This window comes from Neolamprologus multifasciatus, chromosome 10 (assembly GCF_963576455.1).
Source record: "Neolamprologus multifasciatus chromosome 10, fNeoMul1.2, whole genome shotgun sequence".
Classification (NCBI taxonomy): domain Eukaryota; kingdom Metazoa; phylum Chordata; class Actinopteri; order Cichliformes; family Cichlidae; genus Neolamprologus; species Neolamprologus multifasciatus.
Window position 1 is genome coordinate 15,706,347 of NC_140448.1, and position 60,948 is coordinate 15,767,294.

General features: G+C 39.1%; 3 protein-coding genes across 8 annotated transcripts; 2 read left to right on the forward strand and 1 right to left on the reverse strand.

Moving 5' to 3' along the window:
• Positions 1 to 13,623: 13,623 nt before the first annotated feature.
• paxbp1 (PAX3 and PAX7 binding protein 1) lies at positions 13,624 to 23,822 on the forward strand. Its single transcript, XM_085175215.1, has 18 exons — positions 13,624 to 14,113; positions 14,352 to 14,474; positions 14,800 to 15,006; positions 15,308 to 15,529; positions 15,640 to 15,740; positions 17,240 to 17,463; positions 17,726 to 17,915; positions 18,840 to 18,963; positions 19,612 to 19,714; positions 19,978 to 20,093; positions 20,631 to 20,830; positions 20,931 to 21,078; positions 21,177 to 21,298; positions 21,419 to 21,495; positions 21,607 to 21,673; positions 21,930 to 22,076; positions 22,787 to 22,941; positions 23,165 to 23,822. Exons 1-18 carry the CDS (start codon positions 13,816 to 13,818, stop codon positions 23,283 to 23,285), a joined length of 2,745 nt encoding a protein of 914 aa, XP_085031341.1. The 5' UTR covers positions 13,624 to 13,815; the 3' UTR covers positions 23,286 to 23,822.
• Positions 23,823 to 23,927: 105 nt separating this feature from the next.
• On the forward strand, positions 23,928 to 57,998 carry slc7a1a (solute carrier family 7 member 1a). 5 transcript variants are annotated; one of them, XM_085175220.1, is made up of 14 exons: positions 23,928 to 24,389; positions 30,130 to 30,215; positions 47,700 to 47,948; positions 48,036 to 48,218; positions 48,321 to 48,479; positions 48,573 to 48,747; positions 48,867 to 49,000; positions 50,372 to 50,594; positions 52,860 to 52,999; positions 54,591 to 54,693; positions 54,962 to 55,140; positions 56,790 to 56,941; positions 57,050 to 57,158; positions 57,557 to 57,998. In XM_085175220.1, the coding sequence occupies exons 3-14, from the start codon at positions 47,750 to 47,752 to the stop codon at positions 57,733 to 57,735; spliced, it is 1,935 nt and encodes a 644-aa protein (XP_085031346.1). In that variant the 5' UTR covers positions 23,928 to 24,389; positions 30,130 to 30,215; positions 47,700 to 47,749; the 3' UTR covers positions 57,736 to 57,998. The 5 variants fall into 5 exon arrangements, with proteins under 5 accessions (XP_085031346.1, XP_085031345.1, XP_085031349.1 ...); XM_085175219.1 differs by lacking the exon at positions 30,130 to 30,215; XM_085175223.1 differs by lacking the exons at positions 30,130 to 30,215; positions 52,860 to 52,999 and adding an exon at positions 53,516 to 53,652.
• LOC146509903 (homeodomain-interacting protein kinase 1-like) lies at positions 24,747 to 41,439 on the reverse strand. 2 transcript variants are annotated; one of them, XM_085175229.1, is made up of 9 exons: positions 40,507 to 41,439; positions 28,471 to 28,690; positions 28,182 to 28,373; positions 27,898 to 28,079; positions 27,614 to 27,737; positions 27,373 to 27,492; positions 27,140 to 27,226; positions 26,804 to 26,991; positions 24,747 to 26,566 (listed from the first exon to the last, which is right to left on the reverse strand). In XM_085175229.1, the coding sequence occupies exons 1-9, from the start codon at positions 40,581 to 40,583 to the stop codon at positions 26,248 to 26,250; spliced, it is 1,509 nt and encodes a 502-aa protein (XP_085031355.1). In that variant the 5' UTR covers positions 40,584 to 41,439; the 3' UTR covers positions 24,747 to 26,247. The 2 variants fall into 2 exon arrangements, with proteins under 2 accessions (XP_085031355.1, XP_085031356.1); XM_085175230.1 differs by having other exon boundaries at positions 26,432 to 26,629.
• Positions 57,999 to 60,948: the final 2,950 nt, after the last annotated feature.

Consider the following 60,948-nt stretch of genomic DNA (forward strand, 5'->3'; position numbering starts at 1 on the left):
TTGTGGCTTTTTTATGAGGATCTAACCAATACCCATAGAAACAGGTTTCCAAAGTATGAACATACAAAAAAAAATGTAAAGACATTTTTTTTTTGATTATACAATCCAAAGCTGATCAAGATTCAAAACCAACGTGCTCTTATCGATGTCAGCTATTGTGCGTGAATGCCTTACTACATACCAGGATCATATGTTTTGTGCTTCGGTGTATATGTGTTAAGGTGAAAAATGGGGCTGTGGGACGTTAAGACTGACATGCTACAGATAATGGGAAGGTATTTATCTCCAATTATTGTTTTAATGGCAAAGGGTCATCTTGTCGTTAATTAATCACAACATATCACTCCAGCTTCATCTGCGGTGACACTTTAATTTCAGCAGTTATTATCACTGCTGCAGTGTCGACTGCACTGTGTCTCTGTAATGGCTCTGTAATGATCCTGACTAACGGCAGCACACATGTCTGGCATTTATTAACGGAACTGAACATTGTCGAAGTCTCTGGTATGCATCTGCACCATTCAGGACAGAAATAACCTCCTCTCCTTGCCTCCATTGTCCATAATGTGTTTGAGATGCCATCATACATACTGTAGCAATCAGGTGCAATTTCAAAGCAAGGCATTTGAAATCTTTCATCTTCTCAAGACTATTTTTCAAAACGCTGTTGTCAGGTAAGTGAAAGAAATAGTCCAGAGATAATGACTGGTGAACGAAAGTGAGCCAAAATGAAAGGCCTTTCTTTCTTTCTTTTTCTTTTTTTAGACATTTGTGAGAAAAGGGAGAGGGAAAGTCTATCAGCAGTTTCCAACAGGTATTTACTTCTACCTACAAGGTTATGCATATTTTATTTTGTCCATCTTTCAACCTGTCTATATCCAAACATGAATTTTAATGTGAATAAGCACTTACTTGTCACAGCTGGAAAAGCACAACTGTCAAAAATCAAGTGTACCAATAACTCATGGCTGTTTGAACAGACGCAGAACCCTGAAACGAAAGCAGCTAAATGCAATTCAGCAGTCACTTCATGTATTGTTTCATTTAGTATTTATCATTTTCCCACTGTGATAGGCTGCTATGACATAGCAGCCGCTCCCAGTTAGTGACCTCTAATCCTGTTTTGCCTCCTAAATAATGAGCGCTTTTTCAAAAAATCACTCAAAAGCAGATTTCCCTTTTGTCTTTCCTGCATGTTTAATTGAAGTTGCAGATGATTTGGCCAAAATATGCTATATGAATCATTCACAACTGGTCAAGTGATACTGTAATTGTGTGTATGTGCTTTAGCAGGAGAATGAGCACTCTAATTTGTTTGTTGTTGTTGCTGTTGTTGTTGTTTTATATCAAGCTCTAATTACCACGGATCTTGATGATGACTAGCAGACAGACCAGTAACTGTGCACACATGCCTAATGCAAAATGGGCCAAGTCAAATCCATTTTCAGTGCCAAGATGTAACTTTCCTGCTCGTCTTTGACACAGCAGAGTAAACTTAGACATTGTCACGCTACACATATACTGTAATAACTGAAAAAATACTAATAGAAATGAATAAATAAAGAGATAATTTTTAAAAAAAAACATATGAGCAAGAGGAGCCTATGGAGCTCATGTTGGAAAAGCAAAATGTATTTGGCACAACACTGCATTCGGATCATTATTCTGATTGCAAAAGCTGCCAGACAAGTTTCGACTCTCACTGCTCTGCCTCCTCTCATAGTCATGATGATCTAAACCTAAAATCTGTTACCACTGATTTTCAGTTGAGTTCTTCCATAATTTGGCATACTTCAAACCTTTTTCCCTGTTTCCCTTCCTTGGGAATGGTTTCTTGGCCATGTCTGATTATACTTTGGAGAAAAGGACCAGAATTATTCACAGGTCCTGTGTCAACTCGTTGCCTGACATTTTCCTATTTTTTTGCTGCAGAATATATACAGAATAAATACATACAGAAACTGAACAGCAACTGAATGTGGCCATGGTTTTTCTATGGCCAAATCTTTGATAAGAAAGGAGTGAGGGATTCACGGCAAGACGTGGGACACAGATATCAAAGGGAGACAATATCAGTGTATGGAATCAGTGAAGGCATTCAAAGGCAAATGAGGAGTGGAAGTCTAAGATTAACACCCAGGAAAAGCAGATTAAAATCAACTGTTTAATAACAAAGTGTCTATGAGATAGGTGTGTTTTTATAAGGTTCTCAATAACATAAGCATTATAATAAAGAGCTGTATTTATATAATTTGTATGAGGTATGATTTCCAATGGATTTCAGGGAAGGGTGAAAACATTACAGTGATGAATGAAAAATATTTGCTGTCATAAAAGCTAAAGCAGTTGGCTTTCTTGAGTTAATTTACAGGTGAAGACAAAATTATTAGTCATTTTATGAAATTTAGTTTTGTCAAAATTTTCCATGCACTTTTTTTTTAATAGAGCTCGTTTTCAGCGGAGCGTTTCAAAACATACTGACCTCTTTATTGAGCCATAGCACAAACCACTGCTGTACACTGATCTGTTTTAACTTTGTAATGCTCAAACCTTGTAAAATCAAGTCAAGACTAACAATGGGCTGTTTCAATGCTGGTAGTTTCTTGATCATTAATATGCAAATTGTCATGACCATTGATTGATGACCATTAATCAATAGCAGTGAGAGTTGGGGAATGGCTGCAATCACACCATTGCAAGATGGTGAAAGATGTACCCTTCCTCGATTCAGAGATGGTCTTTCCCTTTTCACGTAAATGGCCTCTCCTTGATTCCACGCTCAAACCAACGTTCCTCCCTGTCCAGGATGTGTACATCCTCATCATTGAAAGAGTGTCCACTGACTTGTAGCTATAAATAGACTGCAGAGTCCTGGCCTGATGAGGTAGCTCTTCTGTGTTGTGCCATCCGCTTAGCCAGAGGTTGTTTGGTTTCCCCGATGTATAAATCATGGCATCACAATCATGGCATCATCCTCCTGGCACTTAACAGCGTACACTATATTACTCTGTTTACGCATCCTTGGGGTGGACCAATTTTTGCCTCAGCATGTTTTTGGGTTTAAAAGCCACAGAGACACCATGACACCGAAAGCATCTCAGCTTTTCCAATACTCCTGACACATAACGGATCACTAAAGGTTTTTGCTTAGGTAGCAGTTGTCCTTTTCTCTTGGAACGCCTGGAGTATTCTTTAGGTGCTTCCCAGCTTTGACAAATGTCCAGCTGGGATAACCACATTTACTCAGGGCCTTCTTGATATGATGTTCTTCTGCTTCCCTGGCCACTGTGTCTGTGGGGATGGTGTTCGCTCTGTGTTATACTGCCCTGATGACACCCAGTTTGTTCTCCAGAGGATGATGAGACTCAAACGTTAAATACTGATCCGTATGCATAGGTTTACGGTACAAATCAACTTTTAAATGTTCACCATTACTGATGGAAATCACAGTCTAAGAAGACTTTTCATATCCTCCCTGATGAATTTGATGTGTTTGTGAATCAGTGAATTGGGGCACATCCTGAGATTTGATTTTTACCCAGGTGTCATCCACATACCTGAACCAATGACTTGGTGGTGTTCAAGAGATGACTGGATGATTGAGCATGCTTTAAAACAATTCTGATGGAAATTTACAGAATACTGTCCAGTGAGTGAATCTTTCACATGCTGCAGCATGGTCTGTTCATCTGAGGCCTCAGAGACATGTATCCCGCCACACAATCCCACCTGCACACCAATGGAGGATGTGGCAGGTCATTTCAAATGCAGTGTTGAAAAACTGTTTGCAGCAAAAGTTCACTAACGTATATCCGCTAGTGTGACAATTCCAATCTCAGAGGTGAAGCAAGAGGATGTATTTTTAAATGAGCTACTGGATCTGCACACAAAGTGTTGTCCAATGTGACAAATTAAAAGATCACTTCATATTATTCAGGTTTTTATCACCAGAGATTCCAAGTAGCAACAAAAGCATGAGCGAGAGAGAGAGAGAGAGAGAGAGAGAGAGAGAGAGCAAGAGCGATTCGTTGAATTCAGAATTCAAAATTAAGGGTGTATTTTACAACAATAAAGTTGGCAGTAAAGGCATAATTTCCAGGAGAAAAGCATTTAAAACCTTATTTGTGTGCAGTCACACAAGTCATCACACTTGTAGCAACTTTTAGCACATTACATTTTATATTCTACACATTCAGTTTTGATCTCTGAAGTTATAGTTAATTTAAATAGTGTTTAATAGTTTTTAGATTTTATTTTGTAAAGATTAAGATTTAGACACAATGTAGCAAAATCTATAAGTAGCATCATGTTTATCAGAAAGAACACAATATCTGACAATAGACAATATCTAAATGAGGTGTAATGAATATTCTATATTTGTGGGACATAAGCTAAGATATGAAGTATAATTTCCAAGGGATTTTACTGAATGTAAGAGAAAATATATGTAAAAGTCTTTGCTTGTCCAAAAAAGTAGAAAAAAAATTGGTAAAATGGCATTCAGTCATTCACCCATTCACACACACATTCACACACTGGTGATGGCAAGTTACATTGTAGCCACAGCTGCCCTGGGGCGCACTGACAGAGGCGAGGCTGCCGGACACTTGCGCCACTGGGCCCTCTGACCAGCACCAGTAGGCAACGGGTGAAGTGTCTTGCCCAACGACACAACGGCCGAAACTGTCCGAGCCGGGGCTCGAACCGGCACCCTTCCGATTACAAGAAGAACATGACATGATGCCATTTACACGTTTATGTATTTATTGTTATTACTTTTATCCATTCATTTATTAATTTTATCATGAAGTTTATGAAGCTCTGGTAAAACATAAACTCGTACAGTAGGTGGCAGTATTCGACCAAATATGTTGAGCTGACGATAAACGGTATACACCATTGTAGCTCAAGTCAAGGAGACACTCGGATGATATTAGATAAAATACATTTTTATCCAATATTGTTGGTCCAATAAATTCCTTCATGCTGAGCCTAGGAAGTCAAAATTTATACATTAAAACAGAAGCGATTTTCAACAGCTTGTTTGTTTGTTTGTTTGATTTGTACCTTTCCGTGACTCTTTACTGTAAGACTTGAGATTTGTTGCCTTTTCTGTCATTAACAGTGTGTCAGGGGCTAACAAACCATAGTGACACTGCTCTGAGATTATACAACTTTCCATAACATTTCTTTTGGGTTGGTACAGAACTACAGGGGTCGATCATGGCTCAAGAGTTGGCAGTTTGTCTTGTAATCGGAAGGTTGCTGGTTCGAGCCCCGGCTTGGACAGTCTCGGTCGCTGTGTCCTTGTGCAAGATACTTCACCCGTTGCCTACTGGTGCTGGTCAGTGGTGCCAGTGTCCGGCAGCCTTGCCTCTGTCAGCGCGCCCCAGGGCAGCTGTGGCTACAATGCTTGCCATCATCACCAGTGTATGAATGTAGTGTAAAGCGCTTTGGGGTCCTTAGGGACTATGTAAAGCGCTATACAAATACAGGCCATTTTACCATTAAAGACTACATCAGATAATTTGGGTGTGCATCAAGTCCTCGAAATGGCTAACTGTGGTATAGTGATGAAAGAAAACAATTTGCTGTTTTAAAACAACACAAAAAGTGGTTGGCTTTCTAAATTCAACCGACAAGTAAATGATAATATTTTTTAATCCCTGACTTTTTGCGAGACTTGGTTGTGACCAGCACTACCTCCATTTCTTCTGCAGGTGCATGCATGAACTTTGAAGAATGAACTTGCTGAACTTGTCATAGAAAACTGGAGCCACACAGCTCGCTGATTTCTGGCTTGCAGTCAACCATTAAAAGGAGACAGAAATCAGTAACATCCAGGGGCTGCAGCAGGTTAAAGTAAATGATCCAGAACAGCGTTCCAGTTTTTTCGGTTAATAAGTAAATTTGTAGATATGTAAATGATATGCATTCAAAGATCTACAAAATACTGTCAACTGAGTTCATTTTCCACGTGTAGCTGGATGGTTTGTCCACATGAGGCTTCAGGGGCTCTTATGACACCACACGATCCCACCTGCACACATCCTTCTTTCTGTGCTGCACATGTCAGTGAGCTTCAGCATCTGCATGGTCCTGCTGAAGAGGAGAGAGCAAAAACTAATACAGTACTTCAAACAATATAACAAATATCACCAACAGCACAAAACCAAACACACAAAGTGTTTCCAAGGAAGATCTGTCATGGTCCGGAGTCTGATAACTCCATGTTTATGGTTTGTGTTTATTAATTTTTTAGAGTTTTGTGGGTTTTGTGTTATTTTTCTTCCAGTGTTTGGGTGTTCTCTGTGCTCCCCTTGTGTTCATGTCATTTTACTTTGATGGTCCCTTGTCTCATGTCTGTGTCTCTAGCCTTGTCTCCCCTTAGTCTCGTCAAGTGTGCTCAGTCCCAGCTGTGATCTCCTCCTGTGTCCCATTCCCTCGTTATCCCTCAGTGTATTTTAGCCCTGTGTTTCTGGCTGTCAGTTTCGTGTCATCCTTTCATGCTGTGTGGGTTTCTCCTGTTGTGCTCCCAGAAATCACCATCCTTAGTTTCCCAGTGTTTTGTTTTTAGTTCCCAGTTTCTAGGTTTTCGTTTGGTTTTGCAAGTGTTTTTTGTGTGACTTTTGCAACTGTAATAAAGTAGCCCCCATCAGTTCATCCCCGTGTTTTGAGTTCTGCATTTGGGCCCTTTCTCCTACCTGCCACAGCCGTTTCATGACAAGATCATATCAATCGAGGAGATAGAGATTTTTTTTCAACAGACATCAGTTCTGTACATGATCTGTATGCAAGAGAGAGAAAAAGAGAGAAAGAGAGATCCCACTTTGGATTTAATTTGGAATTTTTGTTTTTGGAACATTTTTAATAGTAATTATGGGCTGTAACTACTAATGTATAACTAGCTTTTAAAAATATATTTGTGGACAAACAGGACAAATGTAAAGCCCTCCTTTGCAAATTTGACAGATTATTCAATAAACACAGTTTTTGACTATTGAAATTAAAGTTCATCTGAAAAATTGTTCAAAATAACTGTCTGAAAAATCCAAACGTATGGGTGCTGGGCAGCAGGGCTGACTTTGGACTTTTATCAGTTTAAAATAAACCTAATAATCTTCTGTTTGAATCTTTATTCTGGAATCTGCTTATATAAAATGCAAATGTATGAAATGTAAGACGCACAAAGAGGACTAAACCTTTGGACCAGTACAGCGTTGATCTGACCACAATGCATCCACAACGAGCACAAATCTGCTGTAGCTCACAATGCAAGTTATTATGTCACTTATTTCTTACATTTTCCACCGTGGCCCCTCTACACCGGGATTTACTGAACTACACTTTAACTCATCTGAACATCTAGTATATGAACAACAGTTCCCCAATCTGAAATTAACTCGCGAGTAGAAAAATGTAACACTAGTGTGGGAACCAGAAAGGTGCTGTTTCTGGAAAACATGTAGCAGAAGACTATAGAATAATTTGGAGGATAATAATAAAGTAATGACAATGTCACTGAGTTTGTAGCACAAAACTAATAAGAAAGTAAGTACATTTATTCATATAGTAAATGACCGGTGATTCACATCAAAATAAAACTAACAACAAAAGGAAAACATACAGTATAAAGCAGCAAAACCAACAGAGAAGCACAAATAATTAGAAGTAGGTTAAGATGTTCACCATCACCTGTCTAGAACACTGTTTATTACTAACTGTAAAAATGACAGTGAAGAACATCCTGACTTCATGCAGGGTGGTGAATACAGGTCTGTAAAGTTAGGACATGTAGAGGGGCAACATTAAAGATTTGCATTAAAGGGAGAACCTGATACACAGATTCCGTCAGGAGACTAACACAACTGGACACACCACAGACCAGGGGTCGGCAACCTTTATGTGACACAACTCCCTGTCTTGGACCCCGGCACGACACACACAGGCACAGTCAGTGTTGCGGGGCAAGTGAGGTTTTATTTTATTTTATTTTTTCAGCAATTTGACTTTTCAGCCATTGTGTCTCTGGCTCAGGTCTCCCTCTCTTCGGACCCCACGAGCTACTAAAACAGGGAAGACACATGCCCCCGAACCCACAGCACTACCCCACCTCTCCAGCGGAGCCACAGACCACACCCCCACGACATCTGTCTGTCACGTAAAAGCAGTTCTTGAAGAAAAAGAAGTGTAGCTCATATAATGAAGGTAACACAGTCTTTTAATTAGCACGCCACCATTACTTATATTTAAACCACTAATTGATAGTGATTTAAAATCACATGTGACTCCGCAGTGTAAAGTTACGATTTTTCTACTATTTTTATTATAATAAAAAAGGTTTTAGCTTTTTATTGAACAATTAGGAAGTGACAGAAAAAAGTATTAAGGCCTAGCTTGAAAGAAATTGGCCAAAGAGTTAAGAAGGCCACTCTATGCAAATTAAATCAAATTTACTGTCAGTACAGCAAGGGCGTAGATTTGGTTGTGGCATTGGTGGGGACGGATGATTCAACCATTGACCCCTGCCCGTTTCTTATTTTTCCTTTTGTTTTGCTTCTTGATAAAAGGAGAAATATACTTGCTTACATATGCTATTCTACCTGCTTTTAAACCGTTTAAAATTACAATTCATAGTTTTATATGTGAATTATATAATGTTAAATTACTATTAAACAAATGACTGACTAAGTATTTTAGACTTTAGTTTACTTCAGCCATATTCCATATAAATCAGGTATCATACAAAAGTAAAAATAGCTTCAAATACAGTCATGACAATAAAATGATATGACTTTAAGGACTTAACAACATTACTTCAGTTATAGTACACCAACATCTCTGACACATTAGCACTAAGGGAACACTGAATGACCTGGTGGGTTTTCTCCATAAAACTACTCGTCTAAGTTTACCACAAAGTAAAAGATCTCTTAGCAACATTATGCAACATTTTAGGCACTATTGCCCCGATCAGATCAGTGAGCTGGGATGTTTTATTCTAAACATAAACTACTGTTACAGCAACAGACATGGACTACATGTCCCACACAACAAACACATGCCTGCTCCTCTCGTTAGCTGAAATGAACTGCTGGCATATTGGTTTTACATCTATGCTGTCCAGTCTCTCCTGGTGGACATGTCATCACATTATTCATGGTTACATACAATTTTAGACTGATGTGGGCCAAGCCTAGCACCTACTTGCCAACCTTGAGAACTCAGAATTAGGGAGACATTTAAAGGGGCTGGGGGGGTATACATGTACATATATATACAAAAAACTTGAATCTTACAGTGTTTATTTATCGGATAAAATGAGTTAAATGTCACCGTTATTATTGTCCGACCGGAAACAGGCCGGGGGTGTCCAAATTCAGAGGCTGCGTCCACCTGAGGACCCGGCCTTTGTGGTCTAAGTGGGCCGGGTCCTCCGAAAGCCCGGTAGACCGGAAATGAGCAACTGTGAAATTATACGGTCTAGCCTTCAGAATTACGTCACCTGCCGTCTGCTCCTTGCTGTCTAAAATATAACCGGACGCTGGCGTAGATGGTCGAATAAACTGCTGTTTTCACACAGCAGTTTATTCAGCTGTGTGAGAACCCCAGAGGAATCCTCCCGAGGGATTAATAAAGTTTTATTTAATCTAATTTAATCTAATAACTTTAATCTCAGCCAAACCGATTTACTCACCAACAAATAAAACACAGAAAAGGCCAAACAATAACATGTTTAAGTTATTTGACGTTTACACAGCTACATTCTCGCCTGAAAATGTGTTAAAAGTTTATTTTGCGACCCAGAAAGAGAAATAAGAGTAATATTAAAACTAAGTAGCTGCAGTACTAGTAGCCATTGTTGGAAACTGGAATTTGCTGGGCCAGTCTGGGATATGGTTTTAGGTTTTGTTGTCCGGGTGGAAAATCGGGAGAAATTGGGGAGAATGGTCGCCCCGGGAGATTTTCGAGAGGGGCACTGAAATTCGGGATTCCCCGGAAAAATCGGGAAGGTTGGCATGTGTCGGATTATGATATTACTTTATGCCATGTTAGACCCCTAATTAAAGATTGTGAATTATTATGTAGTTTTAGTTTGCATTATGCTCCTGAATTAGAAGAAGGTGATAACTATTACATTTGGTAAATGATTTGCCATTACATTAGACTGCTGATTTATTGTGAATGGATGATATTGTTTTATGATGCATTATACTGCTGAGTTATAAGAAATATTGTTCACAGAAAGTCATCACCTTATTTGTCTGATTAGAAGAGAACAGAGCATACTGCCCCATCTCATCAGGAGCAGATAAACAGGGAGCCAAGGTCGTAGCTTAGGCGCTGTGTGAGAAAGAATGTGAATGTTTAGGCTTTTATGATTAGGTGGGGGCCACTAGAGGCTATAAGAGTTTGATCAAGGCTCCACCATTTTGAGATCTGATGCTGTCTGCTGTATGGTGTCCATCTCCCACGCGTGTGTTCATTAAATCATCGTTTGACTTGACCCGGCCGGACCAGTGTGGTTATTTTGGTTTTCCTCTTGTATCCATCCCCAATATTTGAATCCGTAACACATGTATGTCCTAGCACAGCCTGTAACGTTATTGTGACGGACACATTTTGTGAGTGAACTTGACGTTAAGTGACTTTCAGGTTTCTTTGAAAAATACTTTCTTAGTAGTGATGCGACGTTCTGTATCGAGGCTTCGAAGCTTGCGTCGAGTAATAGAGGGGGCGTTTCCGCGATGTGCGTATCGAGGCTTGCTTCATTTATGGGAGGAGCTGAAAATGATGACGTCCGAAGCCTCGCTGCCCGGCTGTACCACGTGACTGGTTCATGAAGTGGTTCGAACTTTGCCGCAAGCTATGACAGCGATATAAACCCCTCAGACTTCATTCAAAATGTGGGTGTTTTGATGGAGAGTTGCGGTTAGTGAGAGTTTGGAGGTCTATGAGAGTGAGGAGAGAAACTCAGGAGAGAATGGAGCCAGCTAAGAAGAGGAGGATGTCCTCCCCTGTGTGGGAACATTGTGATTTTATTCCTCCCAACAAGGTATGTAAATTTCTACAGAAGATGTATTTTCATAATACTGATGGTGCAATACAATTTATGTTAAGCGGCTTTACTTTTGTACAAGGTGAAGTGTTTGCTATGTGCCAGGGAGCTGGGATATAACAACAACACCTCATCCATACTTGCACTACAGAGCTTTGCATGAGAATAGGGGGAACACCGATTGTGGAGCAAGACCAAGTGAGCCATAAAATGCCATGATAATATAGCATGCAGTAATGTTACTAAATGATATAACAATATTATACAACTGTAATAAGTTACGTGTGTGATATTTATATTTGTGCTTTGTTCTCCTGAGGAAAGACAAAAACAATCTCAAATAGATGAAAACCTGGTTAGCATGGTGATTGAGGACTCCCAGCCGTTTAGCATTGTGGAGGACAAAGGATTTAAAAGATTTGTTAAATCATTAAATCCTAGCTATGTTCTCCCCACTAAAAAGGTCATAAAAGCAGTGAAAATGCAGTTTTTACAGAATAAAATGTGAACAGGCAGTGTGTAGCACAACCACTGTCCACACCCCAACCACACCTCACCTCACAGTAAATGATCATTTCCATTTTAAGCATTTCCAAATGATCATTTTCCATACTGCCAGTATAAATATACACAGTATACTGCCATCACTACAATATACATGTTTTACACACTCCTTTCGTTGTTGACATTTACAGGCTGTCCAGTAGATGTCCTACTAGAGCAAATGAAGCTTCAAGAAGCTTTGCGCTGGGGTGAACCAATTGGATGAAAAGCTTCAGTGCTTCATGAAGCTTCATCTGCCCATCACTATTTCTTATATCCAGGTTCTTCCTCTTTGCTGCCATCCTCCTCGCAGCGCAGGTTTTCCGCTGCTGAAACAAAACAGAGCTCCCTGAAAGGCACAGCCAATCGCTACTGCGAAGATATACTCCAAAATCATGTCCAAAACTCGAAAACGGAAAGATCGCGTTAAGTTACAAAGAGGAGAAGGTGGGAACACTCACCACTGTTGTGTCATAAAAAATCTAATGATCAACTTTGACGTTTAAAGAGTTTAGATCGATCAGTTGTTTACATCACTCAACATAAGCAGAACTGCATCACCCCATGCAGAAGACACATCGTCCACATTCAGAAGCACATCTCTGTATAGTGACTGGTCTTATGATTTAAACAGGTAAAATTTCAGCATTCAAACTACAGGTGAAGAATAGTCAAACCAGATGTTTCCCGTTATGTCGATATCAGCTAGTCAAGTACACACCTACACAGCATGTTAACAAACCGTGAAAAAAAAAGCCACACAAAAAATGAATGATTGCTGGTAAGGGTTTCTATACATTAGTATTTACGAAGGGTATGTTGTGACTTACCTTAAAAATTACAGTGGTCCCTCGCTATAACGCGGTTCACCTTTCACCTCGCTGTTTCGCAGCTTTTTTAGTGCAAGTTTGCATGCTTATTTTTTTACATCACATTGTGTCCTGCGTCCTGATCGCTGCAGACGATCTCCTCCGTGACGTCTCTCCTGTACAGTACAGAATCGCTGCATCGATCGCTAGCAGTGTAACTCTGAAGTGCAGTACTGTATGTCCACGATGTCCACGAAACGTTTTGCACCGTCAAAAAATAAAATTGGCTACTTGATTTCACCTATCGCTGGTTATTTTTAGAACATAACACCGCGATAAATGAGGGACAGCTGAGAAATATAACATTTGAATCACTTTTCTCTTTTGCCCTGAGGCGCGGGGAAAAATATCGACAAGTCGATGAACATCATTTACAGATATATTGGGTAAATGCCCAAGACATCTATAGATGTCTTGGGCATTTACCCAAGGCATTGGGCATTACCCAAGGCATTGGGCATTTTCTTGGGCGAAATGTAAATCGCCGCTTGATTCATTCATTTGCTTAACTTGTTTTGGACCGTAAACAGGGCGTGAATAGGACACCGGAAACAAAGCTCCCCACAGGAGTTTCCGCACCGGAAGTAGCATATGCTAACGTGCACATAGTCAATTTAACTCTTTCTGCACCGCTCGCTGAATGAGACGCCGACAGATCGTTTTTTTCTTACTATCGGGTTTGTTTTTCTTTACTCGAAGAGATCAAATTATTGGTGGGGACAATTCAATAATCGCTGGATATTAGTGGGGACACGTCCCCTCCGTCCATGCCAAATCTACGCCCATGCAGTACAGCAATTTGTTAAATTAAACAGACTGTTTGAAATTGGACACTGTGTCATTTGACGCAGGCACATAAAAGTCGGCTAGGTTGCCCAGTTTTATAGCTGGACAAGAATCACAAGAAATCATAATAAATAAAAATTAAACAGTTTTTTAAATTATTATTACATATTATTATTATTATAAATATAATTATTTGCCTCGTTCTTTGTCAGAATTACACATAACTACTGGAAAAGCCTAAAAGAGCCGCATGCTGTTCAGGACGCGGGACAATAGCTAGTTAAAACTACAAAGGAGGCAGTATTTCAAAAGTCCTTTCAGTGGCGAAAGGACAATAACTCCCGAGAAACACCGAAGAAGAATCGGTTGCCTGACAGCGAAACAGCCAATCACAGCCGAGGAAAGACAGCCGTCTAGCACCGCGGCATCCACTGCACATCTCTCTGAAAGAAAATGGCTGACCTGGTGTGTGGTTATGACATCTTTCGGCTCGAGTTACATTTTTAAGATGAACCGTGTTTGCACGTGCACTGTTGCATTTAGCGGGTAAATAAAAAAATGTTTAAAAAGGCGAAAAGAGCTAACTTTAGACGTCGGAATGAGTCCGACGAGGATGAGCAGGAGGAGAGTCAACAGCCGCAGCTGGCGCCGACAATGTTTGGGCCTACCGAAATCCCATTTATGGAGACTTCCAACAGCAACGCTACCGGAGTGCTCAGCACTACAGAGAGCTGTCATAGTAACGGCCTTCAGGCTAACAGCGTTAGAGCCGTCAAGAAGGAAAAGAAGGTCAAAGATACGACTGCCGTGCCAGGACCCACGAAGGCCAGTTTGCTGAGCTTCGTCGATGAAGAAGGTAACTTTGGTAGCCAAACCGATGCTAAGCTAGCTAGCTTGTTCACATTAGCCGGAGAAAGCGTGGTAGTTTTAAGTATGATCGTTATCAAACAGTTTCTGCATATTCTGCGCAAACTACACTTCTACTCCAGGCACTGTAGAGGGAAGAAAGTTATTGACCACCAAGCTAACATGCAAGTTGTGCATGGTTAATTGGACTCATTATTAACTTTGTGCTACAACTTGTTTGTAAACAGACGGCTCAGAGGTGTTCCGAGTGAAGAAATCCAATCACAGCAAAAAGATTGTGAAACAACTCAAGAAAGAATACAAGGAGGACTTGGAGAGGTCTGGATCTACCAAACAGGATGTCAAATCAGGTGTGTTAGCCTACTGTCAATGCCATGCGTTATGTGCTGTCATGTGAACCATGAAATATTATATTTACTACTTATCTATATATTAGCGCCCAACTATGAAATAAGGTGAAGCCTAATTAAGCAGTAGAACTATATTCTTTTTAACTGTGACATTAAATTACGTTAGCAAATACTTCCAATGTTTCAGCTAATTAATTGTCAGAGGCCCCCACCTTCTTTAACCATAGTAGTTGTGTTGTCAGCCACATCTGACAGTCTGTGCCATAAATGTTTTCACTCAACTTGATGCATCTTTCACTGCATTCCTGTTTTTTGTTTTTCCTAGATGCTCCAAGTCAGCCTGCAGTTAAAGAGGAAGTTATTAGCAGAGCAAGTAGTGAACAGGGAGAGGAAGAAATGGAGGTGGAGAGTGCTGATGAACAGGAGGAGGATGCAAGGAGTCAAAGTGGTCAGACAAACAGTCAAGTGTCCAGAAGCAACAGCACAGGAGCAACATTCAACACACTTTCTACACTTGGCAGCTTGAGACCAGGTATATACGACACACACTTCCACCACAGTACCTATCTGAAAGGACTGTCATCACAGGAGCACTTTTATGACAGTTTATTGGCATTGTAATAGCTGTGGAGTTTTTCTGTGTGTTATGTAACAAGGAATATCAGTGTCTTTGGTTTTGATATCTTGAGAACAGGTGCAGCGTTTTACATCTACTACTCTGCTGTGTTAGTTTAACTGCATTAGTACTATGCCCCAAACACACAAGCTGTATTGGTTGTTGTTTGCACAGCATCACAAGAAGTTAGATGAAGACTTTTCTGACTTTATTCCAGGGGAGATTCCGGATGCAGCATTTATCCATGCTGCCAGAAAACGCCGGCAGCTTGCTAGAGAGCTGGGAGGTGATGCTCCTCTGGTTGAAACAGAGACGCCCAAGAAACGTCTGGTACGAGAAGACCAAGATGCCAGCGATGACGAAGATGAGGAAGAGAAAAGGATCCGCTTCAGCGGTGTCAGGAATAAAAGCCAGAGACAAAAGATAGCCGAGGAGATTGGTACTCTATTCAACTTCCCTGCTTGCTGTCTACTGACTACTATTCTAAATCGGATTTGTTTGTTTTTTTTAACTTTATTAAAAATGCATGTGTCTTTCATATGTGTACAGGTATTGAGGGTAGTGATGATGAAGCATTGGATACCGGACAGGATGAGGAGGTGAGCCGCTGGGAGCAGGAGCAAATTAGGAAAGGAATCAGCATACCCCAGGTAAGATGTACTGAATCTCTGGACAGAGAGATATAATAAAAATATTCTCCTTTCAGGTGTGACTGTTGACAGTGAATGATGTTTGTGTTTTTACTTGCTGTTTGATTCTGTCCTGCCATTGTATTGTTTACTAAAAAACTGGGGCTTTCCCTTAATCAGAGTTTTTCTGTTTTTCAATTAAGTAGAGCAATTTGAGTATTTGTTCTTCCATATGAATATATTGGAACAATGTCTTTAGATGGTGTGTAAGAGCATCTATCTCAATCAGTATTTAGGTAATTTGGTGGTGACCTTTAGCTTGCACTGGAGCAGTTTGGTCGAGTGTGAAGCGGCTGGAATGAGAATCGGCACCTCCAAGCCTGAGACCACAGTTCTCAATCGGAAAAGGATGGAGTGATCACTCCAGGTCAGGGACGAGGTCTTGTTCACGAGTGAACAGAGAGTGGAGGGAGAGATCGATAGATGAATTGGAGCAGCATCCACAGTGATGCAGATGCTCCACCAATCTTTTGTAGTCATGAAGCTGGCTATTTACTAATCACTATCTGTCTAGCCTCACTTGTTAGTCATAGAAGCAGAATGGGTTCCCAGATGGCTGAATTTTCTCTTAGAGAGCGCGTGAAGATCAGTCGTTCAAAAGGGACTCAGAGTAGAGCTGCTGCTCTTTTACAAATATAAAGGAGTAAGTTAGGGGGTTCAGCCCAGCCCAGGGGCAGACCCAGAACATGGGTGATTTAGTCCAACTGGATGAGTTGGATAAGGTGGCCAGGGTAAGGGATTTCAGGACATTGGTACTCAGACTGCCACCACACAACCCAAACCCTTTGCTTTCACTTTGGCATTGTGAAGTAAAATATAGTGTTTCACAACATTCATTATACCTGCTTAATGGATGTGAATTTGTTACTCACAATGTTTAGTGGACACACATTTTGGTCAAATGGAATGCAATTGTGTTGGTGATTTCAGTGCATCTTTGTGAGCTGGAAGCAACTTGAATAAGTTGTGTTGCTTTACGAGGCAGACACACCTTTACAGAACTCTTTGCATATGATTTCTTCTTGGTTAACGTCACTCAATTCAAAGCATTTGAATTGAGTGACGCATTTCCAAACGATGCGTAATGATCGGGCACAAGCTCTTCACTGTGTCTGACTTTTGCTGTACATCAGTCTTTTAAAGTTGTTCCTCATCCAAGCTAGTATAGGAAACTACATGGTACAGGGAACAGCTGTGTTAAGCATATGCAATGTTTAGGAAAGGCTTGATTTGCCTTTGCATTTTATAGTGCAGCATGCATTTTCAATATCGCTTGATCATGTTTAATTAATTGTGGGAAGCCAAAATCATGATTGAAATTAAAATTTGATCCATTGTGCCACCCTAATATATTGAATAGTTTATGGGGTTGAAAATTTGTGCTTTAATCGTTAGTTGGAGCAATGCTGTTATTTTTAGTAGCTGAAGTGTTTTGTGTTTTCTGTGTTCCTAATGAATAGGTCCAAAGCAGTCAGCCAGAAGACAGCACAGTCTACTACCAGAACAGCTATGAGAGCCAGCCGTATGGCTCTTCCTACAGCATGCCTTACACCTACAGTACAGTGGCTCCACAGACTGCCAAACCGACTGGACAAGCTGACAATGGTTCTGTTCACTACGGGGCCCCTCTTAATGATCTAATCCCGGTATCCATTGATCTGGTAAAGAAACGCCTGCAGGATAGGTAGGTCCAGTAGAAAACTGCACCAACGTCTGTTTTCAGTCCTCAGCTCGGCTGCTGCCATCTCTGTTTGCTGTGGTCCTGATGACCGAGACACACAGTCCACAGATCTAAGGACCAGAGAGGCAAAAATGTTGCCTCTCTAGTTGCTGTTTATCATTGTTGGTGTACTTCAAACTTTTCTATCTGCAGAGCTTGTAATTAAGATGACACTAGCTTTACAACCATCTAATTCATTCTGTCCTTGTATGTCATGTGTCTACAGGCTCAGCCAAATGCACGCAGGCCACAATGGAAATGTCGACCGCTACAAACAGATCAATGATGACCTAGCTGCTTCTGAGCGTACCATACAGCAGCTGGAGGACTCATCCAATGACAATGCAGAGCAATATAAGTTCTTGCAAGAGATGCGAGGGTATGTTGGAGACTTGCTTGAGTGTTTCAGTGAAAAGGTAAGGGAGAATTCGCCTGCAGTCTCATTAGCTGTATGCTGTTTTGTGTCTGTGTTATCTCCACGTAATGTGGATTTCCAAGGGATACAGTCTATCGAAATGCTGTCTTTTGAGGATTAATTGTAATTATACTTATTTTTTTTAAACTGTTGAATAATTACGGCTAGTTAACAGTGCTAACAAGCAAATGTGACAGTACATATATGTTGCTTGAAGCACACTTCAGGTATTTCTCAGTTTCTTCAAAACTGCTCTCATTAATTAAAAATATATTTATGAATATATAAATATACCTGTTCAGGTTGTTTAACATTATCAGCTGTTTAAACAGAAATAATATATACTAGTTTTTGTTCAGATTTGTCCAGATTGGTAAAAGATACTATGTCTTTTACACAAACTATATATTTTGTATATATATAAAAGAGCTACTTCTGAATGCATGTCTTCACAGAATAATTTAGTTTTGGTCTTACAGTAACTATATGGAATGATGGAAGAACTGGCCTTCCCACCACCATTATGTTTCCTCAACTAATCTGTGCTCCAAATGGGACACTAACCTTCCATTGTCAGCATGAATTAATGTGGAGTGCTTTCATACAGTATATACACGTCTGGATCATGATATTGTTTATGTTGGGTAGAAATGATGAACTTCACTATATTTTCTATACAAATAATCTAAGTTGACCCTTAACTTTGTCACTTTTCAGTGTTTAAACTAAGTAAGTCCACTAAGTTCAGGCTTTCCTTCAGAGAGCCTCCCCCAGAATAGCACATTTTCACCCAACACCAGCAATATTTTGGTTCCAGTATTATACTGTCCATCCCACTTCTTTTATCCCTTCAGCAAGACATCCCTGTGACTCGGAGTCCCACTTTTGCTGGGTCAGAGGTCACAGAAGGCATCATATTTTTCAGGTGCCTGCTGTCCTGGAGCTGGAGGCTGCCATGCACCAGTTACTAAGGCAACGGGCCACGCGACTTGTCCAGAGACGACAGGATGATATTAAAGATGAATCGTCGGAGTTTGCAAGCCTTTCAAGTCAGTCCATCTTGAAGGTTTTTATGATTTATTTGAACGGCCTCATTAGCTCTCTGTATGTGCGTGTTATGTCTGCGAGTGTCTGCGGTTCACGCTGTTGTATCGCATCACATTTCTCTCACAAATACGATTAAAGCTAAGTGATGCGTGTTGTCGAGTGGATGAGCATGTACGTTTATGGAAAAAGCTTTGTTGAGGGAGCTGTTTCGGCTGTCCTTTAATGGCCGAATCTGAAAGTCAGCTGGGTGTTTGTAACTCAGCTCAAGTAAAGATGACTGTGTAAAGATGGCATTTAAAAAAACAAATTAAGTGATATGTCATCTGTCACGTTGACTGTGCCATAAGTGAAGTTCCAGCCTGGTAAGTAATTGACACCAAAAAGTGATTGATCAAAACATTGTTTGGATTTAATATGTTTTATTGCCAGTGGTGCCCAGTAGATAGGAAGGCTAGGGCAATATCTTCACCTGCTTGATAAATTTCAAACAGATTTTGATCTGATCGTCTAATTTATTTTTAAGCCTTAATTAAACTTTCTTATTTGAGTACCCATGTTTTAGTTTGGAATTAGTCATCAGAATAAGAATGAGGCTATGGGTTGGCTTAGCTTCTCATTACTGGCTCTAACATTACTCCTGTCTCTTGCAGATAAAGCTGTCATGGCTCCTAATCTAGACTCATTTGGCCGAGATCGCGCAGCATACCAAGAGCACAGTCGTCAGAGGAGGATAGCTGAAAGAGAAGCACGAAGGTACCAAGTGTGCTTGTTCTCACATTCCTCTCCCTGTGGAAATGCTGTATTGTGCTGTACTTTTGGCCACAAATGTGAAACCAATTACAGTTACACAGAAACAAATAATGTGAATCCAGCTATAGATTTGTAAAACAAAGGTTTTCTGTGCATCAGTTTTTAAGTCTTGACCATGAGAGTGTCACCTTAGTGCCAAGTTGGTAAAGGGCAATTTCTGCTCATGTTTTTAATTTGGCTTCCTTTGTATTCGTGGATGGATACAGGACACGTCGACGACAAGCCAGAGAGCAGAATGGAAAGAGGGCAGAACATAAAGAAGGCTTATCATCTGATGACGAGGAGACTTCTACTGACATCACCAGCTTCAACATGGAGAGAGGTATGTTCCTGTATTTAAAAAAAGAAAACAAAGAAATACATTAAAAAGTAAATGTATATTGTATGCAGTGCTCAACAACGTTAACTAAAAAAAAATAAAAGAGATCTGTCAATCTTGTTTAAATTTAACAAACTGAATTCAATGAATTTCTCTGAAATAAGTCAAATTATTTGAATATAACATTCAACAAGAAAACAAATAGTTTTCTGTTTAGGAATATAAGTTAAAAAAAACTGCACCAAAGGTGTGCATTAATATTTTTCCTGCCTTTTTTGGTAAACAAAGAGTAAATTTGAAAAACAGTAGTTATATTTTTGCATTGAAAGTATTGTTTTGATTAAAGAGCCTGTGCACACTGGTTACAGAAACCTAAAAATGATCTAGGTAATTATCAATACTGTTAATTTAGGGCAGCTGTGGCATTTACCTTACATTGGTTGTTAGTCTAATAAATGTATTACGTACCATACATATAAGATTGAACTGATATTGAAGATAATTTTTTAAAATCTGATGTGATCTCTTTGTGCTACCCAGATCGTATAATAAGGGAAAGTAAGAAGGTATTTGAGGATGTTGTGGAGGACTTTCATTCTCTTGACTACATCAAATCCCACTTTGAAGTGTGGAGGAAGGAGTATGCCAACACCTACAGAGATGCTTACATAGGCCTCTGTCTGCCCAAGCTCTTTAACCCCTTAGTCCGTCTGCAGCTGATTACATGGAACCCTCTCGAGGTAGGGCATGGGTGTATTATCAGTGTAACCAGTTCCTTTTTGAAAGGAAATTGGATGAGGAATGGTGATGGAATCTTTTTTTTCTCTATTTACTGTGCAGGCGCAGTGTGCAAATTTTGAGTACATGCTCTGGTTTGAGTCGCTGCTGTTTTACGGCTTTGAAGAGAACAGCACGTTACAAAAAGGAGATGGCGACATCGGCTTGCTGCCTGCTATAGTGGAAAAGGTCATCCTCTCCAAACTGTCAGGTTCGAGGCATAGCATGCTCAGAGATGTCCTTGGCTTGCAAGCCTGTAGAAAATTTCTCCTACTATATGCATTTCTCTCTACTTTGTGTATGTGGCAGTGTTGGCAGAACAGGTGTGGGACCCACTTTCCAGCAGTCAAACAACCAGGTTTGTGAGCTTCATTCACAGACTGCTAAAAGGCTATCCCACTGTGCTGCACGGGGACAACCGATACACACAGGTACTCCCCACCCTCATCTTTTTCCTCAAAATACATTGGCTGTTAGATTACCTGATCTTTTTAGAAGAACTGCTGTCATTACCTTGATTCCCCCCCCCCCCCCCCCCCCCCTTCTTTTAGGAGCTATTGAAAACAATAGTCTTACGGACCAGGAGGACTCTGGATGAAGATGTCTTTCTTCCACTGTACCCCAAGAAGTATGTTCTTATTAATAACAATATTAACATTTGGATTCCACTTAGAATTTTTTCTATATTTACAATAAGCACTTAAAACTGCTTAAAGCAATCTCTCTTGCTTTTATTCAGCATCCTGGAGAACAAGAACAGTGGTCCCTACTTATTCTATCAGAGGCAGTTCTGGTCCTGTGTGAAGGTACGTGTGCAAATGTGTGTTCTTTTTGTTTTGTTTTTGTGTGTGTGTGTCTTTAAATTACTTCCTCCAGTCAGTTGCTTAACTGATAGCATCACATGAATAGCTTGCCTGATTGTTGGAGATTACACAATGAGATCTGTATAACTTGAAAAGCAGCTGCAGCGGGCTGATAATCAAAGTATCTTCACACTGATATTATGTACTTTTGTGTTGCTGCCTTTGAGTCCAGTCTAACTCTTCTCTCCTTCATGCTTAGCTGCTGGGCAACATCCTGCAGTGGGACGGTATCTTATCCATGTCCTCTCTGAAAGACTTGGCCTTGGACAGCACTCTCAACCGATATATCCTCTCTGCACTGCAGACCACGGATACATGGGAGGAAAATATTCAGAAGTGCCAAAAGGTAGATAAAATGTAATCACTTAGTAGGGGTGGATTTCATTCGATAGATAAATCAGATTAAACTGAGCATTGCAGATTTCTTTTACTTAACAAAACATCCTTCCATCCATCATGAACGGATATTATGTGTGAGAACATTGTACCGATATCACTACGTCTGTCTAGGTTCTCAGTCATCACTACTTCACTTGTTTTTGAGAAAAACTGAATTTATAACTTTTCTCTGACCGTAGTTTTACTTGTGATATCTAGTTTTAAATATATAATAATATAAGAATTAGTGACACAAATCCTTTGGTCCTACCTATTAAATTTAGTTTAAAATGATATATTTTACAAACTGTAAAAATTACTGCTCACAAACTGTAAGGCAGTAATTTTAGTTTGTTCATGTGACAAACTGTGTGATACATAATTTTTTTTCCCCACCTTGCATACTCGTTATTTACAACCATGTAAAATACAATAAGATTTGTTGGCTGAGATCATTCTGGTAAAGAGTGCATGCACAGACAAAATATTTTGAAGGAGGGGTCTGTTGTACCTGTTTATGACTACATGGTCAGTTGCCATTTTTAAGTCACATGATTATTAAAAACTGGCCCTTCTGCTGGGGTGTTAGATGTTAGTTGGTTATCTTTTTACCATTAGTGACTCGCTGAACATGATAACACAAAGCTATTGTTTAATTCGTTCTCGTGTGCTTCTCAGGTGGTGGAGTGCTTCCCATCGCACTGGTTTTCTGGATTGAAGGGCCAGCAGACGTTGCCTCAGTTGGAGCCATTCTGTCGCTACCTCACCCACCTGGCCAACTCAATCCACCGCAGCGCACTGGTCGGGTCTGATATTGAGCGGCGCACTTCAAAGTAAGGACCTCTACATGGCTTTGTATATACAACTTGGGGCCTTGAATTTACTAATAGCTATATCTGCAAGAATGGTATTGAATGTGCTTTAGGAACAATTGCATTGTCAGTGTTGTTTTATCATATTAACTCTTCCTTTTTCACAATGAGTGCTTTTAAGCTGTGTTGTGATGAGTATTTTTTGTAGTGCTCATAGTGCATGTCGTGTCATGTCTTACAACAGGGAGCAGGTCAAGGATGTTGTGAAGATGTTGGGCCAAATGAATGCCCTGGACCACATCATAGCTGTGGCAGCAGAGCATGGGATTAAAGACATCAAACCACTTTTAGAAGTCAAATCATAGAGGAGAAGCAACTTTCCATCCGGATTACAGATCACTAAATGGGATTCCCAGAGAAAGGGATGTGTCACCCAGCTTAATAACTCAACAACTGAGACCATGACTGAAAAAAAAGATCTTGTAAATATTGTAAATATTGTATAGAAAGGTGTGTTTATACTGATGCTGAAATTAGGCCTTGTATTGTCAGCTCAAAGAGACTGCTCACTGCTGGCAATATTTTAAATGTGTAGAAGTTCTTGACATGGATTATTTTTTGAGACTCTGATCCCTGAATGAACACTATTCACTCCGTACAGCAGACTCATCTTTGCCATACGAGCTAAAAGGTCAGATGCACGCAGGCAAAGAATGGTATCCAACTTTTGTTTCCTAACAGTCCAGATGTGATCTTTCTGTGATCCCTGCTTCATCCTGTTAGTATTCCTCACACCTCTCTGTTTAAATGCTCTTTAAGAATCTGAGGGCTTTGTTTTCAGCTTTGCAAGAATTCTGTTTTAGTAGTTTATTTGCCTGTGAATAAAATGAACATTTGAATGATTCTGTCTTGCTGCCATTAAGCAACAACTGTCCCTCACAATGTCATGTTTTATGTAAGTATTATGATCATAAAGGAACAATCCAAACTTACACCCAGTGTTCTTCACCATAGGGTTTTTAGAACTACAATATCTCTTTAAACTTGGGGGGAAATGAGTATCACTGATTTATTTAAAATGATAACATGGAAAACAACGTTTTCAAAAAATTACAAACTGCCAGTTTCTACACTTTTGGCAGCTCTGTTTATGTGAAATGATACTTTGTTACTGACTTCAGCCAGCTGCCACATGTGGGATTTGGTGTCATCCAGTGCGATTTCAGCCAGGAGGCGATTGCGCAATAGTAAAGAGCGGGTGGGACAAGCTGTTTTTGCCTTTCTATCCCCTCCTCTAGCTCAACTACCTAAACATAGCCGCTCAAGACCTAAATATATCTTTTCTACATTTAAAGACGAGACTTTTCTGACCAGCGTCGTGTGAGACAAGAGTTTGGGGCTTCTACAGCTTCCTCTTCTCGGGCCTCCCGGGGAAACTGTAAATACCTCTCCTCCTTATGCCCGTTAAGGTAAAGTACTGCTTACAATAGCTACGTAGCGACTGCATGAAAGTGATCGGGCACTTAACACTACTGTATAGCAGGCTTGACTGCTGTCCAAGTTAGTGTTAGGGATCTTTAAGGAAACGCATTTTCCTGTTTACATTTGAGTAAAGCGAATAGGGGGTCCATGCTGTAAAACACATGCTCTTTTCACTCGGACCCCCATTTTTACTGCTCGGTTGTCTGTGCTGCCGTCTTCTGCAGCGTGTCTGTGTGCAACTGTATCCTAGTTAAGGAAGCTTCTGTTAATTCTACATTAAGGGGGTACTTGTGATGCATCCTTTGAAGGTGCAATCACACAAAATGAACTGCAATTCCCGGACACGTGACTCTTCAAGTTATCCAACGGTGGCCTGATGCATGCAAGGATTCTTGCCATGTAAGATCTGGAGCACCGTGCAGGATTTAAAACTGCTCTAAACCCAGGACTGAGTGGGACCTGAACCTGAACAATCAATCGGTGGTCTTCCTCTCGTCCTCGATCGAGCACAGTAACAGTAGAAATTAAAATCCCACCTCAGGCATTATGTCACCGACGCCCCGATTTGACATTACTCCGATTTCCAGTTGTACAATAACCTTTTGTTTTCAGTACAGCTGTCCGGGAGTACATAGCTACTGAAAAGCTCATTTAATTTGCAATTTATGGACAAATTGCAGCAAGATTGTTGCTATCGCCAACCCCGTTTATTGACGAACTTCAGAGAGACAGCGTTTGATATTTTTGTAATTACTACAATAGTTACATTACTTATTTTCCCCAATTACTGTAGCAGACTTTTGGCTTGAGAGTCTGGGTTGTTTCCCCGTGTCTCTCTCTCTCTCTCTCTCTCTCTCACACACACACACACACACACTTTTATTTTGAAGTCTACACTCCCACCCTCCTTTCCCTCCCCTCACTATTTTCAGCAAAATGGCACCCACTGTCTAAAGGGTATGTATTTTATGAAAGAACCTCAAACTGACCTGTGGAAAACATTACTAACCCTGTCAACATGATGCATTAGAATAATTTAAAAGATGAAGCTGCTTCTTAAATTAGAGAAATCAAGTTTATTGTTTTAATATTGTTCCACTTATTAGAAAATACAATAAAGAATAAGTACTTCATACAACAATATGTCAGTGAAAATAAAGTAATTCATTGGAAAAACAAATTTTAAATGGTCTAAGCCCCCTGACTATTGCAATGATGGCAACAGATTGCTTTTAATTATGACTTCTTCTTATAAGGGATTGGTACATATAACCTACCAGGTCTATTTTTTTTTTTTTTTTTTTTTTTTTTTTTTGTTTACTCCTGAGCAGAAATGTCTGTCTCCAGCATTTGTGCTCAGCCAGTGTCCCGTTGATCAGTCTCAATAACGAAGATGTGATTAAAAGTGTGGATGCTGCAATCTCAAGAGTTCCATCTGGCACTCCTATGCAGCCTCTCAACATAGTCTTCCCCATTGTTCATCTTTCTCCACATAATTTGCTTAGGGATTGATACAGTATTCTGTGGTGAGCTATAATTGTCCTACATCCAACGCTTGTGCAAGATGGCTCAGCAGAACAATGGAACCCTTTTTATATCACAATGATCTTTCAGATTGGTCAGAGACTCTTACACACATTGCTTAATCAGTCATTAATTTTTTTTTTAGACTCTGGTTTGATTTGGTGAGTCTTGCTAAGGACTTCACTGTGGTCCTAGACTTTGTGCAGGGGTGCAGTGTTTGGCTGGAGGGTGAGGACGGCATTGCTAAGCAGAATGGGTGGTCCTAGAGTAAAGACAGTGATACCGCACTTGGGTGCCGTGCTGAGCTAGGGAGCAAAGTGTTTATTGTTGGGGAGGGTGTGTGGTCCTAAAGTAGAGGCAGTAGCACACAGCTGGATGATTGTGATGGTGAGGATAGATGGTCCTGAAGCAACAGCGGTGGTGTAACACGGGAAGGCAAGGATGATTTTGCTGAGCAAGGTGGGTTGTTCTGGAATAAGGGCTGTAGCGCATAGATGGAGGACAAGGATGATTTTGCAGAGGAGGACAGGTGGTCCTAGAGTGAGAATGGCGCCTCACTTGGATGCTGTGCTCAGCTAGAGGGCAAGGTTGGTTTTGCTGGGTAGGGTGGCTGGTCCTGGAGGATGGTTGCTGCAGAGACCTGCACACAGGTACCACCAGCCGTTACTGACAGATGCTCATCTTCTGAAAGCAAGAGTTAACACTGCAAAACAATCAAGCCATGTGGCAAATTATTGACTCACTCATCTGAATACAACATTTTCCACATAAAGAGAGATACAGAACATGTGCTCACAGTGGAAATGTGTTGTATGTGTCCATGTCCAGTGGGACATTAAAGGAGAACCAGTGTTTCAAATGAGAAGTAATATCTTACTGGAAGCTGTAGGGGTACAAGCGCAAAATGTGGCGCAGTGTTGTGAAGTCATGCTGCAGCACCTGACTGGGTGTCATCCGTTTTTCAGGATCAAGCTGAAGCATTCCTTTAAGCAGCTCGATAAACACCAGCAGATCACAGATTTCTGCGGATTTACTGGTATAATTTTGATGACGTGTGAACCAGAGCTGAAACATCAAAGAAAGAAAAGTCCCCTAAAAACTCTGAATTTTAAGTTGTTTCTTTTTGGGGGTTTTGTTTAAATATTTATTCTATAAATAAAATCTATATTTAGTTTTAAACATATAAAATAGAACAGTCAAGAAGTACACCTACGTTTTTAAGGTCATCAAGAGAGGTCAACTTCATCATCCTTTTCTCGGTGAACTTAATACCCGTCTCACTGACAAACTGCTCAGGTGTCTGAAAAGACAAGAAACTCATTAGCACTGATAAATTGTAGACTGACAAAAATTGGCAATTTTCTTGAAAAACAAGGTTAAGAAAATATTTGACATTTTTAGAGAATGGCATATGTGATTAACCAGTAATTGTAAAGTACTAAGAACCTTGAGTTTCCACGTGCTGGTGGTGAAATACAACTGCGTGTCAAAATAAAAGGCAGTCTTGAGCCCACTGTCGAGGATCATGCCTGGAGGCTGGCCCTGAGTCTCCACTATGTACCTCATCTGGAAATACAGACCAAATGGTCAAATTCAGAGTCCAACAACTTTAATATAATGTGTTGTAATCCTTTAAATAAAGCTTTAAGTTCTTCAAAGGAGAAGCATTAGTCATAGTTATACTTACCACCTCATATTCATTCTCACCAGGGTAGAGCATGGAGCCAAGGTACAGATTAGCAGCAATGCAACCCAGAGACCATACATCTATGGCCTCTGTAAATGGAGCCCCGAGAATAATCTCTGGGGACCTGATTTAGGACAAACAGGAAAAACAGCAACTGTCAATTATTAACAACAAAAGTGACAACTGGAATAGTTATACAGCCAAGAAGCCCATCACAGAAACAGCAGGGGACTATCCAGTATTGACCTTTAAGAGAAAAAGCCACTTTGGTTACAGCTACTAACCGGTATGAACGGGACTGAATGTAAGAGCCCATCGAGGCAGCGGAGGTGTCACATGCCAAGCTAAAGTCAATCACTTTGACCCTATATGGTTGTTTCTGATGGTTGACAAGCATCACATTTTCCAGCTTGAGGTCTGCATGTATCAAACGTACAGACTTCAAATGATCCAGCGCTTTCGCAATCTAAAAAAAAACCCAAACAAAAAAAACAACCCCACACACCTTTGTATTAATGTAATCAGCATCCATCTGAAAAATTTATGTAGAGAATACAGTTAAACACACCTGCTGGGTGATGGCTCTAACTGACTTTAGAGCGAGCGGTCGGAATTGTCTTTCCTTCATGAATTCATAAAGGTTCTTGTCCAAATGCTCAAATTCGAGACATAATTTTTGCCCATCGGTAAGAACATTGTAAAACTGAACCAAGTTATACCTTTCAGATTTGTATAACTTTAACTTTCGCAGGGCAGCCACCTGGCAACATATGAGTTTTAGCTTCAAGTAAATATTTTAGAGGAATTTCTTCAAATACAATTGTTGGATTAACTGCATCAAGCCAAGTCTTTCCTACCTCCAAGTTTGCCAGTCCATTTCTGAAGCAATCAGTCTTAACTATTTTGATGGCTACGCTCTTCATGTCATTGAGCCTAATGAATTTTCCAACCGTGCCATAGGCTCCTTCTCCCAGGGTAGTTATCATCTGGTACCGTGCAGCTCCAGTGAAGTACCAGCCTACGGGTGGTAATCGGTTGATCTGGGCAATTTTATGGGCATCTCTGGCATCATAACACCTAAAAAGAAAAAACGTTATAAAGAAAACAAATTCCTAAAAAACAAACAAACAAAAATTTAAAAAGTCATTTAAAACTTCATTTCTTACAATGCAGACAAATTTTCATAATAACAGCAGGTGATATTAGAGGAAAAAGTGAAACAATGCATTGTGATTGTAAACCGATCATCTGCTGTCATGAGCTAGTTAACCAGAAAGCAAACTAAATACTTGGCAAGTTAATGTCCTTGATTTATCTCAGTAGTTTCACCTTAAAAATTACTTTGATGAATATCAAGTGAACAAGTTCTGCATACTACAGTGCTTGGAGTTTTTTAGTACTGAAATGGAAAAGTTTGGTGAAGCTGTTTTTTTTAGGTCACAAGTCAGGGGTCTGACTGGACATCAATAAATAAGTCTTACAGTTGACGTTATTTTAACCTGTCACAAACATTGATTTGGTGATGTCTAAAGGTGCATTCTTGGAGAGTACAAAACTTCAAACATTAGCCATTTCAAATGAGAGAAGACAGTTTTTACCTATAAAACAAATTAGAGTCACAGAGCCGAGCTCATTTGAAACTTATGCACCTAATTACCCTCCAGTTATCTCCTGCAGAATAAAGCACGGCACAAAATCCAAAAGATGGAGATCTAGTATCCATGTGACATCACAAACCACACCTTCAAAGTGTAGGGGCTCTGAATGCGAGTCTCATACGAGATACATTTCAATCCAGCATTATGTTTCATTTTATGTTCTTATTAAAAACCTTATTAATATTATAACAGGTGCATTAAGTACTGACAGCCAAATAATTTTAAGAGCTGATTTGCACATGTAAAGTTACGTTAAGGGTTCAGACGCATTATAAGCCTGCATGTGGCATGCATGCACTAGGTCAGGGGTGTCGAACTGCAGTCCTCAAGTCATTCTTTGTTGACAATAAACTTATTTGAATATTTATTAGGACTGCCACTAATGATTATTTTTATTATAGATTAATCCACTTATTTTTTTTCCATTGATTGAATGTTTTGCACAAGCCATAATCCAAAGTTGTAAAGGCCTTAGCAACTTTAGCTGACCAACATTTCCTTGATTACCCTATTAGATTTATTACCTTATTAGATTCACAAGAACAACCAAGGAGCAGAAGACAATGCAGCTTTTGGAGAAATTGCAATGGGATGTTGCTACTTCCAGAGTTGGTCTGTGGCTTGGTGCTAAGAAGCCAGACAGAAAATGGGTGGGAGAGAAGTTTGTTCTTATATCATAAAATGTTGAAAACAATTAAACAGGTTGATTTTGTTTTTAAAATCTGGAACATTCAAGTATGCTAAAGTGTACTTAGTATATCATTAAGGCAGACGATTAAAGCCTCCTGGTTACACTATAACTAACACTATGATATTTTAAATGGAGGTTTGTTAAAGTTGCTGCTTGTGTGACTATAGATGCAGTGAGAGTCATGTTTCCCTTGCCGCCATATGTCATGACATCTTAAAACCTTCAACCTGAAAGTAGACAGAGGACGTTCAAGGTGAGCTGCTGTTCTTGTTGTTATTCTACTACTGCTTCACATAAAGAAAATACATTTTATTAGAGGACTCAATGATACTTTATGGTCAGACCTCGTCTTTGTTAGACACGGGAAGCCAAACTAGATTAATCAATAAAGTACATCTAGCAACAGTCCAAAACAGTGGCGTTAGATGCTGCTCAACTGCAGGATGAGATCCTCTCTTTTTTCAGTGACCAAGCTAGCAAACCAACTTGTAAGTCAAACATTAGCTGGAAGGGCCTGAAGTAGCTGTGGAGCAGATGGGGCTGAATATGTGATCCTTATCTGTTCTGTGTCCATCCTGCTGTGCAGGTGGACTGCGATCTGGACCTGGTTTGCAGATCCACTACAGAGCCTATGATATCTCTAGGTTGGATCTGAGCCAGGGTCATTTTGCTATTTAAAAGTAGCCTAAACCCAGGATTGAGAAGGTCTTGAACCTTAATGTGTCGTGCGGCCTGGGTGGAGTTTCGGCAATCTAAATTAGAGTGAAAGCAGAAAGTGGCCACTAACATTTGACTGCAAACCATAAGTAGGAGTAAAGTAAAGCTGCTGTGCAGTAAGTACCATAATGGAAAACATAACACATATTCAAACTGATTCAGATCCTGCTTTGGTTAGTATGAAGGTGTTAAGAGTTAAATACTTGTCTCCTAATTGGGTCCTGACTTGTCAAGTTTAAAATCTGACAAGTCGACATTTTATTCTTTTTTCTGCAAAAAACAAAACAAAACTCAAATAAAGTGGAATATCTATTGTTTTGCTATTACCACAATACGTTTTTTGTATTTATGCTTATATTCTTGAGAAAAATAGAGAGGCTCATTATACAGTAACATATAATCAACAAGAGTTCATGTTATAAAGGCCTTTAAAGAAAGAGTAATCTGACCTTTCAGATCTAGACCATTGCAGCTCAGACCAGCTCGAGTCAGTCTAACTTTAGCACCCCTGAATGTGGGTCACTAGTGGTCAAGTTGCTGACTGTGTTAGTCTATCTGCAACCCCTACACACTTAAACAAGTGTGTGTGTCTGTGGGTTTGTATGTGTGTGTGTAAGCTTTCCAGGATCACTGAGATTATGAAGGCTTCCGCACCATGAAGGGCTTATTCATATTTCCTCATTACTGTGTCTCTACCTGATTTGTGGCTTCTATTTATACCCATCACAGTTATGAGTAACACACTCAGACATTGTGTGTTCCTGCTTTTGGAATTGATTTGTTGTTGAAATAGGAATGCTAAGAATAAGATTCCAGGTAGAAGGTTTGTATTGAGTGGGTAGGGATTTATGAAACCTGTAACTTTTCGTTCTTCGTAATAACCAAAATACTTTTTATGCTTTAACTCTGAATAACTCCGAGTTCCACTTTTTCCTGGAGTAATCTACAGAGTAATAATCTACTATGAGGGGAATTAAGTCCATTGTAAAATGTTGATGATAGAGATCTTTTGGTCAACGTAACATAACCTAACAGTGAAACATATGCTCTTGAAGTTCTCGATATGTTACTGCATATGATCTGGGTGGTGAGTTCACTCACTTTACATTGTGTCAAATGTATTTGTTTCTTGGCATATATTTATATTTGTCACAGTCTCTGCTGCACTCTTGGCCAGGTTTATATATAAAAAATCAATATATATCACAAGTATACACAAATATAGTACTTTGGAATAAAAAGTTACATTTTTGTTTATTAGGTCAAAAGTGCAGTCGTGCTTTTCTGTTTGTTTGTTTTTTCATCTTTGGCAACAAAAACTCTGCAACTATAAGTTGACTAGCCAATCACAATGAAATAAGTCACGCTTTACACTGAAACAGTATCACTTTCAGAGTTTTGTAGCTTTTTATTGACCACCACCAGTCATAAAAGTGATTCCAGAGATGTCAATAAATACAGCCTTCTTTTTATTTCCTTTTAATTTTGTACAAAAACAGCATGAACTATTCCTGACCTGACCTAAAAACATTAGTATTTTTTACCTGCGTCAGGAAAGAGGAGGAAGAGTAGAAGTATTATTAGTTATTACCAGCCAGCCTGGCATGTTGCCAGCCTCTTTTTTTCTTTCTCGCAAGTATAGTTTCACTTTAGTTTGACTTTAAAACAATATGTCCACCAAAACAACCAATCTGTTTAAGGAGTTACTACCTGATGCCCAGGTGCTGCCCATTTCCTTCTTTTACTTATTAACAGTTGACTTGCTTCTGATATTTTTCCAACTTGTTTGAACATAAAATCATTCAGCTGCTACTGAAAAACCACAATTCCCACACCCTAATTTTCCAGGAGTAAGTCATTTCAATTCACTTAATATCTTTGATGTTGCTTTGTCAATTTCTATTACTTATAATAGCAATAACATTCTGAATTTTTAATGCAGGATAAGAACTTTAGAGTTTATCATAATGCAGAGACCTACTCGTCTCTGCATTATGAGTACTTACTTTGATATTGTATGTGCCCTCTGTTAGGAAAGTATGGGGAGTAGGACTGTTAAGAAAATGGGGGACCTGTCATGTTTCTTTTGTAATATTGCTTCCCTTGTGGCCTTAGATATATTTAGTTCATCATTTTTAACTAAGTATTGGTCCCTTTATAGTTAATATATAGTGTACTATTTGTTGAATGGCTGCTTTCATTTAATTCCCTGTGTTTACAAGTTTAAAAGCTTTGTCTATTTTCTGTGGCTCTTTTCGATTATCTTCTTAAGACTTATTGTATTCCTCTGAGTCTTTGGTTCTTCTTAGTCGTAGTTACTGTTTACACTGGGTTAGTACCCTGTTGTGTTCCTTGGTGTCCTGATCTGCATTGCCCTTCATCTTTATGTGTTCCTCTGTCTAGTCTTTCTCTCCACCCTTATGCCAAGTTAACCTTTGCTTCCATTCAGTTCTGTCTTTCTGTTATATTTTCTGTTGTTCTCTGTGTCTTCTGTTTTGTTTACTTCCCCAGCCTGATAATGTCTATAGTAACAACATTTTTTGTACCTTTTACTTTTTACATTAAAGCAGATTTTTTTGTTTGAGTTATTCCTGTTTCCTGAGTCCTGCATGTGGGTCCGCCCTCTCACATGGTAAAATCCATGCTGGCTATTTTTCATCTTCTTTTCCTTTTCTTTTTCTTTTTACAAGTGTTTAGATTAACTTCAAGTTCGACTTACTTACATAACATTCTGTTGCTTTTGGCTTAAATTGATCTTAAAAACTAATATACTAGAAATGTGATTTTACTCAAATAAGAGGCCTAGATTTTTGGTAATGCTGACAAGTGTTGTGGAAACAATTTATGTCTTTATGAAACATTTGGATCTGACACAGTGGCTAACTGTTACTGATACTGTATTACTCATCTTGTTCTTTGTTTGTCCATAGAGGTGGTGCCAACTATTGATACACATTGTTCAGTTACAACTGACAAGGTTTACGGGTTCAAGGTGACCCTGTGGGGCATACCACCTCTATCTTGGTTAGCCAATAAGAAACACAACATGTTACCGTGTGGAACTGAAGATGATACCAAGATATTGCTGCAAATATAAGTGATCAGGTAACACAGGTAAAATAAAATCAACACATAATTTTCATAACTTCTCTGTGTTGCTTTGTCACAGTGTGGCTGGGTACTTATTCTAGCTCTTAAAACATTCATGTGTGTTGTATGCATAACTACAACTAGTTGAATCACAACTATAGTCTGTTGTAGTACCTGCTCATTCCTAAGGTTACGTTCTTGCCCTCATCTCAGCCCAGAGGCCCGAGATGTAGAGGACAAATTTATATCAAACCACAAGCTCGATGTTTTGAATGGATCTCTTTTGTTCACACTTTTAAAATGTCACCCTCACTAATGAACTTTTAACCTCCCTCAGTAATCATTGTGTGTCGCTAAACTGAAATGGAGAAAGCATAACACCAACACCTGTTATTTAGTTCATTTAGTTCAGGAATGGAGAAAGTTGGAAGGCAAATGAACACTAATTCAAAATGCGACAGCCCTCTCTACTTTAAATGAATTTATAAAATAAACTACCAAAAAGCAGTTAAAGCTGCAAGATAAATAAGTATAATTCTTTTATATCATGTAATTTGTTCTCCAAGGAAGAAGTTTAAACCAGAAAATGACTGGTGCAGGGACTTGCACCGATATATTTCTACTTTAAGGAAATATAACACTTGGTACAAAATGTTAATCATTATCCTGCGGTCAGAATAGTTTCTCAGCTTAAGTTTTGCTTGTGCTATAGATATGTCAACCCAGTTTTTAAAGAGATACTATCTGCTGTTGCTCATTTATTTCTTTTACTTATTAACAGTTGGTTTGCTACTATTTTTTCTAGCTGGTAGTAAACTGAAAAATCATTCAGTTGTTACTGAGAAAGTTAAAATAATATTGTTGTAAATCCATCCATCATTACTGACATGAGGTTTTGTGTTTTTACTTTGCTGTTCATTCACCTCAAAACGATGCCTCTGTTATACCACATGCTGACAATATTTCAAATGTACAGCCTAATAAGGCATAGAAGTTATTGACACAAAAATGAATGATCAGCATCGTTTATTGACCTGACTAACTTTTTTCATGTTTATTTCCTTTCATTTCCACTTTATTTGTCAGGGGCCATGTACAAACAAAAGAAAAACTTTAATCTCCTAAGAGAAAAGGTTGTACCAGATTTAGCTACTAGCTTTACTATCTGCAGCCTGTGGGCAGCACAAATAGAAGAACTTTGAATAATATCTTTGGCTTGATAAACCAAGTCTCTTGGGTTGTTTTAGCAGGATGCTTCAGCCCTGTGCACATCACAATTCGTCCTGCTGCTTCTATCGGCAGTCACGTCATTAATACACACTCTTGGCCCGCTGGCAGCCGTAGACGCACATGCCATACCATTGCTTCCATAATAAGCAGACAAGAGGATGGATGAAGGAGATGGATAGATGGCCTCTTTTAGATGTTTTCTAGCAAAGTCTAACTTGCCTAATTCTAATTGTCTAATTATGACCTTCTCCCTTGCCTACACAGGTCTTTCAACTTTTAGCATATCAGAAATTCTAGTGAACAGCTGCCAAATACAAGTCCAACTATTCCCTTATTATTGCAATGAAATATCGAGAGAATAAGCCTCACACAGCCAACCACTAATCAGTCAATTACCTTTGATCCTCTGGAAACAGCAAATCATCCATAAAATGGCTATAATTTACTCGTTATATGTTTTTTTTTAAATGTATGTTTCTTATCTTTTTGACTTGGAAGTTAACTGGAGCAGTTGTGTCCTCCAAAATTGCAAACTACCAATTTCCAGACACGTGAATTTTGTAGTTATTGATTTCAACAGTTGTCAGGTGTGTGACTTAATCATCTAGTGTAGTTTAAGCCAGAAGGTTATTGCATCATAGTAATGGCTAATAGTAATGAGCAGGCGGGGCTGCGTGTTTGCACCTCTATCTCCTCCTCCATCTCAATGTGTTAATAGAGTAACCCCGAAACTCCTCACTGCATCCAAAGACCAAACTTTCACCATTGTGGGAGACTGTGTTTTGGGGTTCTACAGCTTCATCGTCTTAGGCTTCACAGGGAAGCATCCAATTCCTTAGATACCTTTTGCCCATTAAGGTAAAATACTACTGTTGTAATGTTATCATTTCTGTGTCACAAATGCAGGAAAGTGATCAAGTACTACCGAACTGGTAACTTAGTAGTACTGTACCCCAGCTTGGAATGATTTTCTGGGGGAGAAATGTGTTTTCCTACATAAAATTAGGAGCACCCAGTGGTCTCTCTGCAAGCATTTAGAATTTCCTATTTCCTGCACTTGTATCCTACTGAAAGAAGTTTGTTTTAATGCAACACTACAATAATGAGCTACTTAAAGCACATGGTCAGTAACCAAAATTATTAAAAATAAATAATAAATCCTGGAAACTGCTAGATCTGAATCTATCAGAGCTGCAATTGAACTTATCCAACAATGGCTTGTAATGCATGTAGGGAAAAGGGTGGCTGTAAGATTTGAAGTACTGTGCAGAATTTCAATCTGGCCTAAAATCATGACTGAGCAGGTCTCAGATTCTGGTTAAAACCACAGGTGGTGGTGAAAGCAAAGGCACTGCAATGAGAATGAGAAAAATACCTCATCCTAAGGTGTTAAATCCCATCCCATTTACGTCAATATGAAAACTTTCTGAAACTTTAAATCTGTCATGTCAACAAGGAAATCCAATCTCTCGCATGCACAGTACTGTTTGCTATTACTGCACTGAGTTCATTTTATATTTACACTTGTTTTCTCTAGAAAAGGGCATATGTTCATTATCTAGATAGCTTCAGCTCAGACCAGCATGAGCTCACATTTTCCCTAAACAATGTGTAGCTTCTGTTTATACCATCACAGTTAAGATGAAGCAAGTTGCAACTGGATTTTGACTTTGACTTATCAAAGCAGTGTGAAAAATATAAGCAAGTCTAGCTTTAGTAAATATGTGTATAAATGGTTATTAAGATATCGAGTACCAGCAGAGGCGGGCGATGGTGATACTGATAATGACGTATCACAATAATGGAAAAACAGAACACACACACATATATATAAATAAATACATAAATTTATATTATATGCCTGTGTGCGCATGTGCATGTTTGAGTTTGTGTGTCTGTGTGGGTGTGTAGGTCATTCACTGTCCCTCGGGTGGTGGCATGTTGACATATATCAGGCAGCCAATCATGCCCTGTGTCCTTCTCCTGGGAATATATTTTTATTTTGAAATGTTGCTTAGCTCGTGGAAATTTGGAATTACAGAAGTGAAGTGGTTTAAGTAAGTGTTCCTTACTTCATTGAATGAGTTCCATTCCAGGAGGAAATGTGTCTTTGTTTCGAACTGACCAGTCAAACACTGATCGCATGTTCTGTGTCCTTGCGTTAAGAGCTGTCTCTACTTTCTATCTAAGACTGTTTTTCTTACATAGATTTATTTGCATTTTGTTATAATTAATTGTCTCTGGCTGGTGTTTGGAAAGCAGTGTTTTTGTGAGACCGATCAGGCTCATTCTTTGGATTTGGAGGGCTTTAGAATGGAGTGCGTCTTAGGGGCTGGACTTAGGGTGATCAAAAATGTTTTACTTTATTTAATTCAATCTAATTATCAGTGGGTGACTTCCTAATTCTGCTGGACAGGCATCACTTAGTGCTTTTCTGTGTATGCATAAAATGTATCTGTAGAATTCTGGGTGTTTATTTGAACAGGTTATAGCTCTGATGACTGAGTGAACCCTGTACTTCAAACGGTACAGTGCACACCATAACATTATCAAATGTTTCAATGGCAGATTTTCATTGGAATTTGCTCTAATTTAAATTAGAGCTTTCTCTTTTTTCTTTATTCCCTCTCTCTCTCTCACACACACAGCTAACCAAGTCTTCACTCTAAAGTTTCTTGTGCTATCTAAAGAGACTATAAAAACAAAAACTATATTGTTTTTAATAAAATTAGATGTGGAAAAGATGACTTTAACTTTTCTACTTTGACACTATTTTTAAACAGAGGTTCTTATGTTGTTGTAGCCAGCTGTGAGGTCCGTTTTAAAATGCGGACAGTGACCAGTTCAATCTTTCACAGTTAGCCGTCTGTTTTTTTATATTGTCTTTATTTTAGTATAACTAGTTTAGCTTAGTATACAGATACAGCCACTCAATATTGCTGCTTTCAGTCCGATGATTTTCTCAGTATTATTTTTATAAAGGTCTTTGCCTTATAATTGTTTTGTACCTTAGGGTGGAATATTTCCTCAAGTTCTGTTTTAACCTTGCAACCATCCAAATCTAAGTGTATTCCACCTGTGTTAACTTGATAGGTGTGTAACTCTTATCAGCTGTTTAGGTTGTTTATGAGGGCTGGGCTGGGTCTTTGAAAATGTGAGCAAACAAACGAAGCAACCTCATGGTGCCTTCCTGAAAGCGGGGCATTAGAAGACTGGCAAAAAACGGAGTCTATGCTACTATGTAAATTCCATATATTTCATATTTTTCCCACTTGATAGTGAGCTTTTGTTCTTTCTGTTGAAACCTTCAATTTGTTTCAAGGAGAGCAGCACATGCTCTCACAATTACCACAAGATAAAAAAGACTGACATTCTGATGTCGGGGTTTCATGAACGCTGCGCTGAAAACTGTTTCTGTGACTGACCTTCTCTGACCTTAATGCACTAAACAGAAATGTTCTGGTTTGTCAGATCATTGCAAGTTGAAATGACTTCTGCATAGTTTTGGGTGACACTCTGTAGCTTTTATCTTAATTTCTACTCCTACAATAATTTAATTATTTCCATGTGTTAGGTATTGTGTTGTTTGTTGTACCCTCTGTTTGTTAGGAGGTTCTCAAATATATTTTACCTTCGCGATCTGTACCGAAATAACTTGCCAAATTAATAAAACCTCTTAAATTAACTTAATCTTAGATAGGTACTTGAAAACTTGAGTTACTTGAATCTAACTGAAAGTTAACAGGCTACATTTTTCAAGAAATGATTTCTTTGACATTACTTCTGTTGTTGCAGGACAGGTTAAATATTTTCCCTGTGGGATACTGGTAAAACAGTACTGAGTATTTTCCTGGGTATCTGAGATACGCATCAACAAGTTCACTTCTGAATGATTTAAAAAAAAAAAAAGAAACACACACACACACATAAACAAAACGAAGGTTTTGGAGTGGTCTAGTCAAATTCTTACATCACAATGAGATGCCATGGTGAGACCTTAAACAGGCTGTTTATACAGGAAAAGCCTTCATCATAGCGAACTCAAAATCAATTCTGCAAAGACAAGTGGCTGAAATTCCTCGACAGTGAAGTTATTATTATTTCACATTAGAGCAGTTGATAGTTGATTGCAATTCCTGTTGCCAAGTGTGGAGCAACCAGTTACTTTTTTACAATTACTGTTTTACAGGAAGGAAATTCTGGATATTTTTGGCTCTTAATAAGTTAAATCATCTTTTAAAAACTGCAATTTGCATTTATTTGGGGTTTTTGTCTAATAATAAAATTTGTTTGATGGTCTGAGAAATCAGAAAAGAGCCAATACTTTGTCATAGCACTGTCCGTGTGTACACAGACATACAAAGATACACTGTACTTGTACAAAGTGATCTCAAACCTTTTTTTTTTGCATTGGATCATCAAAAAAGGATTAAAAAAAAACTTCACCACCTTGCACTACATTTAACAAACTTAAACATTCAAAAAAAATATATTTAAAAAAACTTGTCTTTTTTGGTACCTGATGTGCTTGTGACAAAAAAGTGCATCAGGTACCACTAAGAATGTTCATTTATTCACCATTATTGTTTAAGGGAGCCACATATTGCCACATATTTCTGTTCTTTAGTAATACTAGGATTTTGATGATGGAGCCGAACTGAACTAAAAATCTGGAGCTTCAGAAGGAGGGAGAGACGCAGCCTGTTTTACATGCAGCCAAATACACTTGTTCAGCGAACTGATTGGACAGAATAGACAGAATGTCTACAGAAATTTTGACACCTGGGAAAGCTATCTTTTCCCGCTGTGCGCGCACACAGAGACATTTTCAAGTTACTTCCCTCGATCAGCCCTATTATATATAATTATCGAAATGTTTGTCTAAAATGCACTCGTTAATGTTACTTTGTAATTGTGCTAGATTAATGTCCGAATATAACATCCAAAAACCTGACGTTAATACTGCCCACAGCCTGGTGATCATTTACGCACATGGCCTAAAAACCCTGTCTTAATTAAACTGCGGATAACTCGAGATGTGAAGTTAAATACATTTTTGTGTCTTTCCACACATACAGGCCAGCTGGTAGACACTGACTTCAGGTTTATATAGTGAAATAGTATTTATTTATTTATTTATTTATTTTTTAAAAACAAACAAACTTTCCTCCTTCTTGTATATAAATGATTCTATTAACAGCTATCACGAAAAACCTCCTCCAGTCATGTGCGCATTTTTGCGATTCCCGCAAACGGAATGCCGATGCCTGTAATATTTACTGAGTATTCACATCAAGCCAAAACACCTGCAAATGTCCCCGTGCTCTAAATAATATATAGCAACGATTTTGCAACATACCGGGTCAGACATCGTGTTAAGAATGAACTATTAAAATGTCAATACAGAAGAGAGGCGAGCATCAGGGAAGCTAAAGGAACTGCCTGTGAGATGCTCTTTTAACGGAGGAGACAAACAGAGGAGGGAGGGAGAGAGATGTCATGCTTACCTTCTTGAAGAAGGTTGTTGCCCGTTGTTGGCAGGTGGTGGTCCAGGGAAAACCCGCTCAGTTGGCAGCTCAGCCATTGCCTTTACTATAGTACTTAGAGTAAATTATTTGATCCTCTTCAGTACACTGAAACATACACACTTGTCATGGAGTTTGCAACAGCTAGTTGATAACTCCAGTGTTATGGAAAAAAGTAGGTTCTTAAATTTGCTCTCAAAAACTTACTGAAGCTACAGATGTCAGTTTAGAAAATTTCCCTTGTTTGTCTCCAGTCCTCCCAAACGCTTCTTCCAGAGCTGCCTTCTTGAGGATGTTGCAGAAAAACTTTCTAGTTCTAATAAAACCTGCGCTTTAGCAGATTCAGCTGATGGAGAAAGGCGTGCAGGAAGCCGAGATTCCAGAAGAGGGACCCTGTCTTTTACGCAGCTCCATGCCCCGCCCCTGTCTACGTTTGTGCGAAATAAAGCTTCTTCATTGGCACAACTGCGCACAATTAGCATAGTCAATAAATAAAGGCTGATATTGTTTCATGCAAACATTTGCGTGGTTAAAATACAGTCAAACAACTAGTTGCAGCTAGTTTTATACATGTAGTTAGCAGCCTGTGCACTTAAGATGTTATCGCTAACGGCTATGGAAAACAACAGCAGGCCTGCTGGCTCAGTCTAACCTTTGCTAAGCTAATGCTACTAAATTTAATACCAACACAGTCCCATAGTTAATGCTAGGCTTTTTTTCCTCTACCTCCTATGTGTTAGCCCTCATCAAGCTGATACCATTAACTTTATCCAGCATTGCTAGCGTTAGCTATCTCCACAGTGACATGCTACGTTCAGACAGAAATGTCTTTTTTTTTTTATCAGATAAAAGTTTCAAATTCATAAACAGAAGCCAGCACAGGAAACATTGGGCCTGTAGTTAATTCTTACCCACACTTATTAGGGGTGCAACGATACTCGTATCGATATCGAACCGTTCGATACAGTGCTTTCGGTTCGGTACGCATATGTATCGAACGATACAACATTTTTAATTTATTTTATCAACTTTCCTTCTGATGATGCTGTCTGTGTTGAGCGCTCAGTGGATCTGCGCTCGACAGTGCAGCCTAGGCGGAGTAGTCGAACACAGATTCACTGAGCGCAGGGCAAGCTAGCGAGACAGAAGCTAGGCTAGTTGCAACATGGCAAATTGAACCTCCCCCACCCTCATTCAGATCTGGCGTTTGGAACTATTTTGGTTTTCATGTGATGTATGACCCTGAAGGTAAGCCTGTCATGGACAAAAGTAAAACAGTATGTTGGATGTGCCAGCAATGCTCAATTGGTGGGAACTAGTGTGTTAGCGCAGTTAGCTCGTTAATGTGTTGACGTCTTCCAGCCCCACTCATGAGGTGATCCGCGGTAGCTCGTTAACGGAGATTTGCCGTGTTGTGACGTTAATGTCATTTCAGATTTACGCTGACAGCACTAGTGGGAACACAACCAATATGACTGCACATTTACTCCGACATCATCCTAGTGCAAAGACAAGTGGAAGCAGAGAAAAACAACAAGCAGCATGCTACAAACTTTACCCGAGTCATTTAGACAGCCGTTAGCACACGATTCTCCTTATGGGGACCTGATATGTTTAATATGCTGCTGAGAATATAGCCCAGAAGAAGCGTATAGTATAGCTTTTATTTTGGAAAGAGACATTTCTCCATAATAAACTCTCTTTTCCAAAGATGAGTGATTCCTCAATCAGATACAGGGCTCGCAAAATCGCTAGCCCGACGGGGCTTTTTTTCCAGTCGGGCTACCAAAATCTATCTCTGCCCTGCCCGTCGGCCTATCCTAGGAAGGAAAAATATATGTCAATGCTTTTGCATTCTTTTGGAAATGTAGCTGGGTAATTATGTCATTGGCATCGGCCACTGTCAATATGTGACATACTGAAATCGCGTTTGAATTTGCGCTTGTTTTTTGCTTTCACTTTGCAATCGCGTGAACTGTGTATAGAGAGCGACAGTACTGATTGGTGAGTGATGATAATTTGCGCACCAATTCCTCTGACATCGTCTTATCAATCGTTAGCTTACTATGCAAACATGACAAGTGAAATCTCCCGCAGCTTAAACATGTGAGAGGTTGATCGCGCAGAGAATCGCTGAGCGTTATGTTAGTGCGTGTGTAAAAGCAGCAGGATATATATTTTAGTTCTGCTGAGCCAAATAAGACAGGTCAGCGTGAAGAAGTGACAGCCAAAGAAAAGCTTACCACAAAACGGAAAGGTTATGACAAATCAGACTATAAGGAAAAAAGAAAGTGCAGCTTTATGGTTTCATGGACAAAAGAATTTCTGTGGCTGCAATATGACGAGCTAAATAACCAGGGCTGCACATAAGTGGTCCGCAGGTGCGCATTCGCTGTCAAAATAAAAACCCGCACAAGATAAGAAGTTGCAACGCGTGTTTGCGTACATAAGATTTTCAGGAGGACAGACATTTGTTTAGAACTCTTAAAGATGTCGAAGAAGCTCCTTTAAGCAGTTACTGTGATGTTCCTCCACCTCCAAAGAAATGTCAGGAGTCCGAACCACAAAAGAAGCGCGTATTCTCTGAAAAGTGGTTGCAGGAGGTGAGCTGGCTTCAAACAAATGATGAACGCACAGAGATGTGGTGCAGAATGTGCCGTGAAAATTTAATAAATGACAAATTAATAAAAAGGCATGAACATTTTTTTTGTATCGAAAAAATATCGAACCGTGACACCAAAGTATCGAACCGAACCGAACCGTGAATTTTGTGTATCGTTGCACCCCTAACACTTATAGTTAGCTAGTAGTTTTAAAACAGAATAGCACAAAATGTCCAATTTCGACCTTTGTAATATTTAAATCTAGTCTGGAATGCCTGGTCCCATATCTACACTTACAGTTCTTCCTCCAATGAAATGAAGAAAACAGGAAAACAGATGACTAAATCAATAATCCATCCTATTCCATGCTAATGCCCTCCACACTGGACTGAATGAATTTAGCACCTGTGCTCAGCCATTCACTGTACTGTACAGATGAATAGAAGTTGTCATTGTCAAAAATAAACCTATTTAGTTAAATCCTGTATTATCATCATCATCATCATTATCATTATTATTATTATTATTATTATTATTATTATTATTGACCTGACAAAGTGTGTTACTGATACAGTTTTTTTCTGTCTGTTTTTTGTTACTTTGTTTAAAGGTGACTTGTGATTTAATTATCTCAGTTTACTTGGACTTCTTTATGGTAAAGCCAGTATGACTAAATTTAGCCACCGGTCTTCCTCAAAGTTGTGAGAGAGGTGTTGATTTTTATAAAAAAGTGTGTTAAGTGTCCTTTGTTTCTCTTGGCAGTTTCTCTGCATTTGAACTCTTTAGCTCGTCATGCTTTTTAATATATAGATTTGCTGAAACAACACAAAAAAAAACACAGCACATCATTTTCTGCACTTTTCTCTGTTTCTCTGTCAAAGGGTGTCAGGGTACTCATTCTAGCTGTTTAAACATTCACACGTGTTGTCCTACATACAGCATGTATGTATAACTAGAAAAAGTTGAATCATAACTATAGTCTGTTAAAGCATCCACTCATTCACAAGGTTACATTCCTGACCTGATCAAAGTCTAGAGAACTTAGATGTAGAGGATAAATTTTCATCAGACCACAAAGCTTTTTATTAAACTTCAGCCCATCTTTGTCTCTACCACTGACTTTACTGCAAATAAATTCAGTGATGCTCTTGTCAGTAAGTATTATCCTGTTACAACAGCCCTACCGAATCCCAGTGAACTCCTAACCTCTTTCAATAATCATTGTCATGTAGCTGAACTGAAATGCAATGTTAAAACTCACACTCCTCCCTGCATGACTAATTATCTAGATTACTTAACCCTTTATTGGGCAATTTTCAGCCTAAAAACACTATCCCTCTTATCTTGATCACTTAATGTTTTTGAAATTGGATTGTAATCAGAGGTTATCTGAAAACACAGTAATCCTCACTCACTACCAACTAAAAACACTGCCAGTTTCAAACCATTAATCATTCTCCTCTTGGAGCATAGTCATCATGTCAACAAGGTTTTGTGTGTGTGTGTGTGTGTGTGGGGGGGGGGGGTTAAACAGATACCAGTTGACTCTTTTACTTATAAACAGTTCTTCACTTCTGATATTTTTCCAGCTGTTTTTGGACATAGAATCATTCATCTGCTACTGAGAAAGCTCAATTAGCATTCCCAGGGGGGCGTTTTGATTGTTTTCAATGATCGACAGAGGTGACTGCTCAATGTTTGTGCTTTTATATTTGATTACTGCCATGGATACTTTTGCTCACTGTTTTCTCATGCTCTGTCTGTTAAGGTTAACACACCCCACTTGCCCATTTTGTTTGTGGTGTTCCTGAATACTTTATTTTTTTTATGTTGTCATTTATGTATTATTTCATTAAAGGCAATTTTCAGGCCTACCAATCACATTAATCTCTTTTAAAGCTTCAGTTAAGTCATTTTAACCCCACACCCCAGATATCAAATTTGACAGATTTGTCCAGGACCCTCTTAGGGACACTCCCAATAGGGGTTAAAAATCTGGGACACTCCACCAATTGCTCTTAGAGCTGAAAAAGCTCCTCGGATGAGAAGTGAAACAGCTTCAAGAAACTTAAAGAAGTCCAGACGCGTTTCTTTCCGAGCTCAGTCACCTCAAGGAACTTTATATTGTAAGGTAAAGACTCTACAATAACAACTAAGGCTATTTATGGAATGACTATTAGGTCTTCTTCAAGCCAGCCATTTTCCAAATGTCCAGAAGTGTCATATTTATGGTCTAACTTCATTGGTTGAAAGGGCTTACACCCCTTTTTTGTTCAGTTCCTCCCTTCCACTTCTTTAACATATTATCCAAAGTACCCTGCCAAATACTTTTTAATGTGTCTTACAAGGGACCATGCTTTATATTGCATACTGTTATAAATGTAATATGCAACTACAATGCTGCTGTTATATTAGTCTATGTACAAGAGTTCTTCTGGTAGAAATGCATTTATTAAGTCATCCGAAGTCTGCAGGAATTAAGTCTGCACATGTGTGCACGTGTGCCTGCTGCTTGGAATAGCCAAGCCATGTGATTCTTCTAGAGTCTATTTCAGATCACCTACTGTCCAAAGCCCCACAGTCTTCACAGCAGCTTAAAGAAAAGTTAACAAATGCACAGTTTAATCCTTCTGTCGTCACTTATCATTTCATCAGGAGTTGTTAGGTCGAGCGCTGAAGTGTACCTGTAGGTGTGTTTGAGTAAGTACTCTGTTCTTTTTCTGCCTTCACAACGAACAGGTTACTTTGACATAAAGTTCAGAAGGCGTATTTTAGTTGGTTGTGAATGATCAGATTTCATTCAATTTGAACAAAATCTGACAAAATGTAGATTTTTCGACAGAAAGTTGTGACCCCAGACTGACCCGTATACTCAAGTCAGTCAGGGGTTGTGTGATATATATAGGTCACTTTCATTGGTTTGTTTATTTTTTTCTGCAAGGACTTTATGACTGCGCCAGAACATTTTTTTAAAATCTTTACACTAAATTGGATTTTTATTACAAATTTGTATTTATGAGCTTCCAAGATCATAGACAGATGCAGCATGTGTAATGCTGTGATAATCAAAGCAGTATGCATTATTAGTGCTTCTGGTTTAGTCCCGGATTTTAATAGATTATTTGTACAATGGTTGTTCTTAAGATAAATAAAGCATATCATTTCTCAACTTTTACTTGCGTATTGTTACTTTTCTGCATGTCTATACACGTTAACCATTCACTTTCATTTGCTGAATGAGTGAAATAATGTAGGGTTAATACATGGCATGCAGATTGTCTGACAGCAGTAGCACTTTTGGGGTCTCATTAAGGAGAAATGGCAACCTGAAGTCACATTTTCCTTTGAAAAAATGCTAGTTTTTTATGTCATGCAGTATATGAATCAGATATATCAATTCTGTAATTGAAGGCTGGAACTAACACTTATCTTCACTTTTGATTATATTCTTTATCAACTGTTTTGTCTGTAAATGTCAGAATCTACCAGGAAAATATTAACGTTTGATTTTCTCATTTAACTAATAAAGGACCAATTGGTGTGCATCTAATCAAAAGGCATATGTTCATTATCTAGGCCCTTAATAGTGGAAAATAGAAGAGGCAGTCACCTATGAAAATCTAATAAATGGCCATCGAGCTTACCGTTGAACGTGTATCATCATTTATAATCACTGACAACATGCAAACTATAGTGACCTCTACAACACTGCTGCAGGTGTGACTTCTGTAGCAGTTTCACTTTGATAATGGTGGACAGCTTGATGCAACAAGGAATAGAATAATTTCATTGTGCCAGCACATTACTAAATTTTCCCCATTTGTTTAATGTAAATATGAGTTATTGTATTTTCTTGCCTTTTTTCAAAGATTCTATGTTTTGTTTTTTTTAGATCTGCTGAGATTGGTTTTTAGTTCAGTGACATGAAAATATCTGTACAGTGTTTTTTGTACTGAGCAGTTATTTTCATTTATTCCCTAAAATGCGGCTGGTTGCATGTGATATTATATTTGTATTTACATATGTTATATTTTACAGCGTCATCTAAGTCGGCTTTAGATATATGTGTGTAATTTTGCTTGGTTTGGATACAAGCTCATTCATTAGACATTTTTATACAGTGTAATTCATAATTAACGTGTGATGTGCTAGGCTGGAAAATTGAATGTGAGCCTGATTATTCTCAGAGGTAAGTGAGACGACGGTGTTCTCACATCAGCTTGTCCTTGGGTGGAAGTTTCCGTGAGCTGTGGCAAAACTGTTGCACTGTCCACATGACCTCTCATGTTCATATCCTTAGGTCAGTGCATTCTCACAAGGTGTCTAGATACTTGTCCGGCTGCTACTCTCTGTTACTTGTGTTTATCTTGTGCAAATGAATTAGCTGTATCATCCAAACATGGGCTAAACAGTAGCAATCCTGGCAGATACTTTTAGTTTATTTTCTGCAATGAGTAACGCACTATAATGAGCTTCCTTAGCTATTGTCAGAAATGATTCGGAGTCCTTTGTTGAAACAGGGGATATGAAAAACTAAGCGTGTTTTTTAAACTTACTGTCTTTCATCTTTAGGTTGTGACCTCTGAACCCCTAAACCTATTGCTGAGACCAGAGTGTGATCCATGGCTATAAAGAGCCTTCTGCACGCTGCTTCCACTTTCAGTAAGCAGCTGATGAGGGTGAAGGTGGTAAACTCTAACTCCGAGGACTCCCGTCTGTGCCGATGTCTCAACACCTTTGACCTGGTAGCCCTCGGTGTGGGCAGTACATTGGGTGCTGGTGTTTATGTGCTCGCTGGTGCTGTTGCAAGAGAGAATTCTGGCAAGTGACATTACTTTTGATAGTGAAAACATGTGTAATGAGGAAAAACCTGAAAGTTTTTAATCATATGATTCCCACCACCTTCAGGTCCTGCTATTGTGCTGTCATTCCTGATAGCAGCTATAGCCTCAGTGTTAGCCGGGCTTTGCTACGCTGAGTTTGGAGCCCGTGTTCCCAAAACAGGCTCGGCTTATCTGTACTCCTATGTGACTGTAGGGGAGCTGTGGGCCTTCATCACTGGATGGAATCTCATTCTCTCCTACGTCATTGGTAAGCATAAAGCAGCACTGCTTTATTGTTTCTGTTTTGTCTAGTTTAAGGTCATGTGTAGGAAGAAATTTGTCTTCAAGAATGTTTTTTTCTTCGTCTCAGGTGCCTCCAGTGTGGCTCGTGCATGGAGCGCCACCTTTGATGAGTTGATAGGGAACCCCATAGGGCAGTTCTGCAGACAGTACATGGCCCTGAATGTACCAGGAGCACTGGCAGAGTATCCTGACATATTTGGTGCTTTCATCATAATCATTCTTACAAGTAAGAAGACATAGAAAAGATTTAATATTACACTTAACACATTTTCCCAAGACATTTTTCATTTTCCATTTCTTTGTCCTTTGCAATTCTAAGGTCTGCTGGCATTTGGGGTCAAAGAATCAGCAATGGTGAACAAGGTCTTCACTTGTATCAATGTCCTAGTCTTGGTGTTCATGGTGATCTCTGGATTCGTCAAAGGCACTATTAAAAACTGGCAGCTAGACCCTGAAGAGATCCTACATGCAAGTTATACAACAAACAGCACCAAGTAAGGACATATTCAATGCTGAATCTTTCCCTTTAACTGTCTCTGTTACTCTATTTTTTTTATCTAGATGACATTCTTTTAGAACTATATGTCATATTATTTATATTCCTCTGGTTTAGTGTGACAGACGTCCTGCCAAGCGCAGAGAGTTTAGGAATCGGCGGCTTCATGCCATTTGGATTCACCGGTGTCCTGTCAGGAGCCGCTACCTGTTTCTATGGGTTTGTGGGATTTGACTGCATTGCTACCACAGGTTAGTGCTGATCTGACCTGAAAACACAAACTCTTTTGACCTTCTGTTTTTGACTCCCTCTGCTCCACGTCTCACAGTTTCACATACATATCCCTTTGACGGCCTCATGGATGTGTTTCCATTTTCAGGGAGACAGGGGGGAATGTTACTCAATCTTTTTGGAACCGTTTCAGCCCCGAGCTTTCCTAAACATCCAGAAGTATTACATAACAGGGGGCAAGAGAGAAATTAAAGATGCACTTTACTGCGTTTGGCTCATTTCTGCTATTGGCTGAAGGCCAAAAGACTGCTACTCAGGTTAGGGGGGAACAAGCAGGGTTTTGGAAGAGGGCATTCCAGAGGTTTTTCCCTGAGTTTTGCAGAGTTTGTGAACAGGCTTGTTTCCTCATACATGTTACAAGGTTTTTCCCACCCATAAGTTTTCTGAATTTTAACTGGCTGGCAAGCTGACCAGTTAGCCTTAAATTACGATTGTTAGACATAACACAAAATCACAATGATCTTTTTGCATGTGTGTGTGTGTGTGGCAGTAAGAGTTAAGTTGGCATGAACTCCATTTCCCCCTGACACACACACACAGACACACTCAAACACACACACACACATATCATCCACACAGCAGTTGTCTCCGTCACGTTTCAGAGCTCTTTTATTTTACAGTACTTTGGGCTTGGTTTGACACGTAACTGTCCGTCTTATGCACTCGCTCCATCACTGTAATGTGGTTTTATTACACAGCAAGGCCTTCCTACATAATCACCTGCAGCTGAGCAGTTAGGCCTCTCAGCATGGTGGCTCCCCCCAAAAAATAAGCTAATATCTTCAAACCTTGCAATGAACTGGGAGTGGCTAGTAACAAAGACATAGCTGTATAGCAGACGATGGGGCGATTTAGGAAATAACTAAGAAGGTAAAGTATTTTCACTGCTATTTACAGGTTCAGTCCGCCACTTAGCATTCAGTTAATTTCCATAAAATTTTGCATGCACTTCTCGATGCAACTGCAGCACTTCTGTAAATTATGTTACCTTTCTAAATACAGTGCCTGCACCCTGCATTCAAATGGACAATTCTCAGATGAAAGCATAAAACTCCTCCAAAATCTGAATATCCATCCATCATCCATCCAACAGTTGAGTTTGTACCGTGTTCTGTGTTTTTGTTCCACTGAATTTTCACATATTCACTATTCTGCCTCACGTTCAAACGCTGAAAGTAAGAATTTCTGTCTTCTGACGATGTTTTTCAAATATAAATATAAGCAAAAAATGGCACATTACCTGAAGATATTTCTGCACCCATTGACGTTATACAGAAGCAGATTTGCATATCTTGGCTCTTAACTGTGTCTATATATTATATATGTCCTAGGTGAGGAGGTGAAGAACCCCCAGCGAGCCATTCCTTTTGGTATCGTATCCTCATTGCTCATCTGCTTTGTGATCTACTTCAGCATTTCTGGTGCTCTCACCCTCATGATGCCATACTACCTGCTGGACAGCAACAGCCCTCTGCCTACAGCTTTTAATTATGTGGGCTGGGGGGGTGCGAAATATGCCGTAGCTGTAGGCTCTCTTTGCGCTCTGTCTACAAGGTAAGAGATTTGAACTTAGAAGCACAATGAACATGTACTAGATCTTGATGAGTAAACTTTGAACTGATTACCACTAAGATAAGCAACTGTGAATACCAGTAGGTATTCTATTAGGATGAGGAATATAAATTTGTTCCTTGTGGACCATGACATTTATTCAGCATTGTCCACTCAGTCATCATTAGCCAATTTTCTTTTAAAAAATCAAACTGGAATTCTATAAAATATAGATCTTTGAATGGGGAAATGAAACACTGTCACTCAGCTGCTACAGCTGCAGCAGAAGGGCAGGAGTCAGTAACCGACTCAGAGTTTAAGCTCCTGTTTTTTGGAACAGAAAATCCAGAATTTCCCCTATTTCAGGATTAGCAAAATCAGAATCTTCACTACATCTGCTTTCTGGAGCGTAACCAAAGACTATCATTCATTTTAAATGCACAGTTGTGTACACGGTTCTGTCTCAGATAACTACACACACACACACACACACACACACACACATATATTTATGTTTGTGTTCCTGAGCGAGAGTGTATATTTAACTTCGGAAAGCATTTGATGCCTTAACTAAAAATAAAACATGCTGCTGAGAATATAGCTGCACCATCACTGTGTGAAGGCAATTATGTAACAGGGACTCAGAAAGGCTAAGGCAGGTGACATTTTTTTTTGCTAACAATTAGTTTCTAATCACTTTAAATGATGGTCCATATATGTTATATTTAGCTATTAATAATAGCAACAATCAACCAATATTTTATTTATGATAGAACATAGAAAACATATCAAATGTTTAAACTGAGTATTTTACTATTTCATGATAAAAATTACGATACAATGATAATTTTGAATTTGATGGCACCAGACTGGGCATGGGTGCAACAAACGGCTGAAAAAGAACATTTTGATATTATCTTAAATGGTTAATCGCTGCATGAAAGGCAATAGCCAGAAATCAATATTGGAAGCTCGTGTGCTTTGGCCCCTCAGGCAACACCACATTAAAACCGGGCATGATTCACAAAGGTTAAAGCTCTATCATGCAGAGAAGAAACTATTTATGAACATGATCTAGAAATGCTGTCTTCTCTGGGCCAAAGCTGTGGTCCAGTGAAATGCAATTTGAAATTCCCTTAAGTAAACTTGGACACCACGTCCTCTGGACTAGTGAGGAGGGAGACTATGCATGTTGTCATCGCTGTGTCCAAAAGTATGCATCTCTGATTTTAAAGGGATGCATTAGTGCATTAGTACATTAAAGGTTTTATAGCGACATATGCTCAGGAAAAGACTTGCATATCTCAGCAAGATTGTGTTAAACCACTTTTTGAAACACTTAGAACTGCATGGCTTCATAGTAGCAGAGGGTGCTCAAAGGGCCTACTTGGAGTCCAGACCTTTCACCAGCTGAAAAGATTAACATGAAACATTTTTTCTCCGATCATCACAAAAAGGTCGTGGCAGATGGCTGTCGCTCCCTGAGCCTGGTTCTGCCAGAGGGTTTCTTACTGTTAAAGGGGAGTTTTGTCACCAAGTGCTTGCTGAAAGGTATTTGAGCAAGCACTTGGTATTATTGTAAGGTCCATATCTTTCAGTATAAAGAGTCTTGAGGCGCTGTTTTTATGAATTGGTGCTATAAAAATAAAATGAATTGAAAATAAACGTGTAGTGAAAAACACGATAAACAAGACCCAGGGCTGTTGAACAGCTCAAATCCTATATCAGATAAGAGTGAGATAACATTCCTCTTTCAAAGGTTCAGCAGCTGATTTCCTCAGTTCTCGAATGTTTCGAGACTGTTGTTAAAAGAAGAGAGGATGCCACACAGTGGCAAACAACATGGCCCTGTCCCATCTTTACTAAGACATATAAATTCAGCTAATATTAAATATAAAAATGAGCTAATATCTTTGTTTTAATGGTACATTTTCTCAGTTTAAACATTGATTTTTTTCACATTTTATTGTGAATAAAATATGGGTGCATAAGATCTGCAAAACATTGCATTAAATTGTTATTTACATATTACAAAGTTACATTACAAAGTGTTGCACGTGTGTTCCTAACTTAAAATGTATGCACAACATATTTAAGTATCTTGTGTTCTGTTTTTTTTTTTTTTAATTTTTTTTGTCTTAATCTGCTGTATCTATGTTGAATGTGATGCTCCTTGCATATGTGTGCTGTTGTCTTTGCTTATGCATGTTTCACATGGTTGCTCGTGTGGATACTTTATATTTTGGTACGCCCTTCCCCCCATGTTAGCTTGCTGGGTTGTCTGTACCCTGTTCCTCGTGTGATCATGGCTATGGCTGATGATGGGCTGTTATCAAAGTCCTTGGCCAGGGTCAACTCCTGCACCAAAACCCCACTAAATGCAACTTTTGTCACTTCCTCTCTGGCAGGTGAGATACTAACACGCGCTAGCATTAAAAACTAATTATTAAGTGTTTTACATAGCCAGGTCTCTGTTTAGTTGGCTGAGGGAGTCAAGATTATTGTGTCTATACTATAAGTCTTCCATTGTTTTTTCTATTGGGAAACTTGAGACATATTTTCTAACTTGCATCTTGAGAAGGAGATGTGCACCAGCACTAATCCAAACTAAACCGCATGGTACGTGGACTAAAACTGACAGTAACAGCATGTGCAAAACATGCAGTCATACAGGGGGGCAAATTTTACATGCTGACATCAGAGTATCCTTGTCCCAGCATGTTGTTCTTCAACAGCGTTGCCAGTCTGGCACACTGCAGCATGTTCTTTAACCCCCAGATCTTTCCACCCACATCTGTCTACTTTCTCTGAATCTTCCCTTGGTACTCGCTGACCTTTCCTAATTCTTCTTTCCCCCTTGTCCCTCACGTTACACCAAACCGCTGCCATCACAATACGATGCCCTCCCCCCACCTTTACCCCAGTCTGTTGGGTTCCATGTTCCCCCTACCTCGTATCATCCTTGCCATGGCGCAGGATGGCCTGCTCTTCTCCTTCTTGGCCAACATCAGCGAGAGAAAATCTCCCGTAACATCTACTGTTGCTGCCGGGGCTATATCTGGTAAGATAAAAGGGGCGTTAAATAAAAACGTAAATTCCTGTATTTGAATAGAGGGACTTGAGAGAGGCAGTGATAGATGGTCAGGTTTGAATTGAAGAGAAAAAGAACAAAGCAGAGACTTATTGGTTTTTGAAAGATTAAGTTTCAAAACTTTTTATAACTTTTTTTTAACAGAGGCAGCTCTTTTATCGATATCTGATTTTCCAACCTATGGGCATTTTTGCCACCTCCAGCCTATACTTTATCCATTCCCAACTGGGGCCCTTTTTAAAACTGAAAACATGCAAACCTTTAATCAAAACTTTAATCAACAGGTTTTTAATGATCTTTTCTTGATTTGTTTTGTTGAGATTGATTTACTATTAACTTCTTTCCTTTCTTAGCCACTGCTTATTTTTTTATCTTTCCCCACCAGTGACGTGATATGAGATTTTGTCCCATTTAAAAAATAGAACGGAAAAATAAAAGTATCATATAAATGAAATGGAATGATTTTGTCGCCAGGTGGTTGCTGGTTTCTCTCCATAATGCTATTTTTATTCTATACCCTATTACAGCACCCTAAGAAGATTGTAGTTGTGAAATTTCAAGTAAATTTTGAACTCATATAATTATAAATTATACATTTTTTTGTAGCAAAGATTTCTTCTGTGTGTGGTAAACCATTGGAACATCAAAGGGTCATGACCCACACTTTGGGAATCGCTATTGTGAAAAGAATATGTACATTCAAGCTAGCATCTTTATGAGGCTGTACTCAATGGCATCATTTGAGCTTATGATCAGCATACTTCTATGCTCACAGTAACTGTATAAGCATGCTGAATGTTAGACACATCCTAATTTATTCTTCTAAGACAAGTATGGAAAATAATTGATGGGATCAAACAAGCATTCTCACTTTAAATCTTTATTTTTTGTCTCCTTGTACTGTGAAGTTGTCATGGTGTTAATGTTCGAGTTGAAGGACCTGGTGGACCTGATGTCGATAGGGACGCTGCTAGCCTACACATTAGTGGCTGCCTGTATCCTGGTGCTCAGGTTGGTAAGAATATATCAGCTTGAAGAATTTACCTTGGACACGGTCTGAACATGTTTATAGTTGTTTATGCTAGCCAATAAAACTATTGGAAGCTATTTCAAACATACGCAGCATTGACATTGCTTATAAGCAGGTTCATTGTGTGCTAATGTTGCAGTGTGCATTACCAGCTTTTTCACCGGTGCTACTATTTTAAGTGGCAGGAACACAGAGTACAACTGCTATGTCTGAACACTTCATTATGGGTGTTTGTTCTTGTTGTTTCAGGTACCGGCCCAGCATGGGTTACCAGATTGTCAGTAGCCACGAGGAGATGGAGTTGAATGAGGGCAACATCCTGCCCGGTATGGAAGAGAGGCTCAGCTTCAAAACCTTGCTGTTCCCAGACAACCCCACACCATCCAAACTGTCAGGCTTCACTGTCAACGTCTGTGTCTTTCTCCTCGGTATGTTATTAAACCAGGACTGCTTTAAAATGGCAATAAAATCATACAAATAATGTAAGAAAATCAGGTATAAAGACCTTGTAAAGCACTTTAGTTTTAAATGTGCTGTAGAAATAACATTTATTTGCTTACTCAATAAAATGAAGGTGTTAGATCTTTGGTAAACAACCCAACAAGTGTGCTCGCCTTGAATGTAGGTGATGGATTTATTTCCAGTATCTTCACTGTTAAAAATAGAGATGGACCGATCCGATATTACGTATCGGTATCGGTCCGATACTGACCCAAATTACTGGATCGGATATCGGCGAGAAATAAAAAATGTAATCCGATCCATTAAATATAAAAAAGCACCTCACAAAACTTGCTACATGGCGTAACTCGGCTCATAACCGTAGCACATCGCAGCAGTATGCGTCACGTGATAGAGCGGCTGTAGCCTCAATAGCAAACCAGCATTTCATCTCCGACGTTTTCCCAGAGAGAAGTAAAGCAAGCGTGTAAGTTCATCTCTGAATGTCTGTAAAGCGTTCCCACGTTAAGCTTAACAACAGATATATGGCGGGACTGCCCCTCTCTCTCTCTCTCTCCTGCTGCTACTTCAATCGAGAAACTGCTTAACGATCAGCTGATCGGCTTTTCTGTCGCGAGTCTGTCTCTCTTCTTAGTTTTTAGCCCACTTCTCACCAGAAAGAGGAAACCAGCGGCTGAACAACAGCAGCACTATTAAGCTTGATAAGCTGTTGTTAGAATTTATTTAATATTACTTTCTACACCAGGATCTTTTTCTACGCAGCTGACGGCTGGTAACTGTGCAGGGACGGATCTAGCAAAGTTTAGCCAGGGGGGCCGATAGGGCATGAACAGGGAAAAGGGGGCACAAAGACATACTTTTCTTTCTTATTCTCATTTAAAATGTCTAGCTTTTAATAAATAATTATCTGACTCTTACACCCAAAGTTTTAATCTGATGTAAAATATATAGAAGTCCATTACTGTATATAGTAACTGTTAAGTCTAATATACCCTAGTAAGCTATAGTACTTTTTCCTTTGGGAAAGTACCATCTGTGAATTCTGCAATTCTGTTGAAGAAAGATGTTGAATCTATTTAATTATTCTTGAAAAATAATTTATTTTTGTGCATTTTCCCCCTGCATCAAATTAAATTTGATTACATCGATTAAGCATCATGAGAAAGAGGGTGGTTCCCTATTTTTTTTTTGCTGGGAGTTTGCAACCCTATTAGTTAGGTTGCTTAATATTTCTGCTAAGTACTCTTTAAAATACCAGAATAGGGAGGATGGAGCAGGTTTAAGTTTATTAGATTGATCAGTTTTGCTGAACTATGAAATATTTTGGGCGCAGTGTATTTTTTACATACAGGTATAACAGAATAGCTTTAGTGTTGTTATTTATTTAAACTTGAGTATAAACTTATACAAAATGCAGCAAGATATTAAAAAAAACTTTTATTGATCAAAAAACACACTATATCGGATTCATATCGGTATCGGCAGATATCCAAATTTATGATATCGGTATCGGTATCGGACATAAAAAAGTGGTATCGTGCCATCTCTAGTTAAAAATCACATTGCACTTGTGAAGTATTACACATAAGATAATAACATTTCTTTAATTTTAAAGGAATGCTGATGCTGGCATTCAGTGTTCTGGCATCTTATGGAGATCTTGCTTCGTGGAATTTGGTAGCCCTCAGCGTCATCTTCATGATGTGTCTTTTCGTGGTCTTCATCATCTGGAGACAGCCCCAGAACCACACTAAACTCTCCTTCAAGGTTTGATTTAAGCCCTTTCAGCACGACCTCTGCCCCCTGAGAGTTCACGCTTGCTAAGTTTTAATGGATACTGTTACGCTTTCTCCTTTTGTGGTATTTGTCTCCCAGGTGCCCATGCTGCCCTTCATTCCAGTGATCAGCATGTTTGTCAATATCTACCTGATGATGCAGCTTGAAGAACGCACTTGGGTTAAATTCTCAATCTGGATGGCCATAGGTAGTTACACTCCATCGTTCTTTTTTTAATTGCAAGAATTCTGCTCACTACACTTACCTAGGATGACGCTGAAAACTCTCACACACCCAGCTGACTATTTTACTTGCTTTAGCTGCTTGAAATGGGCTAGCTGCTTTGACTTGACATTGCAATGTGTTCGCAGACCGATCTGAAACATTTGCAAGACATGAGTAAACATACTTTGTCAGTTGGTTGCGAAAATGTCGATGTTATTAAAAAGATACATGTTTTTAGACTGAAAAGTTCAGCAGGTGTATTTGCATTGAAAAGCTAGGATTCCATAATACCGGAACCAATCAAAAAACAAACTGCCAACAAAATAGCTTTTAAACTAATTATGTCCTGCAAGTAAAGTTAAGTTCTTTTTGCCTTTCCAGGTTTCGCGATCTACTTCGGCTATGGTATCCGTCACAGCACCCTGTCAGCTGCAGCTCATTCGACTCCGGACACAGAGATGATGGGCTTAGGGCTTAACCACAAGTCAGCATCACCAGAAAAGGAAGCCTTTCTGTCCAATGGCATTGATGTAAGGGAAGAGAATGATGGAGGTTTGTAGGAATTTGCAAATCTCCATCATCAGATCACGCTGCTTCCAAGACATGCATCCTTGATAGCCAGCAGTCAGTCTGTGTCAGCTCACTGGCAGAACTTTCTTTTAGGGAAGGTAAAGATAAATACCTCATACCTAAAATTCACAAACTTCTGACTTACTTCTTCAGCTGCAGTGAGAACACAGCCATAACTGACATGTTCTGTATTTTGCAATAAGGTTCAGATTCAAGTGCCAATTATTACTTGACTATCAGGAATTAGGGCTTATGTTGGGGGGGGGGGGGGGGGGGGGGGGCATAATCTCTGTTTCTTTTCATATTGGGTTGTACTTATGTCTACAACCTGTGTCTGAGCCACATTTTTGACAGCAGGAATATGTACAAAAGCCAATGTGTGGGTGCCAGAAAGGTCTGCAATGATCAATGATGGATGGATTTTTGTTGTTGTTGTTGTTGATGATGATGATGTTTGTTTGTTGTATCAAAAGTTCATCAGTTAGGTTCATGAGTTTTTGTTGGACAATGACACATTTTTTAGTGCTTTTGCCTCCATTCTGTACCAAGAAATTTTTAAATCAAATGATCAAGATGTGAATCAAGGGAAGTGCAGACTTTAATTCAAAGTGTTTATACATAGGTCTGAATTTAATTATCAGGGGGGAAAAACCCTGGAGAAATTAACAAGGGTTGCTTTTAATAACTGGGCAAAAATCTTTTACAGTCAGTGATGGTCTGACATCCAGAAATTAGTTCAGTTTTTTTTTTCTGAAAGTGTAAACTATCCTATGTTGGCTTGAGGTAACTGATATGGCCATTAAAGAACATAGCCTTTCTTTGCCTTGAGAAAGTTGCTTTTGCAGAATGTGTTTGGTCATTATCCAGTTTGCACTGCGAAGTGTCCATTGTACAACCGGGTTGAATTGGAACATAGAGTACAGCCCTGCATGCTTCACAGTTCATCCTGCTACTTATATCAGCAGCTGAATCGTCATCAATAAACTCTAGTAAACTGGTTCTATTGGCAGCCATACATGCTCATGCCATAACACTGACTCCACCGTGTTTGACAGATGATGTGTTATGCTTTGGATCATGAGTTGTTTTTTTCCTGCTTCACTATCCTTTTCCCATTATTATTGGCTTCATCCGTGCAGGTTCTTTTAGATATATTTCTGGCAAAGTCTAATCTGGCCTGTCTCTTGTTGAGTTTAATCAGCAGATTGAATCCTCTTTTAAAATGACTCTATTTCCATTCATGAAGGCAACTAACTACCTGCTAAAGAGTGTTCTTGACTTTCTTAACCAAGAAAATAATTCTGCGATCATCCACTTTAGTTTCTCCTGTGGTTTCCTACGCTTTCTGGTGTTGCTCAGCTGCCCCCTGTGTTCCTTCTTGTAACAGATTATTGATTTGGCAGCTGTTTATTTTGGTTTATTTTTGATTTAAAATCCATCGTTGTGTGGTGGTCCACAAAGGCTAAATTACAAAAAAAACCAAACACAAATAAAGTGTGTCATTGTCCAAATACTTATGGACCTGAGCGTATGTGCAGAAGTCTTATCATCAGATAACACATGTAAGTATAAAATACAGGTTGGTATGAATACCTAAGTTCTCTAAAATCTCCCAGTTCTTATGTAACAATAGAAAATATACTGTTCTAACATTGCTCCATTACAAGCTCTCACATTACACTTGGTGTATCTGTGACATAATTCTTCACTAGCAGAAATCTGTGGTCAGCTCATTGTCTGGATGTATAAAAGCAGCTGCAGTTTGCTGTGCTTTACCGTTTCTATATGTGAAAAATTTTCATTGATGCCTTTTGAGGTCCAAAACTTGGTCCTCATGTTCAGTTGTGGTTTAACAGTACAGTTTTAATGCAGTGGTATGTTTGTTTATATCTTTGTTTTCTCAAGCAGCAATCATGAAACATTGTAAAGCAAAGATCTGCAACGCAGAATGTAATACACAAACTAATGTTCCAGGAGTGTAGACAACACATTGCTGATTGTTCCTCAGTCTGAGAGTCTGAGGAAGCGGTGCAGTCGAGTTCTTAACAGGAATATTTCAAGTTGTTTAACTTGTGCGTTGTGTTAGCGCTCCCATTGGTAATGGCAGTAAATCTAACTTCTGAATCTTTGTACATGTTTAAGATGAAAGCAATGACAGTTTCAGATTTTCAGTTCATGTCCTCCAACTTTAAGTGACAGTGGATTTTCACAGTGCTGGCTGCTGTATCTTTGCATTTGTGGTTTGTAGCATGTATTTTCTAATACAAAATAAGAGAGGCCAAATTTTTACCACTTGTTTGTTTTTTCTAATCAAATGAAATGTCTCTTTTGAGGAAGTTATATGTCCGCCATTCATTTTACATGTTTTCTCCTGTTTATTGATGTGTTTTAATACCCATGCTGAATTTTTACAAATGTAATTGGATACTGTTTGGCTGAGTTTTACACCACTGTCATTAAAATATGTGACACACACAAACTGAACTTAATAAAAATTTGATTGTATGTTCAAAATGACTGACTTCATGTTTTATTTCTTTAACATGGTTTTCACTATCAAAATTATGCTTGCATTTTGAATGAAAGAAGCAGTGAAGCAGTGCATGATTGCCGGCATCGTTTCCACCACTTTTCAGTGCGTCTGTTTTTTGAAACATCTTGATATTGACCGGAGGCATAAAAATGTTAATCTACTTAGCAGTGGGTGATTATTTCAGATGAACTATATAGACAAAACTACACATTACACCTGCAAGAACTTTGATGACAAGAGTTCTAAATGTAGTCGACTTTTGTAGCTAGATGTAACAACTTACACTCTCCTGGGAAGACTTTCTGCAAGAATGCATTTATGGAAAATTTTGGCCATTAATCCAAAAGAACATTTGTGAGGTCAGACACTGATGTTGGACATTTGGAGTTTTTCTGCTAGTTCATCCCAAAAGTGTTTAATGAGACTGAGGACAAGGCTCTGTGTTCGCCAGTCAAGTACTTTCACAATAAACACATCCAACTATATGAATCTCGCTTTGTGCAAAGCAGAAGCGGGATCTAAATACTGTGTTCCCTAAACCCTAAACTGTTCCCACAAAGACGGAAGCAGAGACTTGTCTAAAATGTCTTGATAACCTGAAGCATTAAGATATTCCTTCGCTGGATCTAATGAGCCCAGGGCCAGCTGCAGGGAAGCTATAATTATGGGT

Excerpts from the sequence above, each read along its gene's own strand:
- paxbp1 (XM_085175215.1), top strand. The coding sequence starts at position 13,816 with ATGTTTAAAAAGGCGAAAAGAGCTAACTTTAGACGTCGGAATGAGTCC. Across the intron at positions 15,530-15,639 it reads AAAGATAGCCGAGGAGATTG|GTATTGAGGGTAGTGATGAT; the intron begins GTACTCTATTCA and ends ATATGTGTACAG. Across the intron at positions 21,674-21,929 it reads AGTTCTGGTCCTGTGTGAAG|CTGCTGGGCAACATCCTGCA; the intron begins GTACGTGTGCAA and ends CTTCATGCTTAG.
- LOC146509903 (XM_085175229.1), bottom strand. The coding sequence starts at position 40,583 with ATGGCTGAGCTGCCAACTGAGCGGGTTTTCCCTGGACCACCACCTGCC. Across the intron at positions 28,374-28,470 it reads ATGGACTGGCAAACTTGGAG|GTGGCTGCCCTGCGAAAGTT; the intron begins GTAGGAAAGACT and ends ATATGTTGCCAG. Across the intron at positions 26,992-27,139 it reads CTCTTGATGACCTTAAAAAC|CTCTGGTTCACACGTCATCA; the intron begins GTAGGTGTACTT and ends TTGATGTTTCAG.
- slc7a1a (XM_085175220.1), top strand. The coding sequence starts at position 47,750 with ATGGCTATAAAGAGCCTTCTGCACGCTGCTTCCACTTTCAGTAAGCAG. Across the intron at positions 48,219-48,320 it reads CATTCTCTCCTACGTCATTG|GTGCCTCCAGTGTGGCTCGT; the intron begins GTAAGCATAAAG and ends TCTTCGTCTCAG. Across the intron at positions 56,942-57,049 it reads ACACTAAACTCTCCTTCAAG|GTGCCCATGCTGCCCTTCAT; the intron begins GTTTGATTTAAG and ends TTTGTCTCCCAG.